The sequence below is a fragment of the Mobula hypostoma genome, chromosome 13 (assembly GCF_963921235.1).
Source record: "Mobula hypostoma chromosome 13, sMobHyp1.1, whole genome shotgun sequence".
NCBI classification, from domain to species: Eukaryota; Metazoa; Chordata; class Chondrichthyes; order Myliobatiformes; family Myliobatidae; genus Mobula; species Mobula hypostoma.
Genome location: NC_086109.1, coordinates 7,300,087 through 7,372,175, shown reverse-complemented (window position 1 = coordinate 7,372,175; position 72,089 = coordinate 7,300,087). Strand labels below are relative to the sequence as shown.

Below are 72,089 nucleotides of genomic sequence, written 5' to 3'. Positions count from 1 at the left end.
TATAATTAATATTTGAGAATTAAACATGTAATCCGAGAGAACAGAACGGTCGTAGCAGTAAACATTTCTTGCCAAAGCTTAGCTCTGAGAAGGGATACAGATGAACTGAAGACTACCTGCAGTATGTCATGCACTTGTTTATATTGAAATCTCAAATTAAGGTTTGAGATTATAAAATGGAAAGAAATGACTGAATTGTTGAAGTAAACTTATCTGCTATAAAATATTGCAGCTTTAAAGACCAATGTAATATATTAATTAGAAGGGGGACGGGGAGTGAATGGACTTCCATGTGAGTTAATGCTGGTGGCTCTTTACCGACCAGCCAGAGCAGTCGTATGAAAGCCAGAGAGAGGCAGGGGCTCAGTGTTCCGTAATGTGTCTCGTCCACTGATTCCACCTAGCTGGATCACACAACGTAATCCAGGCCATCACTACTCACTGGATTCGCTGATTATCCTGTGCCAATCTATTAACTTGCCTAGTCCCAGCAACCCACACCAGCGCCCCATACCCCTCCCATCCGCGTACTCTTCCAAACTTCTCTAATTTCCGCAGTCAAATCCACATCCACCACTGCACTGGCAGCTTGTTCACAACACCCCCTGAGTGAAGAAGATCCCCCTCAGGCTCCCCTTAAAACATCTCACCTTTCACCCTTAACTTCTGACCTGTAGTTCTAGTCTCACCCAAACTCAGTGGAAAAAGCTTGCATGCATTCACCTTAATTATATCCCTCCTAATTTTGTAATTTTGTACACTTCTATCAAATCTGGTGGCATGGATGCGAAGACAATAACCTATCCCTCAACGTCAGCAAGACGAAGGAATTGGTTGTTGACTTCAGAAGGAGTAGTGGACCGCACGACCCAATTTATATCGGTGGTGCGCAAGTAGAACAGGTCAAAAGCTTTAAGTTCCTCGGGGTCAATATCACAAATGACCTGACTTGGACCAACCAAGCAGAGTCCACTGCCAAGAAGGCCCACCAGCGCCTTTAGTTCCCGAGAAAACTAAAGAAATTTGACCTGTCCCCTAAAACCCTCACTAATTTTTATAGATGCACCGTAGAAAGCATTCTTCTAGGGTGCATCACAACCTGGTATGGAAGTTGTCCTGTCCAAGACCGGAAGAAGCTGCAGAAGATCGTGAACACAGCGCAGCACATCACACAAACCAATCTTCTGTCCATGGACTCACTTTACACCGCACGCTGTCGGAGCAGTGCTGCCAGGATCATTAAGGACACGACCCACCCAACCAACACTTTTCGTCCCTCTTCCCTCTGGGAGAAGGCTCAGGAGCTTGAAGACTCGTATGGACAGATTTGGGAACAGCTTCTTTCCAACTGTGATAAGACTGCTGAACGGATCCTGACCCGGATCTGGGCCGTACCCTCCAAATATCCGGACCTGCCTCTCGGTTTTTTTGCACTACCTTACTTTCCATTTTCTATTTTCTATTTATGATTTATAATTTAGATTTTTAATATCTACTATCGATTTGTACTCCAGGGAGCGGTAAGCGCAGAATGATGATTGTACGTTCTAGTATCAATTGTTTGACGACAATAAAGTATAAAGTATTTCTGGCACTGTCTGGTTCTCTTCCCCTCATCAGGGGTCGGAAGGGTCTGGGCTGCTTTGTGAAGTCGGTACTTGGGCTGGAGACATTGTAGGCACTGAGGCATCCCTAGCCAATGTCCGGATGCTGTGGATAGCAGGAACGGACGTGGGGTGAAAAGCTTATTTCTGTGCCGTATCCCTCTATACTATGATTCTGATGCAGAACTGGCACAGTACAACGTGTTCGAATTTCAACCAGCATTCATTTTCAGCTCCCCGCCCCCCCCGACCCCCACAACAGAACGTTGATGAAACAGAGAACTGATACTTAACATCTGCTTCTATTAGTTTCTTAGCTCTGGTTCATCTGTACTGGTTGCCAACAAGGGACAAAATCTAAGACTGCTTTCAATTACTTTAGGCTTTGATGTTTTATATTCAGTGTTTTTGCTCATATTTTTCCCTTTGTGTGGTTTGTTCTTCTTTTTTGTGCGTTGGGGGTTTGATGTTTTACATTGAACGGGTTCCATGGTTTTCTTTGTTTTGTGGCTGTCTGTGGGAAGACGAATTTCAGGGTTGTATACTGCATACATACTTTGATAATAAATGTACTTTGGATCTTTGAATCTTGAAAATAGTTGTTTAATCATTTCAATGTCTGGTCAAGTTTATCAGGCCTTATGAACAATGATCCATCAAGAGGACCAGAACCTGGTCGTAGGGTTTGGAGGCATGTTTGCCTCAGTGACCCGGAGAGCTATGCTGGCTGTGGTCAGGGCTTTACGCTTTGGCTCTTGGTAGGGTCACCCAGGCCAAACAGGTCAAAGGGTAGAGGCCAGACGAAGAGCTGGTCAGCCGAACCTCCAGGTCCGGGGGCTTCAGCTCTGGGCTAACAACCCTGACTGGTCAAACAAAACTGTTACGGAAACAGCAATGAAGAATGCTTCTACATCTGAGTGTGACGGTATTCCTGAGTCTCCACCTGGGACTTGTGTGACTGACAGTAGTGGAAACCGAGAGGAAGCTACTGACATGATGAAGGAAGCCGTGAGCGCCTCCAGAGATGGAGGATCTTTATTGCTGCCCTAGAAACCGGCGGTGTATCGGGCAGGAAGTAAGTAACTAAGGACAACGATGGCTTCTCCGGCCAATTTGTGAACTATTAATCTTGTATATAGGCAAGACTGCACAGAGAAAACTCTCCAAAATGATTTTTAAAAATCTTCAGTGAGAGCGAGTACCTTAGAATGATACAGAAACAGGCCATTCAGTCCTTTGGGTCTAGGCCAGCTGCTGAGAACCAGACCCATTCATCTCCCCCTCATCCTGTTTCACTGTTATAACGGATCAGCCCAGGAAACTGTAGAGAGTTGTGGACATGCTTCAGGGAAACTCAGTGGACTCTCGCTACACTTCTTGCTGCCTCATTAAAGCAGCCGGCATAATCGCAGACCCCATACGCCCCTCTCCCATCAGGCAGAAGACAGAAAAGCCTGAAAGCCTGGCTCAAGGATAGCTTCTATCCTGCTGTAACTCTTGAACAGACCTCTTCTACAATGAGATTGATTCTTGACCTCATAATCTACCTCACACTTTTCCAGAAGCTTGTGCACTGTATTCTGCGTGTCAATGTTTTACCTTATTCCAGCTCAGTGCACTGTGCAATGATTTGATCTGTATAAACAGTTTGCAAAACAGGTTTTTCGTGGGATCTTAATACATGTGACAATAATAAACCAATATCAACTCCATTGCAACTTAACCTCTCTCACAGTGGCCAACAACTATGCCTGAGTTATATGGAGAGGTTGGCTGGGTTAGCCCTTTATTTATTCAACACAGGAGAATGAGGGGTGACCTGAAGAGGTATTTAACATTATGAAAGGCTATTAACTCTACCTCACCTACTTCCTCTGATGGCTCCTCTGCATAAAAGAATTGTCCCTTTTAAATCTTACCCCTGTCCCCTTAACTTTGAATTCCCCTACCCTGGGGATAGGCCTGTTTCCATGCTGCCTTTCTCTATAACTCAATGACCCTACCTTTTTGTGTTTAGCCTACACAAAGTGGTCATTTGCAGAGCCAATTTAACCTACCAACAGCATGCCCTTGGAATGTAGGAGGAAGTCAGGTACTGTGTTTCAAAATATTTCACAAAAGCTGGTATCCATGTGGAATGATCTGCCAGAGAAGGTGAGTGAGACAGGGACAATAACGACTGAAAAGGCAGCTGGAATGTTGGAAGACTCAGCAGATCAGGCAGCATCCACAGAGGGAATAGACAGTCAACATTGCGGACCAAGACCCTTCATTGGCATTTCTTTCCTTTCCACAGATACTGCATGATCTGCTGAGTTCTTCCAGCATTTTGTGTGTGTTGCTCTGGATTCCAGAATCTGCAGAATCTCTTGTGTTTAGAAGACAGTTGGACAGCTACGTGGATTATAAAGGTTTAGGAGACAGTTGGACAGGCACGCGGATTATACAGGTTTAGGAGACAGTTGGCCAGGTAGGTGGATTATACAGGTTTAGGAGACAGTTGGACAGGCACGCGGATTATACAGGTTTAGGAGACAATTGGACAGGCACGCGGATTATACAGGTTTAGGAGACAATTGGACAGTTACGTGGATTATAACGGTTTAGGAGACAGTTGGACAGCTTCGTGGATTATAAAGGTTTAGGAGACAGTTGGACAGGTACGTGGATTATAAAGGTTTAGGAGACAGTTAGACAGGTACCTGGATTATACAGGTTTAGGAGACAGTTGGCCAGGTACGTGGATTATACAGGTTTAGGAGACAGTTGGACAGGTACGTGGATTATACAGGTTTAGGAAACAGTTGGACAGGTACGTGGATTATAAAGGTTTAGGAGACAATTGGACAGGCACGTGGATTATACAGGTTTAGGAGACAGTTGGACAGCTACGTAGATTATAACGGTTTAGGAGACAGTTGGACAGCTTCGTGGATTATTAAGGTTTAGGAGACAGTTGGACAGGTACGTGGATTATAAAGGTTTAGGAGACAGTTGGACAGGTACGTGGATTATAACGGTTTAGGAGACAGTTGACCAGGTACGTGGATTATACAGGTTTAGGAGACAGTTGGACAGGTACGTGGATTATACAGGTTTAGGAGACAGTTGACCAGGTACGTGGATTATACAGGTTTAGGAGACAGTTGGACAGGTACGTGGATTATACAGGTTTAGGAGACAGTTGGACAGGTACGTGGATTATAACGGTTTAGGAGACAGTTGGACAGCTATGTAGATTATAACGGTTTAGGAGACAGTTGGACAGCTTCGTGGATTATAACCGTTTAGGAGACAGTTGGACAGGTACGTGGATTATACAGGTTTAGGAGACAGTTAGACAGGTACGTGGATTATACAGGTTTAGGAGACAGTTGGCCAGGTAGGTGGATTATACAGGTTTAGGAGACAGTTGGACAGGTACGTGGATTATACAGGTTTAGGAAACAGTTGGACAGGTATGTGGATTATACAGGTTTAGGAGACAGTTGGACAGTTACGTGGATTATAAAGGTTTAAGAGACAGTTGGACAGGTACATGGATTATACAGGTTTAGGAGACAATTGGACAGGCACGCGGATTATACAGGTTTAGGAGACAGTTGGACAGGTACGTGGATTATAAAGGTTTAGGGGACAGTTGGACAGTTACGTGGATTATAACGGTTTAGGAGACAGTTGGACAGCTACATAGATTATAACGGTTTAGGAGACAGTTGGACAGCTTCGTGGATTATAAAGGTTTAGGAGACAGTTGGACAGTTACGTGAATTATACAGGTTTAGGAGACAGTTAGACAGGTACCTGGATTATACAGGTTTAGGAGACAGTTGGACAGTTACGTGGATTATAACGGTTTAGGAGACAGTTGGACAGCTTCGTGGATTATAAAGGTTTAGGAGACAGTTGGCCAGGTACGTGGATTATACAGGTTTAGGAGACAGTTGGACAGGTACGTGGATTATACAGGTTTAGGAGACAGTTGGACAGGCACGTGGATTATACAGGTTTAGGGGACAGTTGGACAGTTACGTGGATTATAACGGTTTAGGAGACAGTTGGACAGGCACGTGGATTATAACGGTTAAGGAGACAGTTGACCAGGTACGTGGATTATACAGGTTTAGGAGACATTTGGCCAGGTACGTGGATTATACAAGTTTAGGAGACAGTTGGACAGGTACGTGGATTATACAGGTTTAGGAGACAGTTGGACAGGCACGTGGATTATACAGGTTTAGGAGACAGTTGGACAGGTACGTGGATTATAAAGGTTTAGGGGACAGTTGGACAGTTACGTGGATTATAACGGTTTAGGAGACAGTTGGACAGCTACATAGATTATAACGGTTTAGGAGACAGTTGGACAGCTTCGTGGATTATAAAGGTTTAGGAGACAGTTGGACAGTTACGTGGATTATACAGGTTTACGAGACAGTTGGACAGGTACGTGGATTATAAAGGTTTAGGAGACAGTTGGACAGGTACGTGGATTATACAGGTTTAGGAGACAGTTGGACAGCTTCGTGGATTATAAAGGTTTAGGAGATAGTTAGACAGTTACGTGGATTATACAGGTTTAGGAGACAGTTAGACAGGTACCTGGATTATACAGGTTTAGGAGACAGTTGGACAGGTACGCGGATTATACAGGTTAAGGAGACAGTTGGAGAGGCACGTGGATTATAAAGGTTTAGGGGACAGTTGGAGAGGTACGTGAATTATAAAGGTTTAGGATACAGTTGGCCAGGTACGTGGATTATACAGGTTTTGTAGACAGTTGGACAGGTACGTGGATTATAAAGGTTTAGGAGACAGTTGGACAGCTATGTGTATTATAAAGGTTTAGGAGACAGTTGGACAGGTACGTGGATTATACAGGTTTAGGATACAGTTGGCCAGGTACGTGGATTATACAGGGTTAGGAGACAGTTGGCCAGGTACGCGGATTATACAGGTTTAGGAGACAGTTGGCCAGGTACGTGGATTATAAAGGTTTAGGACACAGTTGGAGAGGTACGTGGATATAAAGGTTTAGGAGACAGTTGGAGAGGTACGTGGATTATACAGGTTTAGGAGACAATTGGACAGGCACGCGGTTTATACAGGTTTCGGAGACAGTTGGACAGTCACGCGGATTATAAAGGTTTAGGAGACAGTTGGACAGGTACGTGGATTATAAAGGTTTAGGAGACAGTTGGACAGGTACGTGGATTATACAGGTTTAGGAGACAGTTGGACAGTCACGCGGATTATAAAGGTTTAGGAGACAGTTGGACAGGTACGTGGATTATACAGGTTTAGGGTACAGTGGACAGTTACGTGGATTATAGAGGTTTAGGAGACAGTTGGACAGGTACGTGGATTATAAAGGTTTAGAAGACAGTTGGACAGGTACGCGGATTATACAGGTTTAGGAGACAGTTGGACAGTCACACGGATTATACAGGTTTAGGAGACAGTTGGACTGGTACGTGGATTATACAGGTTTAGGAGACAGTTGGACAGGTACGTGGATTATAAAGGTTTAGAAGACAGTTGGACAGGTACGTGGATTATACAGGTTTTGGAGACAGTTGGACAGGTACGTGGATTAAAAAAGGTTTAGGAAACAGTTGGACAGCTCCATGGATTATAACCGTTTAGGAGACAGTTGGACAGCTATGTGGATTATAAAGGTTTAGGAGACAGTTGGACAGGTACGTGGATTATACAGGTTTAGGAGACAATTGGACAGCTACGTGGATTATAAAGGTTTAGGAGACAGTTGGACAGGTACGTGCATTATAAAGGTTTAGGAGACAGTTAGACAGCTTCGGGGATTATACAGGTTCAGGAGACAGGTGAACAGGTACGTGCATTATAAAGGGTTAGGAGACAATTGGACAGGCACGTGGATTATACAGGTTCAGGAGACAGTTCGACAGGCACGTGGATTATACAGGTTTAGCAGACAGTTCGACAGGTACGTGAATTATACAGGTTTGGGAGACAGTTGGAAAGGTACGTGGATTAAACAGGTTTAGGAGACAGTTGGACAGGCACGTGGATTATAAAGGTTTAGGAGACAGTTGGACAGGTAAATGGATTATAAAGGTTTAGGAGACAGTTAGACAGCTTCGTGGATTATACAGGTTCAGGAGACAGTTGGACAGCTACGTGGATTATACAGGTTTAGGAGACAGTTGACCAGATACGTGGATTATACAGGTTTAGGAGACAGTTGGACAGCTACGTGGATTATACAGGTTTAGGAGACAGTTGGACAGGTACGAGGATTATATAGGTTTAGGAGACAGTTTGACACGAACGTGGATTATAAAGGTTTAGGAGACAATTGGACAGGCACGTGATTATACAGGTTCAGGAGACAGTTCGACAGGCACGTGGATTATACAGGTTTAGGAGACAGTTGGACAGGTACGTGGATTATAAAGGTTTAGGAGACAGTTGAACAGGTACGTGGATTATACAGCTTTAGGAGACAGTTGGACAGCTACGTGGATTATACAGGTTTAGTAGACAGTTGGACAGCTACATGGATTATACAGGTTTAGGAGACAGTTGGACAGTTACGTGGATTATACAGGTTTACGAGACAGTTGGACAGGTACGTGGATTATAAAGGTTTAGGAGACAGTTGGACAGGTACGTGGATTATACAGGTTTAGGAGACAGTTGGACAGCTTCGTGGATTATAAAGGTTTAGGAGATAGTTAGACAGTTACGTGGATTATACAGGTTTAGGAGACAGTTAGACAGGTACCTGGATTATACAGGTTTAGGAGACAGTTGGACAGGTACGCGGATTATACAGGTTAAGGAGACAGTTGGAGAGGCACGTGGATTATAAAGGTTTAGGGGACAGTTGGAGAGGTACGTGAATTATAAAGGTTTAGGATACAGTTGGCCAGGTACGTGGATTATACAGGTTTTGTAGACAGTTGGACAGGTACGTGGATTATAAAGGTTTAGGAGACAGTTGGACAGCTATGTGTATTATAAAGGTTTAGGAGACAGTTGGACAGGTACGTGGATTATACAGGTTTAGGATACAGTTGGCCAGGTACGTGGATTATACAGGGTTAGGAGACAGTTGGCCAGGTACGCGGATTATACAGGTTTAGGAGACAGTTGGCCAGGTACGTGGATTATAAAGGTTTAGGACACAGTTGGAGAGGTACGTGGATATAAAGGTTTAGGAGACAGTTGGAGAGGTACGTGGATTATACAGGTTTAGGAGACAATTGGACAGGCACGCGGTTTATACAGGTTTCGGAGACAGTTGGACAGTCACGCGGATTATAAAGGTTTAGGAGACAGTTGGACAGGTACGTGGATTATAAAGGTTTAGGAGACAGTTGGACAGGTACGTGGATTATACAGGTTTAGGAGACAGTTGGACAGTCACGCGGATTATAAAGGTTTAGGAGACAGTTGGACAGGTACGTGGATTATACAGGTTTAGGGTACAGTGGACAGTTACGTGGATTATAGAGGTTTAGGAGACAGTTGGACAGGTACGTGGATTATAAAGGTTTAGAAGACAGTTGGACAGGTACGCGGATTATACAGGTTTAGGAGACAGTTGGACAGTCACACGGATTATACAGGTTTAGGAGACAGTTGGACTGGTACGTGGATTATACAGGTTTAGGAGACAGTTGGACAGGTACGTGGATTATAAAGGTTTAGAAGACAGTTGGACAGGTACGTGGATTATACAGGTTTTGGAGACAGTTGGACAGGTACGTGGATTAAAAAAGGTTTAGGAAACAGTTGGACAGCTCCATGGATTATAACCGTTTAGGAGACAGTTGGACAGCTATGTGGATTATAAAGGTTTAGGAGACAGTTGGACAGGTACGTGGATTATACAGGTTTAGGAGACAATTGGACAGCTACGTGGATTATAAAGGTTTAGGAGACAGTTGGACAGGTACGTGCATTATAAAGGTTTAGGAGACAGTTAGACAGCTTCGGGGATTATACAGGTTCAGGAGACAGGTGAACAGGTACGTGCATTATAAAGGGTTAGGAGACAATTGGACAGGCACGTGGATTATACAGGTTCAGGAGACAGTTCGACAGGCACGTGGATTATACAGGTTTAGCAGACAGTTCGACAGGTACGTGAATTATACAGGTTTGGGAGACAGTTGGAAAGGTACGTGGATTAAACAGGTTTAGGAGACAGTTGGACAGGCACGTGGATTATAAAGGTTTAGGAGACAGTTGGACAGGTAAATGGATTATAAAGGTTTAGGAGACAGTTAGACAGCTTCGTGGATTATACAGGTTCAGGAGACAGTTGGACAGCTACGTGGATTATACAGGTTTAGGAGACAGTTGACCAGATACGTGGATTATACAGGTTTAGGAGACAGTTGGACAGCTACGTGGATTATACAGGTTTAGGAGACAGTTGGACAGGTACGAGGATTATATAGGTTTAGGAGACAGTTTGACACGAACGTGGATTATAAAGGTTTAGGAGACAATTGGACAGGCACGTGATTATACAGGTTCAGGAGACAGTTCGACAGGCACGTGGATTATACAGGTTTAGGAGACAGTTGGACAGGTACGTGGATTATAAAGGTTTAGGAGACAGTTGAACAGGTACGTGGATTATACAGCTTTAGGAGACAGTTGGACAGCTACGTGGATTATACAGGTTTAGTAGACAGTTGGACAGCTACATGGATTATACAGGTTTAGGAGACAGTTGGACAGCTTCGTGGATTATACAGGTTTAGGAGACAGTTGGACAGGTACGTGGATTATAAAGGTTTAGGAGACAGTTGGACAGGCACGTGGATTATAAAGGTTTAGGAGACAGTTGGACAGCTTCGTGGATTATAAAGGTTTAGGAGACAGTTGGACAGGCACGTGGATTATAACGGTTAAGGAGACAGTTGACCAGGTACGTGGATTATACAGGTTTAGGAGACAGTTGGCCAGGTACGTGGATTATACAGGTTTAGGAGACAGTTGGACAGGCACGCGAATTATACAGGTTTAGGAGACAGTTGGACAGGTTTGTGGATTATAAAGGTTTAGGGAACAGTTGGACAGTTACGTGGATTATAACGGTTTAGGAGACAGTTGGACAGCTTCGTGGATTATAAAGGTTTAGGAGACAGTTGGACAGGCACGCGGATTATTCAGGTTTAGGAGACAGTTGGACAGGTACGTGGATTATACAGGTTTAGGAAACAGTTGGACAGGTACGTGGATTATAAAGGTTTAGGAGACAATTGGACAGGCACGTGGATTACAAAGGTTTAGGAGACAGTTGGAGAGGTACGTGGATTATACAGGTTTAGGAGACAGTTGGACAGCTTCCTGGATTATTAAGGTTTAGGAGACAGTTGGAGAGGTACGTGGATTATAAAGGTTTAGGATACAGTTGGCCAGGTACGTGGATTAAACAGGTTTTGCAGACAGTTGGACAGGTACGTGGATTATTCAGGTTTAGGAGACAGTTGGACAGCTGCGTGGATTATTAAGGTTTAGGAGACAGTTGGAGAGGCACGTAGATTATAAAGGTTTAGGATACAGTTGGCCAGGTACGTGGATTAAACAGGTTTTGTAGACAGTTGGACAGGTACGTGGATTATAAAGGTTTAGGAGACAGTTGGACTGGTACGTGGATTATAAAGGTTTAGGAGACAGTTGGACAGCTACGTGGATTATACAGTGTTAGGAGACAGTTGGACAGGTACGCGGATTATACAGGTTTAGGAGACAGTTGGACAGTCACGCGGATTATAAAGGTTTAGGAGACAGTTGGACAGGTACGTGGATTATACAGGTTTAGGAGACAGTTGGACAGGTACGTGGATTATAAAGGTTTAGAAGACAGTTGGACAGGTACGCGGATTATACAGGTTTAGGAGACAGTTGGACAGTCACGCGGATTATACAGGTTTAGGAGACAGTTGGACAGGTACGTGGATTATACAGGTTTAGGAGACAGTTGGACAGGTACGTGGATTATAAAGGTTTAGAAGACAGTTGGACAGGTACGTGGATTATACAGGTTTTGGAGACAGTTGGACAGGTACGTGGATTAAAAAGGGTTTAGGAAACAGTTGGATAGCTCCATGGATTATAAGCGTTTAGGAGACAGTTGGACAGCTATGTGGATTATAAAGGTTTAGGAGACAGTTGGACAGGTACGTGGATTATACAGGTTTAGGAGACAATTGGACAGCTACGTGGATTATAAAGGTTTAGGAGACAGTTGGACAGGTACGTGCATTATAAAGTTTTGGGAGACAGTTGGACACGAACGTGGATTATAAAGGTTTAGGAGACAATTGGACAGGCACGTGGATTATACAGGTTCAGGAGACAGTTCGACAGGCACGTGGATTAAACAGGTTTAGGAGACAGTTGGACAGGTACGATGATTATATAGGTTTAGGAGACAGTTTGACACGAACGTGGATTATAAAGTTTTAGGAGACAATTGGACAGGCACGTGGATTATACAGGTTTAGGAGACAGTTCGACAGGCACGTGGATTAAACAGGTTTAGGAGACAGTTGGACAGGCATGTGGATTATAAAGGTTCAGGAGACAGTTGAACAGGTACGTGGATTATAAAGTTTTAGGAGACAGTTGGACAGCTTCGTGGATTATACAGCTTTAGGAGACAGTTGGACAGGTACTTGGATTATACAGGTTTAGGAGACAGTTGGACAGCTACGTGGATTATACAGGTTTAGTAGACAGTTGGACAGCTACGTGGATTATACAGGTTTAGGAGACAGTTGGACAGGTATGTGGATTATAACGGTTTAGGAGATAGTTGGACAGGTACGTGGATTATACAGATTTAGGAGACAGTTGGACAGCTTCGTGGATTATACAGGTTTAGGAGACAGTTGGACAGGTACTTGGATTATACAGGATTAGTAGACAGTTGAACAGCTACGTGGATTATACAGGTTTAGGAGACAGTTGGACAGGTATGTGGATTATAACGGTTTAGGAGATAGTTGGACAGGTACGTGGATTATACGGGTTTAGGAGACAGTTGGACAGCTACGTGGATTATACAGGTTTAGGAGACAGTTGGACAGGTACGCGGATTATATAGGTTTAGGAGACAGTTTGACACGTACGTGGATTATAAAGGTTTAGGAGACAATTGGACAGGCACGTGGATTATAAAGGTTTAGGAGACAGTTGGACAGGCACGTGGATTATAAAGGTTTAGGAGACAGTTGGACAGGTAAATGGATTATAAAGGTTTAGGAGACAGTTAGACAGCTTCGTGGATTATACAGGTTCAGGAGACAGTTGGACAGCTACGTGGATTATACAGGTTTAGGAGACAGTTGACCAGATACGTGGATTATACAGGTTTAGGAGACAGTTGGACAGCTACGTGGATTATACAGGTTTAGGAGACAGTTGGACAGGTACGAGGATTATATAGGTTTAGGAGACAGTTTGACACGAACGTGGATTATAAAGGTTTAGGAGACAATTGGACAGGCACGTGATTATACAGGTTCAGGAGACAGTTCGACAGGCACGTGGATTATACAGGTTTAGGAGACAGTTGGACAGGTACGTGGATTATAAAAGTTTAGGAGACAGTTGAACAGGTACGTGGATTATACAGCTTTAGGAGACAGTTGGACAGCTACGTGGATTATACAGGTTTAGTAGACAGTTGGACAGCTACATGGATTATACAGGTTTAGGAGACAGTTGGACAGCTTCGTGGATTATACAGGTTTAGGAGACAGTTGGACAGGTACGTGGATTATAAAGGTTTAGGAGACAGTTGGACAGGCACGTGGATTATAAAGGTTTAGGAGACAGTTGGACAGCTTCGTGGATTATAAAGGTTTAGGAGACAGTTGGACAGGCACGTGGATTATAACGGTTAAGGAGACAGTTGACCAGGTACGTGGATTATACAGGTTTAGGAGACAGTTGGCCAGGTACGTGGATTATACAGGTTTAGGAGACAGTTGGACAGGCACGCGAATTATACAGGTTTAGGAGACAGTTGGACAGGTTTGTGGATTATAAAGGTTTAGGGAACAGTTGGACAGTTACGTGGATTATAACGGTTTAGGAGACAGTTGGACAGCTTCGTGGATTATAAAGGTTTAGGAGACAGTTGGACAGGCACGCGGATTATTCAGGTTTAGGAGACAGTTGGACAGGTACGTGGATTATACAGGTTTAGGAAACAGTTGGACAGGTACGTGGATTATAAAGGTTTAGGAGACAATTGGACAGGCACGTGGATTACAAAGGTTTAGGAGACAGTTGGAGAGGTACGTGGATTATACAGGTTTAGGAGACAGTTGGACAGCTTCCTGGATTATTAAGGTTTAGGAGACAGTTGGAGAGGTACGTGGATTATAAAGGTTTAGGATACAGTTGGCCAGGTACGTGGATTAAACAGGTTTTGCAGACAGTTGGACAGGTACGTGGATTATTCAGGTTTAGGAGACAGTTGGACAGCTGCGTGGATTATTAAGGTTTAGGAGACAGTTGGAGAGGCACGTAGATTATAAAGGTTTAGGATACAGTTGGCCAGGTACGTGGATTAAACAGGTTTTGTAGACAGTTGGACAGGTACGTGGATTATAAAGGTTTAGGAGACAGTTAGACTGGTACGTGGATTATAAAGGTTTAGGAGACAGTTGGACAGCTACGTGGATTATACAGTGTTAGGAGACAGTTGGACAGGTACGCGGATTATACAGGTTTAGGAGACAGTTGGACAGTCACGCGGATTATAAAGGTTTAGGAGACAGTTGGATAGGTACGTGGATTATACAGGTTTAGGAGACAGTTGGACAGGTACGTGGATTATAAAGGTTTAGAAGACAGTTGGACAGGTACGCGGATTATACAGGTTTAGGAGACAGTTGGACAGTCACGCGGATTATACAGGTTTAGGAGACAGTTGGACAGGTACGTGGATTATACAGGTTTAGGAGACAGTTGGACAGGTACGTGGATTATAAAGGTTTAGAAGACAGTTGGACAGGTACGTGGATTATACAGGTTTTGGAGACAGTTGGACAGGTACGTGGATTAAAAAGGGTTTAGGAAACAGTTGGATAGCTCCATGGATTATAAGCGTTTAGGAGACAGTTGGACAGCTATGTGGATTATAAAGGTTTAGGAGACAGTTGGACAGGTACGTGGATTATACAGGTTTAGGAGACAATTGGACAGCTACGTGGATTATAAAGGTTTAGGAGACAGTTGGACAGGTACGTGCATTATAAAGTTTTGGGAGACAGTTGGACACGAACGTGGATTATAAAGGTTTAGGAGACAATTGGACAGGCACGTGGATTATACAGGTTCAGGAGACAGTTCGACAGGCACGTGGATTAAACAGGTTTAGGAGACAGTTGGACAGGTACGATGATTATATAGGTTTAGGAGACAGTTTGACACGAACGTGGATTATAAAGGTTCAGGAGACAGTTGGACAGCTACGTGGATTATACAGGTTTAGGAGACAGTTGTCCAGATACGTGGATTATACAGGTTTAGGAGACAGTTGGACAGCTACGTGGATTATACAGGTTTAGGAGACAGTTGGACAGGTACGAGGATTATATAGGTTTAGGAGACAGTTTGACACGAACGTGGATTATTAAGTTTTAGGAGACAATTGGACAGGCACGTGGATTATACAGGTTTAGGAGACAGTTCGACAGGCACGTGGATTAAACAGGTTTAGGAGACAGTTGGACAGGCATGTGGATTATAAAGGTTCAGGAGACAGTTGAACAGGTACGTGGATTATAAAGTTTTAGGAGACAGTTGGACAGCTTCGTGGATTATACAGCTTTAGGAGACAGTTGGACAGGTACTTGGATTATACAGGTTTAGGAGACAGTTGGACAGCTACGTGGATTATACAGGTTTAGGAGACAGTTGGACAGGTATGTGGATTATAACGGTTTAGGAGATAGTTGGACAGGTACGTGGATTATACAGATTTAGGAGACAGTTGGACAGCTTCGTGGATTATACAGGTTTAGGAGACAGTTGGACAGGTACTTGGATTATACAGGATTAGTAGACAGTTGAACAGCTACGTGGATTATACAGGTTTAGGAGACAGTTGGACAGGTATGTGGATTATAACGGTTTAGGAGATAGTTGGACAGGTACGTGGATTATACGGGTTTAGGAGACAGTTGGACAGCTACGTGGATTATACAGGTTTAGGAGACAGTTGGACAGGTACGCGGATTATATAGGTTTAGGAGACAGTTTGACACGTACGTGGATTATAAAGGTTTAGGAGACAATTGGACAGGCACGTGGATTATAAAGGTTTAGGAGACAGTTGGACAGGCACGTGGATTATAAAGGTTTAATAGACAGTTGGACATGTATGTGGATTATACAGGTTTAGGAGACAGTTGGACAGCTTCGTGGATTATACAGGTTTAGGAGACAGTTGGACAGGTACGTGGATTATACAGGTTTAGGAGACAGTTGGACAGACACGTGGATTATACAGGTTTAGTAGACAGTTGGACAGCTACGTGGATTATACAGGTTTAAGAGACAGTTGGACAGGTATGTGGATTATACAGGTTTAGGAGACAGTTGGACAGCTTCGTGGATTATACTGGTTTAGGAGACAGTTGGACAGGTACGCGGATTTTATAGGTTTAGGAGACAGTTTGACACGTACGTGGATTATAAAGGTTTAGGAGACAATTAGACAGGCACGTGGATTATACAGGTTTAGGAGACAGTTCGACAGGTACGTGATTTATACAGGTTTAGGAGACAGTTGGAAAGGTACGTGGATTAAACAGGTTTAGGAGACAGTTGGACAGGCACGTGGATTATAAAGGTTTAGGAGACAGTTGGACATGTATGTGGATCATAAAGGTTTAGGAGACAGTTCGACAGCTTCGTGGATTATACAGGTTTAGTAGACAGTTGGACAGGTACGTGGATTATACAGGTTTAGGAGACAGTTCGACAGGTACGTGAATTAAACAGGTTTAGGAGACAGTTGGAAAGGTACGTGGATTAAACAGGTTTAGGAGACAGTTGGACAGGCACGTGGATTATAAAGGTTCAGGAGACAGTTGAACAGGTACGTGCATTATAAAGTTTTAGGAAACAGTTGGACAGCTTCGTGGATTATACAGCTTTAGGAGACAGTTGGACAGGTATTTGGATTATACAGGTTTAGGAGACAGTTGGACAGCTACGTGGATTATACAGGTTTAGTAGACAGTTGGACATGTATGTGGATTATACAGGTTTAGGAGACAGTTGGACAGCTTCTGGATTATACAGGTTTAGGAGACAGTTGGACAGGTACGTGGATTATACAGGTTTAGTAGACAGTTGGACAGCTACGTGGATTATACAGGTTTAGGAGACAGTTGGACAGGTATGTGGATTATAACGGTTTAGGAGACAGTTGGACAGCTTCGTGGATTATACAGGTTTAGGAGACAGTTGGACAGGTACGCGGATTATATAGGCTTAGGAGACAGTTTGACACGTACGTGGATTATAAAGGTTTAGGAGACAATTGGACAGGTACGTGGATTATACAGGTTTAGGAGACAGTTGGACAGGTACGTGGATTATAAAGGTTTAGGAGACAGTTAGACAGGCACGTGGATTATACAGGTTTAGGAGACAGTTGGACATGTACGTGGATTATACAGGTTTAGGGGACAATTGGACAGCTACGTGGATTATAAAGGTTTAGGAGACAGTTGGACAGCTACGTGGATTATAAAGGTTTAGGAGATAGTTGGACAGCTACGTGGATTATACAGGTTTAGGAGACAGTTGGACAGGTACGTGGATTATACAGGTTTTGGAGACAGTTGGAAAGGCACGTGGATTATAAAGGTTTAGGAGACAGTTGGACATGTACGTGGATTATACAGGTTTAGGAGATAGTTGGACAGGTACGTGGATTATACAGGTTTAGGAGACAGTTGGACAGCTTCGTGGATTATACAGGTTTAGGAGACAGTTGGACAGGTACGAGGATTATATAGGTTTAGGAGACAGTTTGACACGAACGTGGATTATAAAGGTTTAGGAGACAATTGGACAGGCACGTGGATTATACAGGTTTAGGAGACAGTTCGACAGGCACGTGGATTAAACAGGTTTAGGAGACAGTTGGACAGGCATGTGGATTATAAAGGTTCAGGAGACAGTTGAACAGGTACGTGGATTATAAAGTTTTAGGAGACAGTTGGACAGCTTCGTGGATTATACAGCTTTAGGAGACAGTTGGACAGGTACTTGGATTATACAGGTTTAGGAGACAGTTGGACAGCTTCGTGGATTATACAGGTTTAGGAGACAGTTGGACAGGTACGCTGATTATATAGGCTTAGGAGACAGTTTGACACGTACGTGGATTATAAAGGTTTAGGAGACAATTGGACAGGTACGTGGATTATACAGGTTTAGGAGACAGTTGGACATGTACGTGGATTATACAGGTTTAGGAGACAGTTAGACAGGCACGTGGATTATACAGGTTTAGGAGACAGTTGGACATGTACGTGGATTATACAGGTTTAGGGGACAATTGGACAGCTACGTGGATTATAAAGGTTTAGGAGACAGTTGGACAGCTACGTGGATTATAAAGGTTTAGGAGACAGTTGGACAGCTACGTGGATTATACAGGTTTAGGAGACAGTTGGACAGGTACGTGGATTATACAGGTTTTGGAGACAGTTGGAAAGGCACGTGGATTATAAAGGTTTAGGAGACAGTTGGACATGTTCGTGGATTATACAGGTTTAGGAGATAGTTGGACAGGTACGTGGATTATACAGGTTTAGGAGACAGTTGGACAGCTTCGTGGATTATACAGGTTTAGGAGACAGTTGGACAGGTACGAGGATTATATAGGTTTAGGAGACAGTTTGACACGAACGTGGATTATAAAGGTTTAGGAGACAATTGGACAGGCACGTGGATTATACAGGTTTAGGAGACAGTTCGACAGGCACGTGGATTAAACAGGTTTAGGAGACAGTTGGACAGGCATGTGGATTATAAAGGTTCAGGAGACAGTTGAACAGGTACGTGGATTATAAAGTTTTAGGAGACAGTTGGACAGCTTCGTGGATTATACAGCTTTAGGAGACAGTTGGACAGGTACTTGGATTATACAGGTTTAGGAGACAGTTGGACAGCTTCGTGGATTATACAGGTTTAGGAGACAGTTGGACAGGTACGCTGATTATATAGGCTTAGGAGACAGTTTGACACGTACGTGGATTATAAAGGTTTAGGAGACAATTGGACAGGTACGTGGATTATACAGGTTTAGGAGACAGTTGGACATGTACGTGGATTATACAGGTTTAGGAGACAGTTAGACAGGCACGTGGATTATACAGGTTTAGGAGACAGTTGGACATGTACGTGGATTATACAGGTTTAGGGGACAATTGGACAGCTACGTGGATTATAAAGGTTTAGGAGACAGTTGGACAGCTACGTGGATTATAAAGGTTTAGGAGACAGTTGGACAGCTACGTGGATTATACAGGTTTAGGAGACAGTTGGACAGGTACGTGGATTATACAGGTTTAGTAGACAGTTGGAAAGGCACGTGGATTATAAAGGTTTAGGAGACAGTTGGACATGTTCGTGGATTATACAGGTTTAGGAGATAGTTGGACAGGTACGTGGATTATACAGGTTTAGGAGACAGTTGGACAGCTTCGTGGATTATACAGGTTTAGGAGACAGTTGGACAGGTACGAGGATTATATAGGTTTAGGAGACAGTTTGACACGAACGTGGATTATAAAGGTTTAGGAGACAATTGGACAGGCACGTGGATTATACAGGTTTAGGAGACAGTTCGACAGGCACGTGGATTAAACAGGTTTAGGAGACAGTTGGACAGGCATGTGGATTATAAAGGTTCAGGAGACAGTTGAACAGGTACGTGGATTATAAAGTTTTAGGAGACAGTTGGACAGCTTCGTGGATTATACAGCTTTAGGAGACAGTTGGACAGGTACTTGGATTATACAGGTTTAGGAGACAGTTGGACAGCTACGTGGATTATACAGGTTTAGTAGACAGTTGGACAGCTACGTGGATTATACAGGTTTAGGAGACAGTTGGACAGGTATGTGGATTATAACGGTTTAGGAGATAGTTGGACAGGTACGTGGATTATACAGATTTAGGAGACAGTTGGACAGCTTCGTGGATTATACAGGTTTAGGAGACAGTTGGACAGGTACTTGGATTATACAGGATTAGTAGACAGTTGAACAGCTACGTGGATTATACAGGTTTAGGAGACAGTTGGACAGGTATGTGGATTATAACGGTTTAGGAGATAGTTGGACAGGTACGTGGATTATACGGGTTTAGGAGACAGTTGGACAGCTACGTGGATTATACAGGTTTAGGAGACAGTTGGACAGGTACGCGGATTATATAGGTTTAGGAGACAGTTTGACACGTACGTGGATTATAAAGGTTTAGGAGACAATTGGACAGGCACGTGGATTATAAAGGTTTAGGAGACAGTTGGACATGTATGTGGATTATACAGGTTTAGGAGACAGTTGGACAGCTTCGTGGATTATACAGGTTTAGGAGACAGTTGGACAGGTACGTGGATTATACAGGTTTAGGAGACAGTTGGACAGACACGTGGATTATACAGGTTTAGTAGACAGTTGGACAGCTACGTGGATTATACAGGTTTAGGAGACAGTTGGACAGGTATGTGGATTATACAGGTTTAGGAGACAGTTGGACAGCTTCGTGGATTATACTGGTTTAGGAGACAGTTGGACAGGTACGCGGATTTTATAGGTTTAGGAGACAGTTTGACACGTACGTGGATTATAAAGGTTTAGGAGACAATTAGACAGGCACGTGGATTATACAGGTTTAGGAGACAGTTCGACAGGTACGTGAATTATACAGGTTTAGGAGACCGTTGGAAAGGTACGTGGATTAAACAGGTTTAGGAGACAGTTGGAAAGGTACGTGGATTAAACAGGTTTAGTAGACAGTTGGACATGTATGTGGATTATACAGGTTTAGGAGACAGTTGGACAGCTTCTGGATTATACAGGTTTAGGAGACAGTTGGACAGGTACGTGGATTATACAGGTTTAGGAGACAGTTGGACAGGTACTTGGATTATAAAGGTTTAGGAGACAGTTGGACAGGTACGTGGATTATACAGGTTTAGTAGACAGTTGGACAGCTCCGTGGATTATACAGGTTTAGGAGACAGTTGGACAGGTATGTGGATTATAATGGTTTAGGAGACAGTTGGACAGCTTCGTGGATTATACAGGTTTAGGAGACAGTTGGACAGGTACGCGGATTATATAGGCTTAGGAGACAGTTTGACACGTACGTGGATTATAAAGGTTTAGGAGACAATTGGACAGGTACGTGGATTATACAGGTTTAGGAGACAGTTGGACAGGTACGTGGATTATAAAGGTTTAGGAGACAGTTAGACAGGCACGTGGATTATACAGGTTTAGGAGACAGTTGGACATGTACGTGGATTATACAGGTTTAGGGGACAATTGGACAGCTACGTGGATTATAAAGGTTTAGGAGACAGTTGGACAGCTACGTGGATTATAAACGTTTAGGAGACAGTTGGACAGCTACGTGGATTATACAGGTTTAGGAGACAGTTGGACAGGTACGTGGATTATACAGGTTTTGGAGACCGTTGGACAGGCACGTGGATTATAAAGGTTTAGGAGACAGTTGGACATGTACGTGGATTATACAGGTTTAGGAGACAGTTGGAAAGGCACGTGGATTATAAAGGTTTAGGAGACAGTTGGACATGTACGTGGATTATACAGGTTTAGGAGACAGTTGGACAGGTACATGGATTATAAAGGTTTAGGAGACAGTTGGACAGGTACGTGGATTATGCAGGTTTAGGAGGCAGTTGGACATGTACGTGGATTATACAGGTTTAGGAGACAGTTGGATAGCTACGTGGATTTCAACGGTTTAGGAGACAGTTGGACAGCTTCATGGATTATAACGGTTTAGGAGACAGTTGGACAGCTTCGTGGATTATAAAGGTTTAGGAGACAGTTGGACAGGTACGTGGATTATACAGGTTTAGGAGACAGTTGGACAGGTACGTGGATTATAAAGGTTTAGGAGACAGTTGGACAGGTACGTGGATTATAAAGGTTTTGGAGACAGTTGGACAGGTACGTGGATTATAAAGATCTAGGAGACAGTTGGACAGGTACGTGGATTATAACGGTTTAGGAGACAGTTGGACAGCTTCGTGGATTATAAAGTTTTCGGAGACAGTTGGACAGGTACGTGGATTATAAAGGTTTAGTAGACAATTGGACAGCTGCGTGGATTATAAAGGTTTAGGAGACAGTTGGACAGCTACGTGGATTATACTGGTTTAGGAGACAGTTGGACAGGTACGTGGATTATAAAGATTTAGGAGACAGTTGGACAGCTACGTGGATTATAAAGGTTTAGGAGACAGTTGGACAGCTACGTGGATTATACTGGTTTAGGAGATAGTTGGACAGGTACGTGGATTATACAGGTTTAGGAGACAGTTGGACAGGTACGCGGATTACATAGGTTTAGGAGACAGTTTGACACGTACGTGGATTATACAGGTTTAGGAGACAGTTCGACCGGTACATGAATTATACAGGTTTAGGAGACAGTTGGAAAGGTATGTGGATTAAACAGGTTTAGGAGACAGTTGGACAGGTACGTGAATTATACAGGTTTAGGAGACAGTTGGAAAGGTATGTGGATTATACAGGTTTAGGAGACAGTTGGACAGGTACGTGGATTATAAAGGTTTAGGAGACAGTTGGACAGCTTCGTGGATTATACAGGTTTCGGAGACAGTTGGACAGGTACGTGGATTATACAGGTTTAGGAGACAGTTGGACAGGTACTTGGATTATAAAGGTTTAGGAGACAGTTGCACAGGTACGTGGATTATACAGGTTTAGTAGACAGTTGGACAGCTTCGTGTATTATACAGGTTTAGGAGACAGTTGGACAGGTACGTGGATTATAAAGGTTTAGGAGACAGTTAGACAGGCACGTGGATTATGCAGGTTTAGGAGACAGTTGGACATGTACGTGGATTATACAGGTTTAGGAGACAGTTGGACAGGTACGTAGATTATACAGGTTTAGGAGACAGTTGGACATGTACGTGGATTATACAGGTTTAGGAGACAGTTGGACAGGCACGTGGATTATAAAGGTTTTGGAGACAGTTGGACATGTACGTGGATTATACAGTTTTAGGAGACAGTTGGACAGGTACGTGGATTATACAGGTTTAGGAGACAGTTGGACAGACACCTGGATTATAAAGGTTTAGGAGACAGTTGGACAGACACGTGGATTATAAAGGTTTGGGAGACAGTTGGACAGGCACGTGGATTATACAGGTTTAGGAGACAGTTGGACAGGTACGTGGATTATACAGGTTTAGGAGACAGTTGGACAGACACGTGGATTATAAAGGTTTAGGAGACAGTTGGACAGGCACGTGGATTATACAGGTTTAGGAGACAGTTGGACAGGTACGTGGATTATAAAGGTTTAGGTGACAGTTGGACAGGTACGTGGATTATACAGGTTTTGGAGACCGTTGGACAGGCACGTGGATTATAAAGGTTTAGGAGACAGTTGGACAGGTACGTGGATTATACAGGTTTAGGAGACAGTTGGACACGTACGTGGATTATACAGGTTTAGAAGACAGTTGGACAGGTTCTTGGATTATAAAGGTTTAGGAGACAGTTGGACAGGTACGTGGATTATACAGGTTTAGGAGACCGTTGGACAGGTAGTTGGATTATAAAGGTTTAGGAGACAGTTGGACAGGTACGTGGATTATACAGGTTTAGTAGACAGTTGGACAGCTACGTGGATTATACAGATTTAGGAGACAGTTGGACATGTATGTGGATTATAACGGTTTAGGAGACAGTTGGACAGCTTCGTGGATTATAAAGGTTTAGGAGACAGTTGGACAGGTACGTGGATTATAAAGGTTTAGGAGACAGTTGGACAGGTACGTGGATTATACAGGTTTAGGAGACAGTTGGACAGGTACGTGGATTATAAAGGTTTAGGAGACAGTTGGACAGGTACGTGGACTGTATAAGTTTTGGAGACAGTTGGCCAGGTAGGTGGATTATACAGGTTTAGGAGACAGTTGGACAGGTACTTGGATTATACAGGTTTAGGAGACAGTTGGACAGGTACGTGGATTATAAAGGTTTAGGAGACAGTTAGACAGGCACGTGGATTATACAGGTTTAGGAGACAGTTGGACAGGTACGTGGATTATAAAGGTTTAGGAGACAGTTGGACAGGTACGTGGATTATAAAGGTTTAGGAGACAGTTGGACATGTACGTGGATTATACAGGTTTAGGAGACAGTTGGACAGGTACGTGGATTATAAAGGTTTAGGAGACAGTTAGACAGGCACGTGGATTATACAGGTTTAGGAGACAGTTGGACATGTACGTGGATTATACAGGTTTAGGGGACAATTGGACAGCTACGTGGATTATAAAGGTTTAGGAGACAGTTGGACAGCTACGTGGATTATAAAGGTTTAGAAGACAGTTGGACAGCTACGTGGATTATACAGGTTTAGGAGACAGTTGGACAGGTACGTGGATTATACAGGTTTTGGAGACCGTTGGACAGGCACGTGGATTATAAAGGTTTAGGAGACAGTTGGACATGTACGTGGATTATACAGGTTTAGGAGACAGTTGGAAAGGCACGTGGATTATAAAGGTTTAGGAGACAGTTGGACATGTACGTGGATTATACAGGTTTAGGAGACAGTTGGACAGGTACATGGATTATAAAGGTTTAGGAGACAGTTGGACAGGTACGTGGATTATGCAGGTTTAGGAGGCAGTTGGACATGTACGTGGATTATACAGGTTTAGGAGACAGTTGGATAGCTACGTGGATTTCAACGGTTTAGGAGACAGTTGGACAGCTTCATGGATTATAACGGTTTAGGAGACAGTTGGACAGCTTCGTGGATTATAAAGGTTTAGGAGACAGTTGGACAGGTACGTGGATTATAAAGGTTTAGCAGACAGTTGGACAGGTACGTGGATTATAAAGGTTTAGGAGACAGTTGGACAGGTACGTGGATTATAAAGGTTTTGGAGACAGTTGGACAGGTACGTGGATTATAAAGATCTAGGAGACAGTTGGACAGGTACGTGGATTATAACGGTTTAGGAGACAGTTGGACAGCTTCGTGGATTATAAAGTTTTCGGAGACAGTTGGACAGGTACGTGGATTATAAAGGTTTAGTAGACAATTGGACAGCTGCGTGGATTATAAAGGTTTAGGAGACAGTTGGACAGCTACGTGGATTATACTGGTTTAGGAGACAGTTGGACAGGTACGTGGATTATAAAGATTTAGGAGACAGTTGGACAGCTACGTGGATTATAAAGGTTTAGGAGACAGTTGGACAGCTACGTGGATTATACTGGTTTAGGAGATAGTTGGACAGGTACGTGGATTATACAGGTTTAGGAGACAGTTGGACAGGTACGCGGATTACATAGGTTTAGGAGACAGTTTGACACGTACGTGGATTATACAGGTTTAGGAGACAGTTCGACCGGTACATGAATTATACAGGTTTAGGAGACAGTTGGAAAGGTATGTGGATTAAACAGGTTTAGGAGACAGTTGGACAGGTACGTGAATTATACAGGTTTAGGAGACAGTTGGAAAGGTATGTGGATTATACAGGTTTAGGAGACAGTTGGACAGGTACGTGGATTATAAAGGTTTAGGAGACAGTTGGACAGCTTCGTGGATTATACAGGTTTCGGAGACAGTTGGACAGGTACGTGGATTATACAGGTTTAGGAGACAGTTGGACAGGTACTTGGATTATAAAGGTTTAGGAGACAGTTGCACAGGTACGTGGATTATACAGGTTTAGTAGACTGTTGGACAGCTTCGTGTATTATACAGGTTTAGGAGACAGTTGGACAGGTACGTGGATTATAAAGGTTTAGGAGACAGTTAGACAGGCACGTGGATTATGCAGGTTTAGGAGACAGTTGGACATGTACGTGGATTATACAGGTTTAGGAGACAGTTGGACAGGTACGTGGATTATACAGGTTTAGGAGACAGTTGGACATGTACGTGGATTATACAGGTTTAGGAGACAGTTGGACAGGCACGTGGATTATAAAGGTTTTGGAGACAGTTGGACATGTACGTGGATTATACAGTTTTAGGAGACAGTTGGACAGGTACGTGGATTATACAGGTTTAGGAGACAGTTGGACAGGTACGTGGATTATAAAGGTTTAGGAGACAGTTGGACAGGTACGTGGATTATAAAGGTTTAGGAGACAGTTAGACAGGCACGTGGATTATACAGGTTTAGGAGACAGTTGGACAGGTACGTGGATTATAAAGGTTTAGGAGACAGTTGGACATGTACGTGGATTATAAAGGTTTAGGAGACAGTTAGACAGGCACGTGGATTATACAGGTTTAGGACACAGTTGGACAGGTACGTGGATTATACAGGTTTAGGAGACAGTTGGACAGCTACGTGGATTATACTGGTTTAGGAGACAGTTGGACAGACACGTGGATTATACAGGTTTAGGAGACAGTTGGACAGGTACGTGGATTATACAGGTTTAGGAGACAGTTGGACATGTACGTGGATTATAAAGGTTTAGGAGACAGTTAGACAGGCACGTGGATTATACAGGTTTAGGAGACAGTTGGACAGGTACATGGATTATACAGGTTTAGGAGACAGTTGGACATGTACGTGGATTATACAGGTTTAGGAGACAGTTGGACAGGTACGTGGATTATACAGGTTTAGGAGACAGTTGGGCAGCTACGTGGATTATACTGGTTTAGGAGACAGTTGGACAGACACGTGGATTATAAAGGTTTAGGAGACAGTTGGACAGGTACGTGGACTGTATAGGTTTTGGAGACAGTTGGACAGCTTCGTGGATTATACTGGTTTAGGAGACAGTTGGACAGGTACGTGGATTATAAAGGTTTAGGAGACAGTTGGGCAGGTACGTGGATTATAAAGGTTTAGGAGACAATTGGACAGGCACGTGGATTTCAACGGTTTAGGAGACAGTTGGACAGCTTCATGGATTATAACGGTTTAGGAGACAGTTGGACAGCTTCGTGGATTATAAAGGTTTAGGAGACAGTTGGACAGGTACGTGGATTATACAGGTTTTGGAGACAGTTGGACAGGTACGTGGATTATAAAGGTTTAGCAGACAGTTGGACAGGTACGTGGATTATAAAGGTTTAGGAGACAGTTGGACAGGTACGTGGATTATAACGGTTTAGGAGACAGTTGGACAGCTTCGTGGATTATAAAGTTTTCGGAGACAGTTGGACAGGTACGTGGATTATACTGGTTTAGTAGACAATTGGACAGCTACGTGGATTATAAAGGTTTAGGAGACAGTTGGACAGCTACGTGGATTATACTGGTTTAGGAGACAGTTGGACAGGTACGTGGATTATACCGGTTTTGGAGACAGTTGGACATGTACGTGGATTATACAGGTTTAGGAGACAGTTGGACAGGTACGTGGATTATAAAGGTATAGGTGACAGTTGGACAGGTACGTGGATTATACAGGTTTTGGAGACCGTTGGACAGGCACGTGGATTAGAAAGGTTTAGGAGACAATTGAACAGGTACGTGGATTATACAGGTTTAGGAGACAGTTGGACATGTACGTGGATTATAAAGGTTTAGGAGACAGTTAGACAGGCACGTGGATTATACAGGTTTAGGAGACAGTTAGACAGGCACGTGGATTATACAGGTTTAGGAGAGAGTTGGACATGTACGTGGATTATACAGGTTTAGGAGACAGTTGGACAGCTACGTGGATTATAAAGGTTTAGGAGACAGTTGGACACGTACGTGGACTGTATAGGTTTTGGAGACAGTTGGACAGCTTCGTGGATTATACTGGTTTAGGAGACAGTTGGACAGGTACGTGGATTATACAGGTTTAGGAGACAGTTGGACAGCTACGTGGATTATACTGGTTTAGGAGACAGTTGGACAGACACTTGGATTATAAAGGTTTAGGAGACAGTTGGACAGGTACGTGGATTATAAAGGTTTAGTAGACAATTGGACAGCTACGTGGATTATAAAGGTTTTGGAGACAGTTGGACAGCTTCGTGGATTATACTGGTTTAGGAGACAGTTGGACAGGTGCGTGGATTATACAGGTTTAGGAGACAGTTGGACATGTACGTGGATTATAAAGGTTTAGGAGACAGTTAGACAGGCACGTGGATTATACAGGTTTAGGAGACAGTTAGACAGGCACGTGGATTATACAGGTTTAGGAGAAAGTTGGACATGTACGTGGATTATACAGGTTTAGTTGACAGTTGGACAGCTACGTGGATTATACTGGTTTAGGAGACAGTGGGACAGACACGTGGATTATAAAGGTTTAGGAGACAGTTGGACAGGTACGTGGACTGTATAGGTTTTGGAGACAGTTGGACAGCTTCGTGGATTTTACTGGTTTAGGAGACAGTTGGACAGGTACGTGGATTATGCAGGTTTAGGAGACAGTTGGACAGGTACGTGGATTATACAGGTTTAGGAGACAGTTGGATAGCTACGTGGATTTCAACGGTTTAGGAGACAGTTGGACAGCTTCATGGATTATAACGGTTTAGGAGACAGTTGGACAGCTTCGTGGATTATAAAGGTTTAGGAGACAGTTGGACAGGTACGTGGATTATACAGGTTTAGGAGACAGTTGGACAGGCACGTGGATTATACAGGTTTAGGAGACAGTTGGACATGTACGTGGATTATACAGGTTTAGGAGACAGTTGGACAGGTACGTGGATTATACAGGTTTAGGAGACAGTTGGACATGTACCTGGATTATAAAGGTTTAGGAGACAGTTAGACAGGCACGTGGATTATACAGGTTTAGGAGACCGTTAGACAGGCACGTGGATTATACAGGTTTAGGAGACAGTTGAACATGTACGTGGATTATACAGGTTTAGGAGACAGTTGGACAGCTACGTGGATTATACTGGTTTAGGAGACAGTTGGACAGACACGTGGATTATAAAGGTTTAGGAGACAGTTGGACAGGTACGTGGACTGTATAGGTTTTGGAGACAGTTGGACAGCTTCGTGGATTATATTGGTTTAGGAGACAGTTGGACAGGTACGTGGATTATGCAGGTTTAGGAGACAGTTGGACAGGTACGTGGATTATACAGATTTAGGAGATAGTTGGATAGCTACGTGGTTTTCAACGGTTTAGGAGACAGTTGGACAGCTTCATGGATTATAATGGTTTAGGGGACAGTTGGACAGCTTCATGGATTATAAAGGTTTAGGAGACAGTTGGACAGGTACGTGGATTATACAGGTTTAGGAGACAGTTGGACAGGTACGTGGATTATAAAGGTTTAGCAGACAGTTGGACAGGTACGTGGATTATAAAGGTTTAGGAGACAGTTGGACAGGTACGTGGATTATAAAGGTTTAGGAGACAGTTGGACAGGTACGTGGATTATAAAGGTTTAGGGGACAGTTGGACAGGTACGTGGATTATACAGGTTTTGGAGACAGTTGGACAAGTACGTGGATTATAACGGTTTAGGAGACAGTTGGACAGCTTCGTGGATTATAAAGTTTTCGGAGACAGTTGGACAGGTACGTGGATTATACTGGTTTAGGAGACAGTTGGACATGTACGTGGATTATAAAGGTTTAGGAGACAGTTAGACAGGCACGTGGATTATACAGGTTTAGGAGACAGTTAGACAGGCACGTGGATTATACAGGTTTAGGAGAGAGTTGGACATGTACGTGGATTATACAGGTTTAGGAGACAGTTGGACAGCTACGTGGATTATAAAGGTTTAGGAGACAGTTGGACACGTACGTGGACTGTATAGGTTTTGGAGACAGTTGGACAGCTTCGTGGATTATACTGGTTTAGGAGACAGTTGGACAGGTACGTGGATTATACAGGTTTAGGAGACAGTTGGACAGCTACGTGGATTATACTGGTTTAGGAGACAGTTGGACAGACACGTGGATTATAAAGGTTTAGGAGACAGTTGGACAGGTACGTGGATTATAAAGGTTTAGTAGACAATTGGACAGCTACGTGGATTATAAAGGTTTTGGAGACAGTTGGACAGCTTCGTGGATTATACTGGTTTAGGAGACAGTTGGACAGGTGCGTGGATTATACAGGTTTAGGAGACAGTTGGACATGTACGTGGATTATAAAGGTTTAGGAGACAGTTAGACAGGCACGTGGATTATACAGGTTTAGGAGACAGTTAGACAGGCACGTGGATTATACAGGTTTAGGAGACAGTTGGACATGTACGTGGATTATACAGGTTTAGTTGACAGTTGGACAGCTACGTGGATTATACTGGTTTAGGAGACAGTGGGACAGACACGTGGATTATAAAGGTTTAGGAGACAGTTGGACAGGTACGTGGACTGTATAGGTTTTGGAGACAGTTGGACAGCTTCGTGGATTTTACTGGTTTAGGAGACAGTTGGACAGGTACGTGGATTATGCAGGTTTAGGAGACAGTTGGACAGGTACGTGGATTATACAGGTTTAGGAGACAGTTGGATAGCTACGTGGATTTCAACGGTTTAGGAGACAGTTGGACAGCTTCATGGATTATAACGGTTTAGGAGACAGTTGGACAGCTTCGTGGATTATAAAGGTTTAGGAGACAGTTGGACAGGTACGTGGATTATACAGGTTTAGGAGACAGTTGGACAGGCACGTGGATTATACAGGTTTAGGAGACAGTTGGACATGTACGTGGATTATACAGGTTTAGGAGACAGTTGGACAGGTACGTGGATTATACAGGTTTAGGAGACAGTTGGACATGTACCTGGATTATAAAGGTTTAGGAGACAGTTAGACAGGCACGTGGATTATACAGGTTTAGGAGACCGTTAGACAGGCACGTGGATTATACAGGTTTAGGAGACAGTTGAACATGTACGTGGATTATACAGGTTTAGGAGACAGTTGGACAGCTACGTGGATTATACTGGTTTAGGAGACAGTTGGACAGACACGTGGATTATAAAGGTTTAGGAGACAGTTGGACAGGTACGTGGACTGTATAGGTTTTGGAGACAGTTGGACAGCTTCGTGGATTATATTGGTTTAGGAGACAGTTGGACAGGTACGTGGATTATGCAGGTTTAGGAGACAGTTGGACAGGTACGTGGATTATACAGATTTAGGAGATAGTTGGATAGCTACGTGGTTTTCAACGGTTTAGGAGACAGTTGGACAGCTTCATGGATTATAATGGTTTAGGGGACAGTTGGACAGCTTCATGGATTATAAAGGTTTAGGAGACAGTTGGACAGGTACGTGGATTATACAGGTTTAGGAGACAGTTGGACAGGTACGTGGATTATAAAGGTTTAGCAGACAGTTGGACAGGTACGTGGATTATAAAGGTTTAGGAGACAGTTGGACAGGTACGTGGATTATAAAGGTTTAGGAGACAGTTGGACAGGTACGTGGATTATAAAGGTTTAGGGGACAGTTGGACAGGTACGTGGATTATACAGGTTTTGGAGACAGTTGGACAAGTACGTGGATTATAACGGTTTAGGAGACAGTTGGACAGCTTCGTGGATTATAAAGTTTTCGGAGACAGTTGGACAGGTACGTGGATTATACTGGTTTAGGAGACAGTTGGACAGGTACGTGGATTATAAAGATTTAGGAGACAGTTGGACAGGTACGTGGATTATACAGGTTTAGGAGACAGTTGGACAGGCACGTGGATTATACAGGTTTAGGAGACAGTTGGACATGTACGTGGATTATACAGGTTTAGGAGACAGTTGGACAGGTACGTGGATTATACAGGTTTAGGAGACAGTTGGACATGTACCTGGATTATAAAGGTTTAGGAGACAGTTAGACAGGCACGTGGATTATACAGGTTTAGGAGACCGTTAGACAGGCACGTGGATTATACAGGTTTAGGAGACAGTTGAACATGTACGTGGATTATACAGGTTTAGGAGACAGTTGGACAGCTACGTGGATTATACTGGTTTAGGAGACAGTTGGACAGACACGTGGATTATAAAGGTTTAGGAGACAGTTGGACAGGTACGTGGACTGTATAGGTTTTGGAGACAGTTGGACAGCTTCGTGGATTATATTGGTTTAGGAGACAGTTGGACAGGTACGTGGATTATGCAGGTTTAGGAGACAGTTGGACAGGTACGTGGATTATACAGGTTTAGGAGATAGTTGGATAGCTACGTGGTTTTCAACGGTTTAGGAGACAGTTGGACAGCTTCATGGATTATAATGGTTTAGGGGACAGTTGGACAGCTTCATGGATTATAAAGGTTTAGGAGACAGTTGGACAGGTACGTGGATTATACAGGTTTAGGAGACAGTTGGACAGGTACGTGGATTATAAAGGTTTAGCAGACAGTTGGACAGGTACGTGGATTATAAAGGTTTAGGAGACAGTTGGACAGGTACGTGGATTATAAAGGTTTAGGAGACAGTTGGACAGGTACGTGGATTATAAAGGTTTAGGGGACAGTTGGACAGGTACGTGGATTATACAGGTTTTGGAGACAGTTGGACAAGTACGTGGATTATAACGGTTTAGGAGACAGTTGGACAGCTTCGTGGATTATAAAGTTTTCGGAGACAGTTGGACAGGTACGTGGATTATACTGGTTTAGGAGACAGTTGGACAGGTACGTGGATTATAAAGATTTAGGAGACAGTTGGACAGGTACGTGGATTATACAGGTTTAGGAGACAGTTGGACAGGCACGTGGATTATACAGGTTTAGGAGACAGTTGGACATGTACGTGGATTATACAGGTTTAGGAGACAGTTGGACAGGTACGTGGATTATACAGGTTTAGGAGACAGTTGGACATGTACCTGGATTATAAAGGTTTAGGAGACAGTTAGACAGGCACGTGGATTATACAGGTTTAGGAGACCGTTAGACAGGCACGTGGATTATACAGGTTTAGGAGACAGTTGAACATGTACGTGGATTATACAGGTTTAGGAGACAGTTGGACAGCTACGTGGATTATACTGGTTTAGGAGACAGTTGGACAGACACGTGGATTATAAAGGTTTAGGAGACAGTTGGACAGGTACGTGGACTGTATAGGTTTTGGAGACAGTTGGACAGCTTCGTGGATTATATTGGTTTAGGAGACAGTTGGACAGGTACGTGGATTATGCAGGTTTAGGAGACAGTTGGACAGGTACGTGGATTATACAGGTTTAGGAGATAGTTGGATAGCTACGTGGTTTTCAACGGTTTAGGAGACAGTTGGACAGCTTCATGGATTATAATGGTTTAGGGGACAGTTGGACAGCTTCATGGATTATAAAGGTTTAGGAGACAGTTGGACAGGTACGTGGATTATACAGGTTTAGGAGACAGTTGGACAGGTACGTGGATTATAAAGGTTTAGCAGACAGTTGGACAGGTACGTGGATTATAAAGGTTTAGGAGACAGTTGGACAGGTACGTGGATTATAAAGCTTTAGGAGACAGTTGGACAGGTACGTGGATTATAAAGGTTTAGGGGACAGTTGGACAGGTACGTGGATTATACAGGTTTTGGAGACAGTTGGACAAGTACGTGGATTATAACGGTTTAGGAGACAGTTGGACAGCTTCGTGGATTATAAAGTTTTCGGAGACAGTTGGACAGGTACGTGGATTATACTGGTTTAGGAGACAGTTGGACAGGTACGTGGATTATAAAGATTTAGGAGACAGTTGGACAGCTACGTGGATTATAAAGGTTTAGGAGACAGTTGGACAGCTACGTGGATTATACTGGTTTAGGAGATAGTTGGACAGGTACGTGGATTATACAGGTTTAGGAGACAGTTGGACAGGTACGTGGATTTTAACGGTTTAGGAGACAGTTGGACAGGTACGTGGATTATAAAGGGTTAGGAGATAGTTGGACAGGTACGTGGATTCTAAAGCTCCAGGAGCCAGTTGGACAGGTACGTGGATTATACAGGTTTAGGAGACAGTTGGACAGGTACGTGGATTATAAAGGTTTAGGAGACAGTTGGACAGGTACGTGCATTATAAAGGTTTAGGGGACCGTTGGACATGTACGTGGATTATACAGGTTTAGGAGACAGTTGGACAGCTACGTGGATTCTAAAGCTCCAGGAGACAGTTGGACAGGTATGTGGATTATAGAGGTTTAGGTGACAGTTGGACAGGTACGTGGATTATAAAGGTTTAGGAGACAGTTGGACAGGTACGTGGATTATAAAGGTTTAGGAGACAGTTGGACAGGTACGTGGATTATAAAGGTTTAGGAGACAGTTGGACAGGTACGTGGATTATAAAGGTTTAGGGGGCAGTTGGACATGTACGTGGATTATACAGGTTTAGGAGACAGTTGGACAGGTACGTGGATTATAAAGATCCAGGAGACAGTTGGACAGGTACGTGGATTATAAAGTTTTCGGAGACAGTTGGACAGGTACGTGGATTATACAGGTTTAGGAGACAGTTGGACAGGTACGTGGATTATAACGGTTTAGGACCAAACGCTGCCGAATGGGACTGGCTCGGATGGGGCATCCTTGTCAGCATGAACCAGATGGGCTGAAGGGCCTGTCGCCATGCTGTACAGCTCTATGGCATCCCGAGGAAACCCACGTGGTCACAGGAAGAACATGCAAACTTCATGCAGATGGTACCCACGTTTGGAGTCTATAAGGCAGCAGTAAGATTGAAGTCCTGCTTAGTTGCACAGACCAGGTACCCTGTGGTCAAATTCACACGGAAGTCCATGAAGGTCTCAGTTCTGAATTGCAGATTAAGTACAAGCAGGTAGAAGGTTCTAGAAAGAAATTGCAGCAGTGATTTCCAAATTGTTCCATGCTAACTGAAAGGTGCTGCTCAGATCTGGCCAGCAGTTTGATCTGTGAGCAGATCCTCTCCTTGTCTCACCGACAGCAGGAACAAGTCCTAAAGTCATTTCCCCTGATCGCTTACGAAACGCAATCAGACCCAAACATTCCCATCGCGGGAGCATCAGGATCAGGCAGGTAACTGCTCAGGAGGAGCAAGGTTCATGCATTTCAAAGCCTTTCTCACCCCATGGTAAACTAAGGTTTGTTTTTCATTTGTTTCTTCACCAATGGGATAGTGGTGGGGAGACTGGCTGCAGATAAAGTGGATCAAGTCTGAGGGAACAATTTCAGCCGTTCCCCAGTTCTCATCTATTCAGGGGACTTGCACAGAGTTGTAGGAGTATTTTGTGTGTGTGTGTGTGTGTGTGTGTGTGTGTGTGTGTGTGTGTGTGTGTGTGTGTGTTTGTGTGTGTGTATGTGTGCTTGTGTGTCTGTGTGTGCTCACAATGATCCTACTTGGGTATACTAAGTATTTCTTTGCACTCCGATTCTAAGAGAAAGATAATTTTTCTGCAGGGGTTGTGTCTCGGAACATTTCACACAATTACACTCAGAATCTGAAGGGAAAATGATCAGAAGTAACAGTCCCATAAAAAGATGGCCGCCGTTTAGAAGCGGCGGGGAGACGAGTTTGCAGGGACGTGGTCGTCAAATCACGATTGCCTGGAGGAGTCTGAAGCACATCATGAAGTCTATCGGGATTGGGGGTGAGAGCGCATTGCCGTCCAGACGCAGATACCGCAGCCGTGGGATAGCCTCCAGGTTGTGAGCTTGCAGAGCCACATTACTGACGGGACTTGGGCAGATCTCGGTTCCATTGATCTCTGCAGGAGGAAGATGAAGCAACTTCATAAACAGAGAGCCAAGTCTTCACATTCCCTAAACAGAATCTGAAAATGACTCACCTTCAGGGACAAAATGCTGGAGGAACTCAGCAGGTCAGGCAGCATCTATATAGACCGGAGGTGCACTGAGAGCGGTAAGCGTAAAGGAGTTGGGGGCTTGCTGTTCTGGTTAACAACAGATGGTGCAATCCTTGTCATATTACGATCAAGGAACGTGTTTGTAGCCTGGACATTGAACTTTTTGCTGTTGGACTCCGGCCATATTCCACCTAGAGGCAACACTGGGCGACACGGGAGGTTGTTCCTGCCTGTTTCCATCGAACTTTGCAGCTCCTCCCGTGGAGGGTCAGACACACTGAGCCAGTAGGCTGGTCCTGGACTTATTTCCATCTGGCATAGTCTACATATTGTTGTTTGATTGTTTGTGGTTTTGTATTGCTATATTTATGCTCTATTCTTGGTTGGTGCAGCTGTAACGAAACCCAATTTCCCTCAGGATCAGTAAAGTATATCATCTATCTATCTATCTGTAGAAGAATTTTCAGTCAATGTTTTGGGCTGTGACCCTTCTTCAGAACCATCATGATGAAGAGTCTTGGGCAGAAATGTCAACTAATTAGATGCTGCCTGACTTGCTGAGTTCCTCCAGTATTTTGTGTTTGTTATTTTGTATTTCCAGTTTCTGTGGAATCTCCTGTGTTTACCACTTTCAAGGACTCTACAACTCATTTTCTGAGTGTTATTTATTCACTTCTCATTTATTATTGACATGATTTGTCCTCTTTTGCACAATTTATCTTTTTCAGTCCTTATTATGTATTTTGTCATCAAGTTCATTATATTTTCCTGTAAATGCCTGCAAGAAAAAGCAGTATACAGTGGTATATAATGTATAAGACCATTAGACCAGAAGACATGGGAGCTAAATTAGGCCATTTGGCCCATCAACTCTGCTCCTCCATTTCATCATGGCTGATCCACTTTTCCTCTCAGCCCCAATCTTCTACCTTCTCCCGTCATACCCCGACTAATCAAGAATCAATCAACCTCTGCTTTAAATATACTCAATGCCTTGGCCTCCTCAGCCAATTGCGGTAATGAATTCCACAGATTCACCACCCACTGGCTAAATAAATTCCTCCTTATCTTCATTCTAAAAGGACATCCCTCTGTTCTGAGGCTGTGTGCCCTGGTCTTTGACTCCACCACCAGAGGAAACATCCTCTCCACATCCGCTCTATCAAGGCCTTTTGATAAGTTTCAATGAGGCATGGACTTTGATAATGAATTTATGTTGAACTATTGAACTTTGAACCCTCCTGCCTCAGCAGCTCTCTCAGACTCTGGCTTTCATTTCCATTGGAATGATCCGGTCCCATTGCAACTACTTCAATAGCTTGGCCAACAACCTCCGAGACTCCTCACTGATGCTGCCCCCAAACTCACAGAGAGCAGGATTTGTTAGTTTGCTAAGGCTCGTCTCTCTTGGAGATCCATCTCCTGGCAGATAAAGCCGGTGACTGGATGGCTCTCAAGAGCGGGTGGAAAAGTGCCAGCCTAGTCCGTTAACATGACACCAAGCTCCACAGATGTCCCAGGTCTCCGGTCAGGAGTTATTGAGCCTGGACAAGTGTCTCCTGGGCGACATTGTCTGCCAGGAGAGTGGTAAATAGGGCTGCTTTATTTAATCCATTTTAAATTCATAATAAAACTATTTACAATATGAAAATGTACATGGGAGGGCTAGTATGTTTGCAGATGATACCAAGTTTAGTGGAGTTGTCGATAATGTAGAAGACCGGTAAAGAATACAGCGTGATATAGATCGGTTGCAGATATGGGCAGAGAAATGGCAGATGGAGTTTAACCCAGATAAATGTGAGGTAACACACACAAAAGTTGCTGGTGAACACAGCAGGCCACGCAGCATCTATAGGAAGAGGTACAGTCGACGTTTTGGGCCGGGACCCTTCGTCAAGACTAACTGAAAGAAGAGATAGTAGAAGATTTGAAAGTGGGAGGGGGAAGGGGAGATCCGAAATGATAGGAGAAGACAGGAGGGGAGGGGTGGATCTAAGAGCTGGAAAGTTGATTGGCAAAAGGGATACCAGGCTGGAGAAGGGAGAGGATCATGGGACGGGAAGCCGGGGGAGAAAGAGAAGGGGGGGAGCCCGGAGGGTGGAGAGCAGGCAAGGAGTTATAGTGAGAGAGACAGAGGGAGAAAAAAGAGAAAGAAAAACAGGGGGGGAAATAAAAAACATATAAAAATATATTAAATAAATAAATAAGGGATGGAGTGTGAAGGGGAGGAGGGGCATTAATGGAAGTTAGAGAAGTCAATATTCATGCCATCAGGTTGGAAGTTACCTAGACGGAATATAAGGTGTTGTTCCTCCAACCTGAGTGTGGCTTCACCTTCACAGTAGAGGAGGACGTGGATAGGCATAACAGAATGGGAATGGGACATGGAATTAAAACGTGTGAAAACTGGGAGATCTTGCTTTCTCTGGCGGACAGAGCGTAGGTGTTCAGCGAAACGGTCTCCCTTCACACCCCATCCCTTATTTATTAATTTAATATATTTTTATATGTTTTTTATTTCCCCCCCTTTTTTTCTCTCTCTGTCCCTCTCACTATAACTCCTTGCCTGCTCTCCACCCTCCGGGCTCCCCGCCCCCTTTTCTTTCTCCCCAGGCTTCCCGTCCCATGATCCTCTCCCTTCTCCAGCCTCGTATCCCTTTTGCTGATCAACTTTCCAGCTCTTGGCTCCATCCCTCCCCCTCCTGTCTTCTCCTATCATTTCCGATCTCCCCCTCCCCCTCCACTTTCAAATCTCTTACTATCTCTTCCTTCAGTTAGTCCTGACGAAGGGTTTCGGCCCGAAACGTCAACTGTACCGCTTCCTATAGATGCTGCCTGGCCTGCTGCGTTCACCAGCATTTTTTGTGTGTGTTGCTTGAATTTCCAGCATCTGCAGATTTCCTCATGTCTGCGTTTTTAAATGTGAGGTGTTGCTCCTTGGTAGGGGAAATACATGGAGACAGTACACTCTTAAGGGCAAGACCCATATCACTGTTGCTGAGCAGAGAGATCCTGGGGCTGAAGTCATTGTTCCACGAAAGGTGATCAAGAATTTTTATGGAAAGCTTGCTTTAGTTAGTCGGGGCATTGAGTTCAAAAGTCAAGAGGTTATGTTGCAACTTTATAAAACTCTGGTTAGGCCACATCTGGAGTGTTGCTTACAGTTCTGGTCACCTCACTATAGGAAGGATATTGAGGCTTTGGAGAGGGTGCAGAAGAGGTTCAGCAGGGTGCTGCTGGTTTAGAGGACACGAGCTATCACAAGAGGCTGGACAAACTTGGGTTGTTTTCTCTGGAGCCGTGGAGGCCGAGGGGAGATCCAATAGAGGTTTGTAACATTATGAGAGGCACAGATAGAGTGGACAGAGAGTATCTGTTTCCCAGGGTAGAATTGTCTAATAGCAGAGGGTGTGCATTAAAGGTGAGAGGGGGTAGGTGTGAGGGGTAAGTTTTTTACTCAGAGAGTGGTGGATGCCTGGAATGTGGTATGATGGTAGAGGCAAATATATTAGAGTCTTTTAAGAAACATTTAGATTGGCACACAGATGTCAGGAAGATGGAGGGATATGAACATGGTGTAATTAGGAGGGATTAGTTTTGGAGGGTTTTTGATTTACATTTTAGTTGGTGGGTGAAAGGGCCTGTTCCTGTACTGTTCTACATTCTCTGTTCTAGGAATAATTGTGCAGTGCATTTTGATTCTTACATTCATAGTCTATGTATTAAGTAGTTTTCACCGCATTTCTTAAAATTCTTAATGACTGTTGCTACTCGTGTGGTCTCCTGGGGTGATACACTACTACAGTAATTGAGGGGCTTTCTGACCCAACCCAGCCCCTCCCTGTCCAGTAGCGGGGGACCCTACCCTGTGGTCTTTCCCCACTGAGCCCCTGCAGTGTCTGCACCGAGCCTCAGTTCATCCCTCAGCACGTACTCCTGCAGCCTGGAATGCGCCGGTTGGCGGCATTCCTCCACGGATATCTCCCTCTGCTGGCAGACCAAAGGACGTCTTCCACCGAGCTGATATCCGCTGGCCGCACTTGATGTCTGTCTGTGCGCTAACTTCATCTCTTTATAGACATGCAATCAACCTACGTGTAAAAGCTATCTCATGCACTTATATTTATAGTGTTTGTATTGTTATTCTTTATCTTCTGTGTAGAGGAAACAACACTAAACAATCTTAAACTTGGAGTATTGCATGCATTTCTGGTTGCCTGCTTACAGGAAAGATGTCAATAAGACTGAAAGAGCACAGAGCACATTTACAAGGATGTTGCTGGGACTTGAAGACCTGGGTTACAGGGAAAGGTTGAATTGGCTCGGACTTTGTTTCCTGGAGCGAAGGAGAACAAAGGAAGGATTCACAGAGGTGTACAAAATTATGATGGGTATAGCTGTCACTCAATGTTGATATCAACTCAAAGAATTGAGTGGTACTCATTTTTCTATGTAATCTTGCTCTGACCGTAAGGGGACCACTCCACCCCTTGCCCTCTTCTCATCGCCAGCATCAGGGAGGAGGTACAAGAGCCACATTACCTGAGCAGGAGTGGTTTGCAGAGGATGTTCCGGAACTCAGCACTGTTTGAGGAGTGGAGTGAGGATTTGGGAATTCAAGAATTCTCAGCTATTTTGAACTAGAAGTGCAGATACAAGTAGCTACCCGAAGGGCAAGACCCAGATATCAGCAATCAGAGGCAGACTCTCTTCCCAGTACTACCGTCAGGGAGGAGATACAGAAGCCTGAAGCCCACGGTCAGTGATTCAGGAACAGCTTCTTCCCCGTCGCCATCAGATTTCTGAACAGTCCATGAACCCATGAACTTCATTTTTTGCTCTAATTATTTATTTTGTTTACTTTTTTATTGTAACATCATAATTTTTCATGTATTGCTCAGTACTACTGCTGCAAGGCAACAAGAGTCGTGACATACAGCAAGTCAGGGAAAATAAACCTAATTCTGATTCTGGTACCTCCATTTTTGTGTGTTTGATCATGAATCATTGACCTGAGAGTAAAGCCCAAGTGAGCCGGCACGATTAATTAAGTAATTGGAATCGGCAAAAACGTTGGTGGAGTTGTGGGCAGTGTAGGAGAGTGTCGTGGGTTACAACAGGACATAGAAAGGATACAGAGCGGGGCTGAGAAGTGGCAGATGGAGTCCATCACAGAAAAGTGCCCAGTGGTTCACTTTGGAAAGTTGAATTTGAAGGTAGAGGACAGGGATAATAGCAGTGTGGAGGAGCAGAGGGATGTTTGTGTCCACATCCACAGATCTCTCAAAGTTGCCACGCAAGTTGCTGGGGTTGTTCAGGAGGTGACTGGTCTGTTGGCCTCCATTAAACAGGTGTTTGAGTTCAAGGACCTCACGCGAGGTAAAGTTGCAGTTCTATATTAAAAAAAACCCTGGTTAAACCACACTTGGAATATTATGTTCATTTCTGGTTGCCTCATTATAGAAAGGATGTGGAAGCTTTAGAGAGGGCACAGAGATTTGCCAGGACACTGCCTGGATTTGAAAGTGTGTCTTATGAGGGTAAGATGAACAAGCTGGGGCTTTTCTCTTTTGGAAGGAGGATGAAAGGTGACTTGATAGCAGTGTACAAGATCAGAGGCACTGATGAGTGGGCAGCCAGAGATTTCTTCCCAAGGCAAATTGCTCACACAAAGGGCCATAATTTGAAGGCGATTAGAGGAAAATACACAGGGGTGTCAGACATAAGTTTTTTACACAACAGTTGGTGAGTGTGTGGAATGGCCTGCCAGGGATGGTAGTTGAGACAGATACATTAAAAGCATTTAAGAAACTCTTCGATAGGCAGATGGATGATAGAAAAATTGAGAGCTATGTAGGATTGGGATTGATTTCGAGTAAGTTATAAAGGTCAGGTCATTGTCAGAGTATTTTTGATCATTCCAGATCGGGTAAACTTGTTCACCCACAGATCAACATCAACTATAATGGAATAAAATCCATGTGGGTTGAACGTGTATGAAATGGCAACGGTGAAGAGAGACTGAATGACTAGAAGTTCCAACCATTAACCACAGCCCACACTGCACCAGAATATGTGGAATCTTGATCTCCACAGTCACCTGCGGACCCACCAATAGACAAACCCTTGGGAGAACATCACACTCAACTCAAGTGATTGTACGACTATGAAATGTAAAACATTCTGACATAACTATGGACTTACTTTTTATGTAGTTGTAGCTGAGGTAGAGATGCTCCAACTTTGGGTTAAAGACTGGTATGGAATTGAGTTTGTTGTTGCAGAGGTGGAGGCCAAGGAGAGATGACAAATTAAAGGTGCCGTTGGGAATTCCAGTATCTGTCAACTGGTTGAAATTCAACCTCAAAAACGTTAACTGGTGCAAATTCTTGAAATAATTATCAGGGATTTGACTGATCTGATTCCTATCCAGAAATAGCTGGAAGATGTGTGGAGGTATGGTTGGGGGCATCTTCCTCAGGGAGTTATGAGCCAGGTTGAGCTGCATGAGGCTCCTGAGACCTTTGAAGGTGTTCTTATTGAAGACTCTGTCCGGCAACTTATTGTGGTGAAGGTCCAAGAGGGTCAGGTTGGCCAGTTTTCTGAAACTGCCCGAAGGGATCTTGGAGATCTGATTCCTGGCAAGCCGAAGTTGCTCCAGGCTAGGAGGGAGGTTTGCAGGAACTTCATCCAACCTGTTTCTATCCATGTACAAGAAGAGGACCTTGTTCAGGATGTTAAAGAGACCCTTGTCCAGTTTTCGATTGGAAATCCTATTATTGTCCAGGTTAATCCACTTGAGACCTGTTGCATTCCGGAAGGGGGCCTCTGGCAGGGAGTCAATGAAGTTGTTTTGGAGGTAGAGGTATTCGATCCGGGGTGGAATGAAGGGCACTACCCTTAGGTTCCGACTGTCGCAGTAGAGAGCGTTGGGATGGTCAGGCGGACACAAGCACTCCCTTGGGCAGTCTGGGAAGATGGACATTGGGCCTGGAGGGAGGGGCGGCGGCAGCGTTGTAAGATGGTTCGGTTCCTCGGGTTCAGAGAAGAGAGGCTTCGTTGGCTTTGGGGGCTTGGGAGGTTTGGGAGGTTTGGGAGGTTTGGGAGGTTTAGGAGGCTTAATCCGACGAGGCTTTGGTTTGGGTGTTTGCTGTTGACTGTCCACCACCATGGTCAGAAGAAGGCCGATGGAAATTATGTATCCCAGGTACGTCATCGTCCAGAAGAAATTATCACTGTGAAAGGAAGAAAATTACACCGTAAGCTGTTGTCAGATTTTGCTTTGAGACCAACTCAGAAGGATAAAATAAATCTGATCTAGGCACTCTAACTGAGGGTTTTAACCCAAAATAGTGACGATTGCTTTCCCATTACAGATGCTGCTCGAGCTGCTGAGTTCCTCAAGCAGGCTGAGGATTGGCTCGTACTGCCACACCAGCCGTTCCTGGTGTCCCCCAAGGTGCTGCTTAATTCTGATCTAGGTTTTGGAGTTCGCTACAGGTACAACAGAAACCAGGCCTTTCAGCCCAACTGGCCCATACTGACCATCAAACACCCATTTTTATACTAATCCTAGCCTGATCCATTTTATCTAAGTAACACATATGTACACTGGAGGAACTCAGCAGGGCAGGCAGCATCAATGGGAGGGGGAATAAACAGACAATATTTTGGGCCAAGACCCTTCGTCAGGACTTGAAAGGAAGTGGGAAGAAGCCGGAATAAGAAGGTGGGCATTCAAAAGACAACAAACTGTCCAAAGACAAAAAGGAGCACAAGCTAAAATGTGATAGGTGGGAGCAGGTGGGCGGGGTAAGGGGGTGAAGTAAGGAGCTGGGAGGTGATAGGTGGGAAAGGTGAAGGGCTAAAGAAGAAGGAATCTGATAGGAGAGAGTGGAGCATGGGAGAAAAGGTTGGAGCAGGAACACTAGGTGGAGGTGAGAGGTAGGTGAGGAGACGAGAAGGGGTAAAAGTGGGGAATGGAAGACGGGAGGAAGGAGGGAGGAGAAAAATTACGGAAGTTAGGGAAATCGACGTTCATTCCATCAGGTTGGAAGCTACCCAGACGGAATTTGAGGTGTTGCTTTTCCAGCCTGAGTGTGGTCCCATTATGGCAGTAGAGGAGCCACGGACTGAAATGGTGGAATGGGAATGGGAACTGCAATCAAAATGTTTGGCCACCGGGAATCTTACCTGATTCTTATTTTACCTCAAGATTGTTTATTGTCATTCTTTAGTACACAAATGTAAAAGAGAACGAAATGATTCTTTGTTACGCGGGATCTGATGCAGCATTAAAAAGTGCAATAAAACAGAAAAAAACACAACAAATATAAATATGGAACAGTCTTGTAAAGCATAATGTAAAGTAATCATAAAGTGGCAGAGCATGGCGGAAGGATGAAGGGTGTTGAGCAGAGCAGTGGCTGATGTGGACGTTGTGGTGGTGGGGAGGATTAAAGGGTGGAGGTGTCGAACAGCCTTACGTCTTGGGGAAAATTAGCTGCTTTTGAGTCTGGTGTGGATGCTGCATAGCCTTCTTCCTGATGGGAGAGGGACAAACAGTCCACGAGGAAGGTAGGTGAGATGCTTCATGATATGCTAGCACTTTCCGACACCTTTCAGAGAAAATACTTGCTCTTCTGGGCTTTGAGTGTTGGATCAAGTGATGTGAATGTGTGAATGGCTGTATGTCCAGTGCAGAGCTCCTTCAGAATGTCCAGTGCAGAGCTCCTTCAGTCTGTCCAGTGCAGAGCTCCTTCAGTATGTCCAGTACAGAGCTCCTTCAGTGTCCAGTGTGGAGCTCCTTTAGTCTGTCCAGTGTAGAGCTCCTTCAGTATGTCCAGTGTAAAGCTCCTTCAGTGTCCAGTGCAGAGCTCCTTCAGAATGTCCAGTGCAGAGCTCCTTCAGTCTGTCCAGTGCAGAGCTCCTTCAGTATGTCCAGTGCAGAGCTCCTTCAGTGTCCAGTGCAGAGCTCCTTCAGTGTCCAGTGTGGAGCTCCCTCAGTCTGTCCAGTGTAGAGCTCCTTCAGTCTGTCCAGTGCAGAGCTCCTTCAGTGTCCAGCGCAGAGCTCCTTCAGTGTCCAGTGTGGAGCTCCTTCAGTCTGTCCAGTGCAGAGCTCCTTCAGTATGTCCAGTGTAGGGTTCCTTTGTGCAGCCTCGACCTAATGCCAGTCCTAGCTGGTGAAGCAACAAGGTGGCTGGATGCACCGTCTCCAATCTATGGCACCTCTAGACAGGATTCTTCTCAAGCTGAGAAACCACTCTGTGATCTCATCACTCGTTCTCAAGCTGAGAAACTGCTCTGTGATCTCATCACTCGTTCTCAAGCTGAGAAACTGCTCTGTGATCTCATCACTCGTTCTCAAGCTGAGAAACCGCTCTGTGATCTCTTCACTCATAGTGCGATGGACACGGTCTGGAATCCATCTCTGCATACAGTACCTGGTCTCGTTGGTGCCAGAGGCAGAAGGCAGATACCATTGACACCAAGATCTCTGTGGTGGCTACGCCCAATATTGTGCATAGACTGTGCACACTGGAGATGTCCCATGTAAGGAGCCTGAGGCATCCAATCAGTGTTCTGGAAACATCTTCTTCCCCTCTGCCATCAGGGGAACAGCCATGAACTTATGAACATGACATCACTTTTCCACCTTTTCACTGTCTGTCTGTCTATCTATCCACTGATTGATTAATTATAACATAGTAATTTTATGTCTTGCACTGTATTGCTGTCACAAAATAATAAATTTCACAACATATGTCAATAATCCTCCAGGAGGACCATAATCTTGTTGTAGGGTTTAGACAACGACCCAGAGTGCTCTGCTGGCTGGTGCCAAGGCTTTACGTTAGGGCTCTTGGTAGGGCCACTCATGCCAAACAGGTCAAAGGGTAGAGGCCAGACTAAGTGTGGTCCATCGGTCCTCCAGGTTTGAGGATTCAGCTCAGGGCTAACAACCCTGACCGGTAAAACAAAACTGTTACAGAAAGAGCAATGAAGAGTCATTCTACATCTGAATGTGACAATATTCCTGAATCTCCACCAGGGACTTGCAGGACTGAAAGTAGGGAAGGAAGCCCTGAACACAGCCAGAGATGGACGACCTTCGTTCCTGCCCAAAACACCAGCAGAATAACAAGAAGTAAGAAAGTATGTCAGTGATAATAAACCTGATGTTGACTCTGAGGTATCGACAGCTGACAATATCGGCTAGAGTTTTGCCATTAGCAATCATTACAATTTTTAAAGAGTTTTGACAGTCAAAGACATCTCAAAACTATCAAGATTCTAGCAGCTTACCTATAAACATTCAAATCATAAACCCATTTTTATAATAAAATTAATTACATCTTTAATTACAACTTTGTGGGCTGAAGGGCCTGTAGTATTGTGCTGTAGGTTTTCTATGTTCCTATGTTTCTATCTTGTCTAGTCACTTAGAAAGAATTTAAAACATTGCAATATATTAAAATAATTTAAGAAAATATCACACTTTCTCACCTGTTGGATGGAACCTGCATTGAAATATGACTTCACAAATTCTTAAAATGCCCTTCGGCCCATCAAGTCCATGACAGTCATTAACCAATCTTCTACTCTAATCCTACCCTAATGTATTTCAATTCTCGCACCAGTTCCATCAATACTTTGAGCTGGGTTCTATTGCTATTTCACCGGCAGGCTGTCCTACTGTTGCATATAATAGTATCATAGAATCAAAAGGAGACGGACACAGACACTAATCCCTCTAAGCTGCTCAGGTGCACAGCCGCGCAGTAACAGAAATGCTCCCACGCACATAGCCTTTGTTGCCATGCAGCTGGAATTTTTTTTTTAATTTAATGTTTTATTAAATTGCTGTACAGTTTTCAGGCCATTTATAAATTTCCTGCTCAGGGCAATGATTGTCCGTGCAACTGTTAAAAGAAAATTAGGGGGAAGGTTGCCATGGAAACCAGCCCTTCAGCCGAGTTCCTCCTGCACCTTTTTGGATGCTCCAAATTCAAGCATTGCTTTGTCCCTCCCCTATCGCCGCAGGACTTGAGGGTTGGAATGAGTTGACATGAACTGCATGAAGAAACCTCTGCCGGAGAGTTGTTAAAGTGGAAAAACCGTTGCACTGGGGTAGGTTCACTCCCTCGACCTCGGAAGTCTGGTTCCTGTGGTATGTCAGACACGTGAAGGATTCCCGAATCCCTGAGCAGCTATTGTACGATGGGCTTTCGCTGGGCAAGAGGAATCAAGGCAGGACCCGTAAGGGGTTCAAAGACTGCGTGAGAGCTAACATTGGACACGCTGGGCTGGGACAGAGTGCGCGAGAGTAGGGTGGCCGGCGAGCCTTGGTTAGAACCATTCATGACCTGGAGGAGGGACGCCGGGCAATACTGATCTCTACCCATCCAAGAAGAAAAGCAATAGCAGCGACTGCACTTCCAGATCCTGCACAGTTTTCGCGTCCTTATTGTGGACGTCTAAGTCACTCACAACTCGGACTCAGCAGCCACCTACAAGCACACAAAGGAACTGCACAAATCTAACTCTCACCATCAGAAACAGCAAACAACCAATTATTCCAGCATCTGGAGTCTCTTGTGTCTCCTCTTTGGCTGGGCACCCCTCTCTAGGTAAGGGATCACAGAAACCGGCTGTACGTCCTGACACGGAACCCCTCTGAGTTCAGAGAGATCTGCACAGGGTCAAGCATAGGATAGTTGGGATTGCATTGTCAAAATCTGATGGCCTGACTGACCCCCACCCCCTGCATTGTAAGTGGCCATTGGTTTATTATCGTCACACCCGTCCTGTCCTGGGATTAGAGGACTGTGTATGTGCATGGCAGAGTGGGAAGAAGGAATGGGCCTCGCTTCACTGTTGTTGCTTTGTTGCTTGGTATGTTCTGTGTCGTTCTGACGAGCATTGTGGACATGCTCTGTTGGTATTGGAATGTGTGGTGACACTTGCGGGCTGCCCCCAGTGCACCCTCAGCTGTTTTGGTTGTTAATGCAAACGGCACATTTCACCGTTGTAGTGGTAGTTAAGGGGGAGGTGTAGTAGTGGTTAATCATGTTAATCCTCTACCGTTCAGTTAGCTGCTCCCACATGGGAGGAGTTCACATACTGTACAAGCAACGTTGTCAGTAAAGTTCAGTTGAGTATTCTGCATGCTGGTGTCCTGGTGTGCTCTGCACTCTCCCTCAATAATGAACACATCAACTGTATATTTCAATTTACATGCGATAAATAAATCCGTATTGCTCTGAATCTGAATCTGCCAACCATACAGATCATGTTAGAGTATTGAAGTAGTCACTATCATCATTATGGGCTGTGTTGTATGGCGTGGGCAATCATGATCTCTTGGCCATCATTGTTCTTGGCAAATATTTGTACAATGGTTTGCCATTGCCTTCTTCGGGTTAGTATCTTTATAAGACAGGTGACCCCAGCCATTATCAATACTCTTCAGAGATTGTCTGGTGTCAGTGGTCGCATAACCAGGACTTGTGATGTGCACCAGCTGCTCGTACGACCATCCACTACCTGCTCCCACGGCTTCACGTGACCGTGATCAGGGGCTAAGCAGGTGCTACATCTTGCCCAAGGGTGACCTGCAGGCTAGTGGAGGGAAGGAGCATCCTAAATTTCCTTTGTTAAAGACGATTCTCCACCTCTCCGCCAATACAAAGGGGAAAAATAATAACAGAATGCAGTATTACAGTCTCAGGGAAAGTGCAGAACAGGTGCAAGCCCGTGACAAGGTAGAACGAGAGATCAGGAGATTACCTTTAATGTCTAAAAGGTCTGTTCAATAGCCTTTTAACAGCAGGACAGAAATTGTCCTTGACCCTGGCATGCTCGGGCTTTTGTATGTTCTGCCCAATGGGATGGAGGAGACAAGAGAACACCTGGGGTGGAAGAAATCCTTGACTGTAAACATAAGAGGTTCTGCAGATGCCGGAAGTCTTGAGCAACACACACAAAATGCTGCAGAAACCCAAGCAAGTCCAACAGCATCTATGGAGAATCTTGGCCCAAAACTGCTAGGTTTTTTTACTCAAGGTGGTAAGTGCGTGGAGTGTGGTAGAGGCAGATGCATTAGAAACATTTAAGAGTCTCTTAAGTGGACACATGAATGAAAGAAAAGTGGCAGTGCTATGTGGGAGGGAAGGGTTAGATTGATCCTGGAGTAGGTTAAAGGGTCAGCACAACATTGTGGGCCAAAGGGCCTGTACTGTGATGTACTGAGTTATGTTCTATGAAACACTGACTTTTTAATTCTCCTCTATAAATGCTCCCTGACCTGCTGAGTTCCTCCGGCATTTTGTGTGGGATCCTTGGTTGGTTGCTTTCCCGAGTCAGCTGGAAGTGTGGACAGACTCCCTGGAGGAGAGGCTGGTTTCTGTCATAGACGAGGCTGTTGAAACAGTGCGAGGATTCCAGCCCATAGACTTCTGCATCTGGATCCACCCAGCAGAAATAGCCACGGAAACCCAGCTCAATCCAAATCAGTGTGCCGCACTCAACACTGCTGGCTTTTTAACTAATTTCTAACTTCTCTTTCCAAATTATCTCAGTCGTCTCTGTGTCCAGACTGATTAATTCCTTCTGGCTCCCCTGACAGAGCTTATTCCAGTGGTGCAGAGACCTTTGCTGCAGGTAATGGGATAGGAATGACTCAGGTCTGGCAAGAGAGTGAGAGAGACCATCTGGTGTGCTGACCTTGCAGAACAGCTACTGTCCAGTCAAGTATAGAATTAAAATGCAATGGAGTTTAACACTGTATACCACTGCATCCAGTGGCAGGGCAATGCAGCCAGCTTCTGTGCTGAATCTGAGGATTACAACCTTGCAGTTACAGGGTACGTTTTTGGTTCAGTTACAGGTACAGTTTGTATCCTCTACATTGGTGAGACCTGTCGTAAATTGGGGGACCGCTTCGTCGAGCACATCCACGCCATCGGACGGAAGTGAACTTCCTGGCGGCCAAATATTTTAATCCTGTCCCCTTTCCCATTCTGACATGTCAGACCTTGGCCTCCTCGTGCCCCAATGAGGCCACCCTCAGGGTGGAGGAGAAACACCTTATATTCCTTCTGGATAACCTGATGGTATGAATATTGATTTCTCCTTCCAGTTAAAAAGAATTTCCCTCCCTCTCCCCTCTTCTTCTATTCCCCACTCTGGCCTGTTACCCCTGCTCAACTGCCTATCACCTCCCCCTGGTGCCCCTCCTCCTTCCCTTTCTCCATGAACCACTCTCCTCTCCTATCAGATTTCTTCTTCCCCGACCCATCCAGCTTCACCTCTCACCTTCGAGCTGTCCACCTTCCCCTCCCCCCATCTTTTTATTCTGGTGTCTCCCCACTTCCTTTCCAGTCCTGATGAAGGGTCTTGACCCAAAACATTGACTGGTTATTAACTTTCATAGATGCTGCCCGACCTGCTGAGTTTCTACAGCATTTTGTATGAGTTGCTATAGTTTCGGATAGGCTGTTACAGGAAAAGTAACTCAAAATGCTGGAGGAACTCAGCAGGTCAGGCAGCATCTATGGAGATGAGTGAAGAGTGTTCGGTTCCCACTGACACAAACAGTTTGGGTTATTTTCTCTGAGACTGAGGGGAGAGCTGCTCGAGGTTTATAAAAGACTGGCAGATGTAGATAATGTAGATAATCAGAGACTTTTTCCCAGGGGGCAAATATCAAATATTACAGTGCGTAACTCTATGGTGAGAGTAGGCTTAAGAGGCAAGTTTTTGTTATGCGGGGAGTGGTGAGTGTGTTGAATATGCTGCCGTGGGAAGGTGGGTGTGATGGAAGCTGGTGCAAAGACAATATACAACAGGCACTCGAACAAGCAGGGGATGGAGGGATATAGGCCACGTGCAGGCAGGAGAAATTACTTTACACTGGCTTTTGTGCGCTGAAGGGCCTGTTCCTCTCCTCTACTTGAGACAAGAGTCCTTCACAAGGATGGTTTGGACCCAAATGCTGGGGTCTCTGAAGCAAGGATCAAGACACAGTATCAAACTGGATCGAGAACTGAGCACAAAACAAATGCTAGGCAAAATCACTAGTACGGCTTACGATTGAGCCTCAAACCTCCATTCAGGTGCTCGTTAAACACTCAATTATTGGTGCCTAAAACATAATTGCCAATTAGCAGGAAGGTCCTGAGTCCTTAAAGAGGCTGCGCCAGCTATCCATGCTCCGGAGAGTTAGAGCGTTGAAACAGTGGGGTCCGGCGCGGATGGGTGCGTGTCGTAACACTTTTCTTCTTACAGCAGCAGAAACCCTGAGGAGATCACAAGGGGCGGATTAGAGCAGCCACCATCTCCCCTCAAGTGGTAATGAACAAGTGAGATGGCGAGGTGGAGATACCAAAGGAGGTGCAAGGTGTTCCTTCCCTCCGCTAGCGCGCAGGGGCAGCGCCTGCTTAGCCCCCCCGATCAGGGTCATGTGAGGCCGTGGGGGCAGGTGGTGGATGGTCATATGAGCAGCTGGTGCAGATCACAAGTCCTGGTTATGCGACCACTGACACCAGGCAGACAGCCTCTGAAGAGTATTGATGATGGCTAGGGTCACCCATCTTGTAAAGGCACTGCCCAGGAGAAGGCAATGGAAAACCACTTCTGCAGAAAAATTTGCCACAAAAGATCATGGTCATAGATGACGATCACCCAGGTCATAGGACACAGCACATAATGATGTTGATAATGAACACACGCAAAATGCTGGAGGAACTCAACAGGTCAGGCAGCGTCAATGGAAAAGAATAAAGAACGGATGTTTTGGACCAAGACCTTTAATCGAGACTGGCAAGGAAGGAAGCAGATAATTCCTCTCAGGGAAGAGTTAGAGGGAATTTTCTTCCAAAAGGTGGACCATGCTGTCTTCCACATCCACTCCCTCAGTTTAATGTCTAATCTGAAAGCCGGCATCCCTGCTTTTATGGGCACTGGAGTGCACGCCCAGTTACATAGAAACCATAGAAACTACAGCACAGAAACCGGCCTTTTGGCCCTTCTTGGCTGTGCCGAACCATCTTCTGCCTAGTCCCACTGACCTGCACATGGACCATATCCCTCCATACACCTCCCATCCATGTATCTGTCCAATTTATTCTTAAATGTTAAAAAAGAACCCGCATTTACCACCTCATCTGGCAGCTCATTCCATACTCCCACCACTCTCTGTGTGAAGAAGCCCCCCCCAATGTTCCCTTTAAACTTTTCCCCCCTCACCCTTAACCCATGTCCTCTGGCTTTTTTCTCCCCTTGCCTCAGTGGAAAAAGCCTGCTTGCATTCATTCTATCTATACCCATCATAATTTTATATACCTCTATCAAATCTCCCCTCATTCTTCTACGCTCCAAGGACTAAAGTCCTAACCTATTCAACCTTTCTCTGGAACTGAGTTTCTCAAGTCCTGGCAACATCCTTGTAAACCTTCTCTGCACTCTTTCAACCTTAATATATCCTTCCTGTAATTTGGTGACCAAAACTGAACACAATACTCCAGATTCGGCCTCACCAATGCCTTATACAACCTCATCATAACATTCCAGCTCTTATACTCAATACTTTGATTAATAAAGGCCAATGTACCAAAAGCTCTCTTTACGACCCTATCTACTTGTGACGCCACTTTTAGGGAATTTTGTATCTGTATTCCCAGATCCCTCTGTTCTACTGCACTCCTCAGTGCCTTACCATTAACCCTGTATGTTCTACCTTGGTTTGTCCTTCCAACGTGCAATACCTCACACTTGTCTGTATTAAACTCAATCTGCCATTTCTCAGCCCATTTTTCCAGCTGGTCCAAGTCCCTCTGCAGGCTCTGAAAACCTTCCTCACTGTCTACTACACCTCCAATCTTTGTATCATCAGCAAATTCGCTGATCCAATTTACCACATTATCATCCAGATCATTGATATAGATGACAAATAACAATGGACCCAGCACTGATCCCTGTGGCACACCACTAGTCACAGGACAAAGAACCTGTCTGCTCAGAGACTGAAGTGTGACCCATTAAGTCATACTTGGCACTAAAGAGCATCTCCACAGCTGGAGTTTATTTTCCTGTCAGTATGATGTCAGTGCACATGTTTATGGAGGGATCATGCAAGCTTTCAACCTGTTAGTGGTGTGTGCCCGCTACAGCCGACTCCACAATAAGTTCGTTGTTTCCTTTCCAGTAAACCTTCCCAGGTGGATAGTTACTCAAGCTGAAGCAAGTTCTGGGAAGGAGATTGAACACCATTTGGCATGAAGCCTTAACAATTCAGGCCGTTGGTGTATAACATTTTTCTGTGTTTTACTGCTGTACTCTTCACAACGTCTTCTTCTCCACCGATGCCTAGAATTGGTGTTGTACATCATTTGATTTGTGCTTGTGGGATCTTGTTTTGTGTAACTTTGTGGTCATGTTCCCTGGAGAACGTAAGTGTTCTCATACAGAGCATTACAAATTACAGAGTGCGTTAAAGTTCTCTAAGTTTGCAAATTGTTCTAGAAGATTACAAGGCTTGTTGCAATTCATTGTTACAGCTACAGTTACGTTTGCGATTGTGCAGCAAAACTCTAAGTTTGCTCAGTGGCTAGCTGGATCAGTAAATCTGCGGATGACATCAAGATGTAGTGGACAGTGAGGAAGACTATCATGGCTTGCAGCAAGATTGGGATCAGCTGGAAAAATGGGCTGAAAAATGGCGGATGGAATTTAATAAAGACAAGTGTGAGGTGTTGCACTTTGGTAGGGCCAACCAGGGTAGGTCTTACACAGTGAATGGTAGGGCACTGAGGAGTGCGGTAGAACAAAGGGATCTGGGAATACAGGTCCATAATTCATTGAAAGTGGCATCACAGTTAGATAGGGCCATAACGAAAGCATTTGGCACTTTGGCCTTATAGATCAATGTATTGAGTAGAGGAGTTAGGATGTTATGTTGAAGTTGTGGAAGACATTGGTGAGGACTAATTTGGAGTATTGAGTGCAGATTTGGTCACCTACCCTCAGGAAAGATGTAAATAAGGTTGAAATTGAAATAGTACATAGAAAATTTACAAGGATGTTACCGGGTCTGGAGAACCTGAGTTATAAGGAAAGATTGAATAGGTTCGGACTTTATTCCTTGGAACGTAGAAGATTGAGAGGAGATTTGATGGAGGTATACAAAATTATGAGGGGTATAGATAGGGTAAATTCAAGCAGACTGGGTGAGATGACAACTACATTAAGGGTGAAAGGTGAAACATTTAAGTGGAACGTGAGGAGAAACATTTTCACTCAGAGGGTGGTGACAATGTGAAATGAGATGCCAGCGAAAATGAAGATTGCAAACCTGAATAACAATGTTTAAGAGAAGGCACAGGGATAGCAGGGGCATAGAAGGCTATGGTCCAGGTGCCGGTCAATGGGAGTAGGCAGTTTAAATGGTTTGGCACAGACAAGATGGGCTGAAGGGCCTGTTTCTGTCCCGTACTTTTCTATGATTCTGTGACTCACAACTCCGTAACCCAGGTTCAATCCTGAGCACGGGTGCTGACTGTGTGAAGTTTTCATGCTCAGTGTGTGGTCATGAGGGCTCAAGACTTACAGCATCTGCAGAATCGCTTGTGTTCACGATGAAGTATCCCTCCCATCTCACATGTTGTCTTTTCTCCCCCCTCTCACTGGGCAGAACATACCTGAGAATGCCAGGGTCAAGGACAGCTTCTATCCTACTGCTTTCAGACTATTAAAAGACTTTATAAACAATAAAAGTGAACTCCTGATCTCTCTTTCTACCTTGTCATGACCTTGCACCTTATTGTCTGCCTGTACTGCACCTTCTCTGTGACTGTAACACTTTATTCTGCATTCTGTTATTGTTTTCCCCTTTGTACTAACTCAATTAGGTGGTGGGGTGGAGATACGTCTCTACCAAAGGAGGTGTAAGGTGCTCCTTCCCTCTTCTAGTCAGCAGTTCAGCTTGGGCAAGGTGTGGCACCTGCTTAGCCCCCGATCAGGGTCAGGTGAAACCACGGGCGCAGGTGGTCGTATGAACAGTTGGTGCAGATCACAAGTCCTGGTTATGTGACCACTGACACCAGGCAATCTCTGAAGAGTATTGATAATGGCTGGGGTCACCCATCTTGTAAAGACACTGCCCAGAAGAAGGCGATGGCAAACCACTTCTGCAGAAAAAATTTGCCAAGAACAATCATGGTGATGGAAAGACCATGATCGCCCACGTCACAGGACATGGCACATAATGATGATGATGGCTATCTCAATACACGAATGTGATCTGTATGGATGGCAGATTCCCATGTGGGAGGAGCTAACTGAGTAGGTTAGGAATAATACTATTAACTACCACTAAAATCACCATCCCATGCAGTGCATTCCAGGCACCCACTTTTCTGTATAAAAGAAAACTTGCCTCGTCAGGTCAAAATAATCTGCAGATGCTGGGGTCAAAGCACCACTCACAACACGCTGGAGGAACTCAGCAGGTCGGGCAGCATCAGTGGAAAAGATCAGTCGACATTTCGGGCCTGCCAATCTTTTCCACGGATGCTGCCCGACCTGCTGAGTTTCTCCAGCGTGTTGTGAGTGTAAACTTGCCTCGTCGATCTCCTTTGAACTTTGCACCTCTCAATTTATGTGTATTAGACATTTTAGACGTGGGGAAAAGATACAGGTTGTCAATCTCTGCCTCTCATTATCTTACAAACCTCCATCAAATCTCCTCTCAGCCTCTGCAAACAACTTGAATGTGGGAATGGAAATGATAGGATTGCTCTGAGAGCTGGAATTAACTCGGATATCCTTTTCTATCACAAGAAAATATGGGAAGCTTAAAACAACCTGTTCAAACTGCAGCAACAAGACTCTAGACCGAAAAAAAATCCTGAAGAAAGGTCTCAGCCTGAAACATCGACTGTTTACTCTTTGCCATTGATGTTCCTGACCTGATGAGTTGCTCCAGCATCTTGTGTGTGTTGCAAAGAAAGAAAATTGGATCAACTTAAAAATAATCTTAGTTGTACATAAGCCTGTGAGTAATCTCACTCCTCTGTATATTTTGGAGTGTCTATCCTCTTACTCCCCTAATCGTAATCTTAGATCTGCGAATACTGGTTTGCTTAGTGTTCCTGCCAAGAGTATAAAAATTTGTGGTGCAGCCCTTTTGCTCTTCTGTTCCAAGAATCTCGAATATTCCACCGACTGTGACTCAGGCAATTATTGTGGAATGTTTCAAAACACTTCTAAAAACCTAATTTTTAATTGGGTTACTTACAAGATTTCTTAATGCCTGCTGATTATAATTATATTATTTAGTATATTCAATTACATTTCATTCTATTTAATGTTTGCCTTTATTTATGATTTTTAATTTTGTCTTGTTTTTATGACTATATTGATTTATCTTTACAATCTATGTAATGCACTTTGAGTCTGCATCTTAATGTGTGAAAGGTGCTATATCAATAAAGTTATTATTATAATTGTTATCAACATCTTACGAGGAAGAGGAAATTCTCCCAACTCAGTGCTAAATTCTCAGTCTGCATTGCTCAGTTTTGATTACACAAATTGTTCTGCCCGAGTGCCCAGAACTGTCATTACATTAATTTCCCGAAGTGGTATCCAAACAGTGATGCTGAAAGATTTTCCTTTATAAATAAGCTGTCCTTCATTTTCAAGATAATTCACAGAGCATTTCCATTTCTAAATTAGGACATTAAACCACGGGATTGTTGGAGAAAATTTGTAAATCTTCTGCCATTAGATTTTTGGAGCAGCTGACTTTGAAATGCCATTGCCGTCATCAACCAAATGTGGTGATGTTGAAGTTGAGTGTGGATAAATATTTCAGTTTGTCACGCAAGATTTATCTGAATCTTATTTAACTGCGTAGGTTGGAAAGCATAGAGCAGAGGTTCCCAACCTAGGCTGCACGGACCCCTTGCTTAATGGTATCGGTCCATGGCATAAAAAAGGTTAGGAACCCTTGGCACACAGGATTATGGCAAAACATCCATATAAAACATTGTGCAGGTTATTTATTAATACATGCAGTTACTTAAAACTATAGAACATAGAACAGTACAGCACAGTACAGGCCTTTTGGCCCGCAATATTGTGCTGACTGAACTTACTCCAAGATCAGTTTAACTCTTCCCTCCCATATAGGTAGCCTTCCATTTTTCTTACATCCATATGTCTCTTAAGTTCCCCTAATGTATCTGCCTCTACCCCAAGCAGCACGAGCCAGGCACTTACCACTCTCTGTGTAAAAAAAACCTACCTCTGACATCTCCTCTTAAAGATTCATCCACTGTCCTTCAGTTTCCCCTCTGGATGATCCCATCTGTTCTAGCTTCCATGTCTTCATGGTTGGGGAGGTGGAGATACGTCTCTACCAAAGGAGGTGCATGGCCCTCTTTCCCTCTGCTTGCCCAGAGGTCACCCTTGGGCAAGGTGCACACCCAACCCCCCACCGATCAGGGTCATGTGAAGCCACGGGAGCAGCTGGTGCGTATCACAAGTCCTGCTTATGCGACCACTGACACCAGGCATTCTCTGAAGAATATTGATAATGGCTGGGGACGCCTGTCTTGTTAAGACACAGCCCAGAAGAAGGCAGTGTCAAACCACTTCTGCAGAAAAATTTGCCAAGAACAATCATGGTCCTAGAAAGACAGCGATCACCCACAAGTATGTTCCTGATTTCTGATAAAGGGTCTGGCCTGAAACGTCAAGTGTTTACTCCCATGCATAGATGCTGCCTGACTTGCTGAGCCCTTCCAGCACTTTGCGTGCATTGCTCTAGATTTCCAGCATCTGCAGTCCCTCTTCTGCCTTTGAACATGTCGTCAGCCATTCCATTAAAAGGAATCTCCTTCCTCCTCCTCACAGCTCCTACTCCTTCCCAGATTTGTATTGCCCAGACACTCAGACATGGGCAGCAATGGTAGCTTACCAGTAGGCATAATGTTTTACAGCATTATTGACCCTGGTTCAATTGCCATCATTGTTTTGTAAGGAGTTTATACATTCTCCCCATGACCAAAACAATTTCCTCTGTGTGTTCCATTTTCCTACCACATACCAAAGGTGATTTGGTTTGAAGGTTAGTAGGTTAATCATTGCTTTCCATCTTATCGAAGTCCTCGGGATTTTATAAATCACTATGAGGTCACCCCTCAGTTCCAGTCACTCCAGGAAAAGAACCACACCTTGCCAGCCTCTCCTTATAACACAAGTCCTCCAGTTCTCACAAAATATTCTATAGATGTGTAGTGGAGAATGTATTGTCTGGCTGCATCATGGCCTGGTATGGAAACACCAGTGTCTCTGAATGGAAAATCCTACAAAAAATGGTGGATAAAGTAAGTCCATCACGGGCTAAGTCCTCCCAACCATTGAGTACATCGACATCAAACGCTGTCGCAGGAAAGCAGCTTCCACCATCAGAGACCCCCAGCACCTAGGGCACGTTCGCTTCTTGTTGCTGCCATCAGGATGAAGGTACAAGATACTCAGGATTCGCACCACCAGCTTCAGGGACAGTTATTACCCCTCAACCATCAGGATCTCACTCAACTTCACTTGCCCCATCACTGAAATATTCCACAACCAATGGACTCAACTTTCAAAGACTCTTCATCTCTTGGTCTTGATATTTACTGAATATTTATTTATTATTTTTGCTTCCTCTTTTTCTATTTGCACAGTTTGTTGTCTTCTGCACTCTGGTTGAACGCCCAAGTTGGGAGATCTTTGATGGATTCTGTTATAGTTATTATTCAATAAATTTGTTGAGGTATGCCCACAAGAAAATGAATCTAAGGGTTGTAGATGGTGCCCTCATAATAAAATGTACTGTGAACTTTGAACTTGAACATCATTGAGAATATTTTCTGTGCAGCCCTCTAGTTTATACAACACCAAAATACCTTAATTAACAATGCTGATTCTGAACAAGGACAGAGGTACTTTGGGATGTGTCTTTGGAAGATATCAAAGATTCAACTTCTCAATCCAATCGGATTTTGGAAACCAAATGAAAACATGAATAATTTAATCAGGAGATCAAGAAACCGAAGTCCACGTCATTGGGCAAAACATTTCCCTGATCACATGAAGAAATCAAAATGCATGTCAACTTTTCAATAAATAATGAAGGAAGGAATTAAAAATAGGCAATCACATAAAACCAGTCTGATTAGTAAATAAGGTGTTGCTCAGCATTAAGTTACAAACAATCAATCAATAAATTAGTGAATAGTGCATAAAGAAGAACAGTGAGATAGTGTTAATGGGTTTGGGCAGCACATTGCATAGTGGATAGCACAACGCTTCACAGTACAGGCGACCGGTGTTCAGTTCCCCCTGCTGCCTGTAAGGGCAAGGATGTAATGATGAGGCTTTATAAGGCATTGGTCAGATAGCACTTTGTGTATTTTGGGTCCCTTACATGAGGAAAGATGTGCTGGCACAGGAAAAGGTCTAGAGGAGGTTCACGAGAATGATTCCTGGAATGAAGGGGTTAACGTATGAGGAGCGCTTGATGGCTTTCTGGAGTCTTAAGAAGAATGAGGGAGGATTTCCTTGAAATCTATTGAATAGTGAAAAGTCTAGATAAAGAGGATGTGGCGAGAATGTTTTCCACGGTGGATTAGTCAAGGACCAGAGGGCACAGACTGAGAATAGAGGGACGTCCATTTAGAACAGAGTTGAAGAGGAATATCCTTAGCCAGAGGCAGTGAATCTGTGGAATTGAGTATACTTAACATGGGGTTTCAGAGGTTCTTGATCAGTCGGGGCTTCAAAGGTTATGGAGTGAAGGCAGGAGAATGGGGTTGAGAGGGATAATAAATCAGCCATGATGGAATGACAGAGCAGACTCGATGGGCCAAATGGCTTAATTACGCTCCCATGTCTTATGGTCTTGTGGACATCTTCAACAGGCGATGCCTCAGGAAGACAGCATTCAGCATTAAGGACTCTCACTATCCAGGACGTGCCTTCTTCTCATGACGACAATCAGGGAAAAGGTGCAGGAGCCTGAGACACTGTGATGCTGTTTCATTTGGCTGTGTCCATGGGCAGAGTTGAATGATAATTAAACTTGAACTTGAAGACACAAACTCAACATTTTAGGAACAGTTTCTTCCCCTCCACCGTCAGATTTCTGAGCGGGCCATGAAGCCACGAACTCCACCTCACCATTTAGCTCTCTGTATGCTATATTTAATTGTTTGTTTTATTTCTTATCTAATGTACAGAGATTATTTTATGTATTGCTCTGTACAGCTGCCACAAAACAGCAAATTCCAAGACATACTTTAGCGAAAGTAAACCTGATTTTGATTGTGACTCAGTAATATGGGTAATAATTTGCACATTTATACACTGCAAACGCAATCCAATTTTACTGGATTTCAGTGTTGGAATAAATCATTCCTCTTTTCATTAAGCATTTTGCTTTCAGTTCCTTTATAAAAACAGTGTAATTTCAAACGCAGTTTTGTTTTTTTTAAAGAAATCGCAACAGACATTTGGCAGATGAGTCTGTGCTGTGGGATCTGGCTCTCAGTTGCTTCACTGTCTCAGCTCTTGCCTCCTGTTACGCCCTGACGGCGACGCGGTGGAAGGCATGAAGAACACACAGGATGGTTTTGACATTAGCACGGAACTTAAGAAATGCCTGAAGATGCACTGGTTCATTGCTTCAGTTGTTCAAGTACACTAGTCCACATTTTTCTCAGCGCTAACCTCCAAAAACTTGGACTGAAGCTCACAGAGAAAATTCTAGAGAGGCTCTGCTGCTGTTTTCGTGCAATTTAGGTTTTATGCTGCAGATCTCCAGCATCTGCTGAAGGCTTCTATCTTTGAATTTTTGGCCCAAAGCTCAATGCCGCTTTGTGCGTCCTCATTTGCTGTGAGTCCTGCCCTGGACTGGACAATTGATGCTCCATCCAGAGACAATAAACCCAAGTCAGTCTTACACCACTGCACTGAGAGGGAACGATGGCGAATATGGAGCTACACCAGAGTCAGCCAAGACTTTCTCACACATTCTCCCCTGAGATGGCTGTTCTCCAACAGAATCAGGGCAACAGGGGCAACCAGGGATGGGCAATAAATGCTGGCTTAGGAGGCGACGCCCACATCCCACAAATGAATAAATTTTTAAAAAGGTTTATTATCCCTAACATATAATATGAAATTTCTTATTTTATTGCACCAGTATAGTGCGAGACAAAACTTTGTTATAAGTTAAAAGATAAGTAAGTCATGCAAAAGGTGGTGTTCAGTGTCCATTCAGAAATCTGATGGTAGAACATAGAGCATAGAATAGTACAGCACAGTACAGGCCCTTCGGCCCACAATGTTGTGCCGACCCTCAAACCCTGCCTCCCATATAACACCCCCACCTTAAATTCCTCCATATACCTGTCTAGTAGTCTCTTAAACTTCACTAGTGTACCTGCCTCCACCACTGACTCAGGCAGTGCATTCCACGTACCAACCACTCCCTGAGTAAAAAACCTTCCTCTAATATCCCCCTTGAACTTCCCACCCCTTACCTTAAAGCCATGTCCTCTTGTATTGAGCAGTGGTGCCCTGGGGAAGAGGCGCTGGCTGTCCACTCTATCTATTCCTCTTATTAGCTTGTACACCTCTATCATGTCTCCTCTCATCCTCCTTCTCTCCAAAGAGTAAAGCCCTAGCTCCCTTAATCTCTGATCATAATGCATGCTCTCTAAACCAGGCAGCATCCTGGTGAATCTCCTCTGTACCCTTTCCAATGCTTCCACATCCTTCCTATAGTGAGGGGAAGAAGTTGTTCCTGCATCACTGAGTGTGAGTCTTCAAGCCTCCTACAGGGTCTGGCAGACTAACGGCAGCAACTGGTGGAATAGTTTGACGTTCAGGGAGGGTTGATGCTCAGCATCATGATGGCGTAGCTGTCATTTTTGAAGAAAGGCATTGAGAAGTGCTTGCTGGAGTGGAAACCAATCAACGGTAGGCTGATGAGAGTCAGGCGGAAAGGGAAGCGATTGAACATGATTGTGCAGCATATGGGGATCAGCCAACTACAGAGTCCACACTAAAGTGAAGCTGTACCAGACCTGTGTTCTGTCCACACTCTTGTAGGGTCAGAATGCTTGTACATGACAGGGAATGACCTCGCCAAGCCATTGTCATTCCACACCCTGAACCTTCAGAAGATCCTCTGTATCTTCTGGCCAAGAAAGATCTCCAACCACACCCTTCTCCTTCAGTGTCACCAAGAGGACATGGCCACAATCATCATGGGGAAAAGTTGGAGATGGATTGGACATGTAATGAGAAGAGAGGCCAACTCCATCATCAAGGCAGCACTTTATTGGACACTCTGCAGGGTGGAGAAAATGCAGGAGACCAAAGACAACTTGGCGCTGTTCCATAGGAACAGAAATGAGGACACTGAACCACACCTGGGGCACAATAGAGAAGATGGCCAAGGACAGACAGAGATGAAGGACCTTCAGTGCTGCCCTAAACGCCAGCGGTGTAACTGGCAGTAACTATCTTCAGGCTCATATACCTCCTCTTGCGTATATTTAAAGTGGAGGTTGTTATGCTATTGGTTAGTAAGGACATCGAAGGTTATGGGGAGAAGGAAGGAGAATGGGAAAATAAATCAGGCACGATTGAATGGGGGAGCATACACATTGGGCCAAGTACCCCAATCTTACTCTTATATATCATGGTCGTTGACGATAGAGATGAGACGTGGGCATATTCCAGAAGGACCTTAATGATGGATGCCGTCTTCTTGAAGCACTGCCTGTTGAAGATGTCTCGGATGGTGGGGAGGGTTGTGCTAGTGAGAGATCTGGCTGAGTCTACAACCCTCCAGCTTCCTTTGATCCTGTATATTGGAGCCTCCAATCCAGACTCTCATGCAACCAGTCAGAACGCTCTCCACTGTGTATGTCTTTAGAAATTTGCTGGAGTCTCTGGTGACTCACCTCAAATTCCTTATGACGTATAGCTCCTTTCATGCCTTTTTAGTGATTGCATCGATATATTGGGACTGGACTGGATCCTCTGAAATGTCCATTTTCACGAACACCAGGGGAGGGGACATACTTTGGCTTTGACTCTCCTGGGCTGCAGGGTTAAAGTTGACTGGCCAGTTGCTGACCTTCATTCCGAGAACCACTTCAGAAACTTCAGGGACTTTGTGAACAATGACTATGCATCGTTGCACATTGGCCAGAAAGTCCTTCTTCGGGACATGTCAAGAGCTCCCAGCCATTGTCACATGCCTGTACTTCAAGGACTGTGGTAGACATGCATTGCAATCCCATATGCACTTAGGACCACTGGTTTCTACAGCACAAAGTGAGGCCACTGGATCCACATTGAAAGAGCAGTGACTCCTAGTCGTCTTTCCCTGTGCTCCTAGAGGTAACGTACCCGTCCAATTTCTGTTTGTCCCATGCAATGATTCACGATGACTACGGACACTCTCGGACATGAATCAGGTTCAGGAGAGCATCAGGGAAGTTTGACGGGTGTGACCCGTAGCTTCCACCCCGCAGTGGGAGGGTTGGGTTTCGGAATCTCTGCTTGTTCTCTGCTGATGGCACAGAGGACTCAGCCCGATCACAATGAGCAAAAGGGAAGGAAATTCAGTCGAGACCCTCCAGGTCCTCATACTGAGGCATCACCTGTTGCAGTCACCCAGGGGAGGAGGCTCTGGGAGCAGGGTGAGAGAAACCAGAAACGCAGCAACGTGGACAAATGGTGGAAGTGCTGGGCTTGCACATTTTTTCTTTTGAATGCAAGACCCGTTTGGACATTAATAATACAAATATTGTAAGCCTGGTTCATTAGAGAGACTGAGAACTTCGTAGCTGCGTCGCCTTGGGTTATTGCATGGACCAGGCCATCTTGCCACGGTGACACCTGTTGGAGCCACCCAGGGGAGGAGGCAAGGAAGCGGTGTGAAAGCACATTGAAATCCATGCTAAGTTAAAAGCCCATCCCCTGTTGGCCAGCTCCCCCACCTCAATACTGCCCCCCAGTGTTTGCTCCCTACGTCTGCGACTGACTCTTGTGCCGAGGCTGTATAAAGGACTGGTAAGACCGTATTTGGAGTATTGTCAGCAGATTTGGGCCCCTTAGCTAAGATATGCTGGCATTGGAGAGTGTCCAATGGAGGTTCACGAGAGTGAAAGGGTTAATGTATGAGGTGCATTTGATGGCTCTTGGCCTGTACTCACTGGAGTGTAGAAGAATGAGAGGGGACCTCATTGAAACCTCTCAAAAAGTGAAAGGCCTTGAGAGAGTGGATACGGAGAGGATGCTTCCTATAGTGGAGGAATCCAAAGCCAGAGGGCACAGCCTCACAATTGAGGGACGTCCATTTTGAACAGAGATAAGAAGGAATTTCTTTAGCCAATGGGTGATGAAATTGAGGAATTCATAGTCACAGACAGCTGTGCGGGCCGTGTCATTGGGTATATTTAAGGTGACGTTTCATAGATTCTTGGTTAATCAGGCTTCAAAGGTTACAGGGAGAAGTCAGGAGAGTGAGGTTGGGAGGGATAATAAATCAGTCATGGTGGAATGGCAGAGCAGACTTGATGGGATGAATAACCTAAATCTGCTCCTAGGTCTTATGGTCTTATGACCCAGCTTGAGATGAGCAACTGCTGCGTGCTTATACCTATGGAAACATGGCTTCAGCACAACGTCCCATGCACCATCAATCTTCAGGCCTTGCCACTCAGGGACTTGTGCAAATATTATTTTCTGATTGTATGTCAAGACAAGTCAAGTCAAGTCACTTTTTATTGTCATTTCGACCATAACTGCTGGTACAGTACACAGTAAAAATGAGACAACATTTTTCAGGACCATGGTGCTACATGAACAATACAAAAACTACTCTGAACTATGTAAAACAACACAAAACTACACTAGACCACAGACCTACCCAGGACTGCATAAAGTGCACAAAACAGTGCAGGCATTACAATAAATAATAAACAAGACAATAGGCACAGTGGAGGGCAGTAGGCTGGTGTCAAGCCAGGCTCTGGGTATTGAGAAGCCTGATGACTTGGGGGAAGAAACTGTTACATACTCTGGTCGTGAGAGCCTGAATACTTCGGTGCCTTTTGCCAGATGACAGGAGGGAGAAGAGTTGGTATGAGGGGTGTGTGGGGTCCTTCATAATTCTGTTTGCTTTACGGATGCAGCGTGTGGTGTAAATGACTCTAATGATGGGAAGAGAGACCCCGATGATCTTCTCAGCTGACCTCACTATCCGCTGCAGGATCTTGCGATCAGAGATGGTGCAATTCCCGAACCAGGCAGTGATGCAGCTGCTCAGGATGCTCTCAATACAACCTCAATATGTGCTGTATTGTAACTATATGTGGTGTGTGTAACTACATACTCTTTACCGTGTTTTGCAACTTAGCCCCAGGTGAATGATGCTTTGTTTCTCTCTATACACATGTATGGTCGAGTGGCAATAAACTTGAACTTGAACTACTACCTTGAGCTCCTTCCCCTCCCTCCCCACTCCACCACCTTATGGTTCCTGACCCCTTCCTTTACAGCCCTTTGGTTGGCCAGGAATGTTGACTATCTTTTCCCCTCCTTGTCTGCTGCCTGACCTGCTGAGTTCCTCCATCATTTTGTGCATGTTGTTCCAGATTTCCAGCATCTGCAGACTGCCTTGTGTTTACACCAGGCATTTTATTATCAAAGGGATCAGCTGTACCCTGAACTGAGATGCCACAAAAGTAACGTCTCCAGAACGACTATCAATGGGGAAATGTCACCATCAGTAACGTCACCCGGCAGAACACAGTCCACCCTTCGCTCGCGGGAGATTGCGCTGACTTACTTATTTAAAGGTACAGCATGACGGCAGGCTGATTACACCCTTGTGTCCTGTTAACCTACTAGCCCATACAACTTTGGAATGTGGGAGGAAACCAGAGCACCTGGAGGAAATCGAGACAGTCACGGGCAGGACATACAAACTCCTTACAGGCAGCGGCGGGAATTGAACCTGGGTCGCTGGTGTGGCAAAGCGCAATGTTAACCGTGCCACCTCAAGTGCAACTCTAACCCTTCCCCCTCCCCACCCCTGCTGATTCAGAAATTCTTCCAGGGGTGGGTGCTGAGGAAAAGTCAGAGAGTGGTTTGTGTCTGGGACTCTGTGCCCGACACAGGAAGTGCAGTGATAGCAGACACTCTCACCACTTTAAAGCAACACTCTCAAACAGCCAAACCCAACAAAACTCCAGACTGAGAGCAGGGAAGTGGAAGTTATACAAATAAAACTATTTCTGGCTGCCAGAAACGATGGGGTGAACAGCCCCCTTCTATAATTTGCCTGTACCAACCAATGTCTATACATCACCTGGAGAGAATCACATTTATCCTGTCAAATGTGCACTCTGGTTACTAGGAAACAGTTTTAGGAACAGCTATTGTGCCTTTTTTTTGCTACTTGAAGATGCGTCAGTGGCCCTTTCAGTGCACAAGTGCCTTCTGGAATGGATGAGAAAGTTTCTAGTGTTTTAACCAAAGCCTGAAGGTCAGAACAAACAAAAGGATGCAACGGTTGAACCTATAAGCAGAGCTCGGTGTAACAACGACTTGTTCAAAGTTCACAAAGTTCAAAGTAATGTTATTTTTTTTAAGTATGTATACAGTATACAATCTTGAGATTCATATTTGTATCATCCTGCAAGAACGGAGAGGGATATTCTTGAAGCACCCCTACTTAACAGAATCAGCAAACCCACTGGCAACTAATTACAACAAGCTCTGCTCTGTGAGAAAAAACACCACTTGTTCCCCTTTATTTCTGGATATTCAGAGGTCAATTCCAATTAAGTTTAGTACTGGTATCAAAATATAAACAGGAAGACACTAAACATCAAAACACTGGAAGAACTTCCCAAAAGTGAAGTTAAAGTATTAGCTGGTTGAGTATTGAAATCCTTTTCAGTGCACGAATCTGACCAGGTGACTGAAGTTTCACATAATACAGAAAAAATGACCGAATTATTTGTTACTTTGTAAGTTATTCCTGTTAGAGAGATATATTTGCAGCACCCCTGCTTAACGCAAACAGCAAACTCATTGACAAATAATTACAACAAACTGTTCTGTCAGCAAACCACCCACTTAATTTTATTTGGTTAGTAACACTTAATGCCAAACACTGCAATATAAGTTAAACTTCAGGGAGAAAAACTTTCTCACGTTTAAGCATTTTTTCAAAGCTTTGCTAAAGAAAAATGCTCACACAAATAAAAATGTCTTTTTTACTAAAATAAATGGCTCCAGAATTTTCTGTTTTCTTAATACATTCCTTGAGTATCCATCATAATATTGCAATCTATTTAAGTGCAATGTTAAACTTGCAGAGAATTGTGAGCTTACCAGTCTTCCTGAAACAGTCCGTCTTCTATCTGTACCTCGACTGATAGTGCAGTATGTTTTTGTTATGTTTCAGCTTGATTCTAGTCCCTCAGACTCCATCAGAACAACAATGCATCCTTTATCTCCCAGCCAATTCCTTCAGCATAAAATCCACACCCCCAAAATCCCCATACGCCGACTCTCTTATTTAATAACGTTACCTCAGAGAAATAAACCATGCTTTCATCACTTCATTCCCTGCATTCTTTCCGATGTTTACACTTCATTTCACTCCCAAATGCCCCCAAAGGATCTGGGTGAAGAATTCTGCAGGGGCCGGTTAAGAGAAAATGGAAGTGGTCTTTCAAACTTCATTAAGGGACTAATTCTCCTCATTTTTCAGGGGAGCAGTTTAATTCCAGCTGTGATTACGGCTTCAGCCTAAATGGCATACATGAGAGCTTCACTTACAAAGTTTTACTTCCACCAAACTTATCAAATTATTTGGCATTTCTCCAAATGAAGGAGAGGACAAAAACGAAATTCTTCCCTCAAATTTTAATTGTCTTGGCTCTTGGGAATTTCCTTGAAGGAAATTATGTTTGCTTTTGTACAGTGGGTTCTGCCAGCAGTTGACTTAATCAATATGTAGTCATAGAGTTATACAGAGCAGAAACAGACCATTCAGCCCAACTAAGCCTGCTGTCCACCAAGCATCTACTAACTCCAATCACAATTATTCTCCCTAAATTCGAATCAATTTGGAGTTTTTTTTTTAATTATTGTTATGTCAAAATCAAAGTAAATTTATTGTCAAATAAATTTATTATTTCCTACCTTGAGATTCATTTCTTGCAGGCATACACAAGAAAACCAATAGCCACAGTAGAGTCAATGAAAAACGGCACCAACGAGGTGGACAACCAGTGAGCGAAAGGCAACATACTGTGCAAGTAAGAAAAGAAAGAAAAATAATAATAAATAAGCAATAAATATTGAGAACATGAGATGAAGGGTCCTTAAAAGTGAATCCATAGGTTGAAGGAACTATTCAGTGGTGGGGCAAGTGAGTTTGAGTGAAGTTGTCCTCTCTCGTTGAAGAACCTGATGGTTGGAGGGGTGATAACTGGTCCTGACCTGGTGTTGTGACTCCTGGGTCCCTATACCGCCTCCTTGATGGCAGCAGCAAGAAGAATGGTCTTTTATATCCTTGTGTCCTCAGACAAGGTTTAGACTCAAAACACCAATAGTTCAAAGTCACAAAGTAAAATTTCAAAGGTTGAAATAAAATTATTATCAAAGTACATATATATTACTACGCACAGCCCTTAGATTTATTGTCTTGTAGGCATATTCAATAAATCTGTAGAATAATAACTATCACTGAATCAGTGAAAGGCCACACCAACTTTAGCTCAACCCGTGAGCAAAAAACAACAAACTGTGTAAATACTGAAAAAAAATAGTAATAATAAATAAATGAGCAATAAAATAACGAGAACATGAGATGAAGGGTCCATAGAAGGCGGAGAAGATGGCGGCGCGACAGCAGCGCACGCGGCCACTTCGGTGGTGATGTCTGTTATCTGTCAAGTAGGGGACCGTGCACAATCCTGATTTGATGGAGACAGACGTGAGAGTACGGAGGAACATCTGGAAAACTTCTGAAATGCCCGCTTCGCTGCCGCTGCTACTGTGTGGTAACCGGAATCTCCCGAGCAGAAGGCCCCAAAATCCTTGGCTTTGCATGTTTCAGCGGCCGGGGTGAGGTCGAAGGCGCTCGGCAGAGGATGGCGCTCAGGAGGCTGTATCGGAGAGGCTGGTCGGAAGCTCGAAGTTTTCGGACGGACGGACTCAGTGTCGGCTGTGGTCGGCTGCTTCCAAAGCATCGTCAAGTTGATGGTGCCTGGAGGTTTATGGCAGGGAGGTTCTCCCTTTTGCCGCCTGCTACCGGGGACTCGGGAGTCGATCGACTCGGGGACTTTGAGACTATTTTTACTGTGCCCATGGTTTGTTCATCAAATTATGGTATTGCTTTGCACTGCTGTAACTATATGTTATAATTATGTGGTTCTGTCAGCGTTAGTCTTTGTTTTGTCCTGTTTTCTGTGATATCACTCCAGAGAAACATTGTATCATTTCTTAATGCATGTATGCATTTCTAAATGACAATAAAAGAGGACTGAGTGTTCTCATAAACTAATCTAATCTAATAGGTTATGGGAACATTTCAATGATGGGGCAAGTGAAGTTGAGTGAAGTTATCCCCTTTGGTTGAAGAGCCAGGTAGCTGAGCATAGGAACTGTTCCTGAACCTGCTGGAGTGAGTTTTGCGGCTCCTGTACCTTCTTCCTGATGGCAGCAGCGACTGTGCACATAAAATGTAAATAGCATTGAGAACATCAGTTGTAGACTCTTGAGTAATAGAGTCCTTGAACGTGAGTCTGTAGATTGTGGAATCAGTTCAGAGTTGTGTTGAGTTCAACAGGTTCAATAGTTACCCATGCTGGTTCAGGAGCCTGAAGGTTGTATACAAGTACTGAGATACAGTGAAAAACTTAGTGTAGTGTGCCTTCCAGACAGACCCTTCCATACATAGGATATCAAGGTAGTACAAAGGGAAATGGATATCAAGTGAGGACAATATGTGGTGGGGTGGAGATACAGTAAGTTTCTACCAAGGGTGGTGAAAGGTGCTTCTTCCCTCCGCTAGCCTGCAGGTCTGCCTTGGGCAAGGTGTAACACATGTTTAGCCACCCCCCGCCCCTCCCAATCAGGGTCACATGAAGATGGTGGGTGCTCGTATGAGCAGCTTGTGCATATCACAAGTCCTGCTTCTGCGACCTCTGACGGCAGACAGATAATCTCTGAAGAGTATTGATAATATTGTACTGTCTCAGAACTTTTATATTTGCATGCTGTAGCACTTACTTTTTATTGGCAGTTATTTTGTAAATAACACTAGTCTTTGCATTTCTGGTTAGATACTGACTGCATTTCATTGGCTTTGTATCTGTACTCAGCACAGTGACAATAAAGTTGAATCGAATCTAATCTAATGGCTGGGGTCACCTGTCTTGTCAATGGCAAACCACTTTTGTAGAAGAATTTGCCAAGAACAATCATGGTCATGAGACCAAGACCGCCCATGTCATACGGCATGGCACATAATGATTAAGATGACAAAGGGAAAACAATAACAGAATATAGAATAAGCAAGAGAAAATCAGCAGATGTTGGAATTCCAAGCAACACACCCAAAATGCTGAAGGATTTCAACAGGTCAGGCAGCATCTGTGGAAATGAATAAACAGTCGATGTTTTGGGTCGAGATCCTTATTCAGGACTGGAAAGGAAGTGGGAAGACACCAGAATAAAAAGGTGAGGGAGGGGAAGGAGGACTAGCTAGAAGGTGATAGGTGAAGCCAGGTGGGTGGGAAAGATGAAGGGCTGGAGAAGAAGGAATCTGATAGGAGAGGAGACAGGACCATAGGAGAAAGGGAAGCAGGAGGCCACCTGTGGGAGCTGATAGGCAGGTGAGAAGAGGTAAGAGGCCAAGTGGGAATAGAAGAAGAGGTGAGGGGAGGAGGGTTTTTTTTTACCAGAAGGAGAAATCGATATTCTTGCCATCAGGTTGGAGGCTACCCAAACAGAATATAAGGTGATGCTCCTCCATCCTGAGGGTGGCCTCATCTTGACACAAGAGGAGGCCATGGAATAATGTGTTAAGATACAGAGAAAGTGGAGTGCAAGAGCCTGAAAAGGCCTTGGTGATCAGGATTAAGGAAACTCCAAGGCATTCTACAAGTATGTGAAGAATAAGAGGATGAGCCGAGTGAGAATTGAACCAATCAGGAGTGAGAGTGGAAACATGTGCACGGAGCCGGAGGAGGTAGTGGAGACACTTAATGAATACTTTGCTTCAGTATTCACCAGTGAAATGGACCTTGGCAATTATGGGGATGAGTTAAAGCAGACTGAAAGACTTGCGTGTATAGACATTAAGAAAGAGAATGTGCTGGAGCTTTTGAAAGGTATTAAGTTGGATAAGTTGCCATGACTGAACAAAATATACCCCAGGCTACTGTAGGAAGTGAGAGAGGAGAGTGCTGAGCCTCTGGTGAAGATCTTTGCATCATCAATAGGGACTGGAAAAGTACCGGGGGATTGGAAGGCTGCAAACATTGTTCCCTTGTTCAAGAAAGGGAGTAGAAGTAACCCAGGAAATATAGACTCATGAATCTTACGACTTGGCTTTGCCAAAGGCAGGTCATGCCTTACGAACCTGATTGAATTCTTTGAGGATGTAACAAAACACACAGATGAAGGTAGAGCAGTGGACGTAGTCTATATGGATTTCAGTCAGGCATTTGAGAAAGTTCCCTATGCAAGACTTATTCAGAAAGTAGTGAGGCATGGGATCCAAGGAGACCTTGCTTTATGGATCCAGAATTGGCTTGCCCACAGAAGGCAAAGGGTAGTTGTAGATGGTTCGTATTCTGCATGGAGGATGGTGACAGGTGATGTTTTGCTGGGATCTGTTCTGGAACCCCTCCTCTTTGTGATTTTTATAAATAACCTGGAACAGGAAGTAGAAGGGTGCATTAATATATTTTCTGATGACACAAAAGTTGGGGGTGTTGTGAAAAGTCTGAAGGGTTGTCAGAGGTTATAGCACAACACTAATAAGATGCAGAACTGGGCTGAGAAGTGGCAGATGGAGTTCAACCCAGAGAAGTGTGAAGTGGTTCCCTTTGGTAGGTCAAATTTGAGAACAGAATATAATATTAATGGTAAGACTCTTGACAGTGTGGAGGTACAGAGAGATCTTGGGGCCCGTGTCCATAGGACACTCAAAGCTGCTGCACAGGTTGACAGTGTTGTTAAGAAGGCATACGGTGTGTTGGCCTTCATCAACCATGGGATTGTGTTCAAGAACCCCGAGATAATGTTACAGCTATACAAGACCTCAGTCAGACCCCACTTGGAGTAC

The 72,089-nt window shown here is 44.2% G+C and overlaps 1 protein-coding gene across 1 annotated transcript; it reads right to left on the bottom strand.

Moving 5' to 3' along the window:
* Window positions 1-29,996: 29,996 nt before the first annotated feature.
* On the bottom strand, window positions 29,997-67,245 carry prelp (proline/arginine-rich end leucine-rich repeat protein). Its single transcript, XM_063066421.1, has 3 exons — window positions 67,118-67,245; window positions 41,846-42,876; window positions 29,997-35,539 (listed from the first exon to the last, which is right to left on the bottom strand). Exons 2-3 carry the CDS (start codon window positions 42,855-42,857, stop codon window positions 35,364-35,366), a joined length of 1,188 nt encoding a protein of 395 aa, XP_062922491.1. The 5' UTR covers window positions 42,858-42,876; window positions 67,118-67,245; the 3' UTR covers window positions 29,997-35,363.
* Between the last annotated feature and the right edge of the window lie 4,844 nt (window positions 67,246-72,089).

What these genes read in the sequence shown, in the direction of transcription:
- prelp (XM_063066421.1), bottom strand. Translation starts at nt 42,857, where the DNA reads ATGACGTACCTGGGATACATAATTTCCATCGGCCTTCTTCTGACCATG. An exon ending in CAGCTACAACTACATAAAAA is followed by an intron (nt 35,540 to 41,845) that starts GTAAGTCCATAG and finishes TTCCTCCTGCAG; the next exon opens with AGATCAATGGAACCGAGATC.